We start from the raw sequence: 64,866 nt of genomic DNA, 5'->3' as shown, positions 1-64,866 counted from the left end.
GTTTCATGACTCCTCAAGGAGGAGGTCATGTTTGGCAATTAAGAGATTTAAACTACAGTGTACATACTGGATATATTTACCACATGAAAAACACATTCTGTGAAATCAATAATTGTTTGGTTCATTGTTTCTTCTGCCCAACCAATTACACATTCTGGTTGAGACCTTTAAATATGGTTTTTGTAGTCAAATATTAAGTCATAATACAAACACTATACCTTTGCCACTTCAAGATTATGACTTATATTCATATAAATATATGCATCTCAGTATATTCAGAACTGGATTTCAATATTGAGGGCCATTACTTTTATTTTTATTGTCATTACTGTCAAAATGAGCAATCTGTCAAATCAGCCTTGCAGAACATGAGAGAAGCTCACTATTAGCATAATCAGGAATTCTTGGAACTTATGGAATTCTACAAACAATGGGGGAAAATCAGATTTTCAGGATCAAACAGTTTCTAACCAATAAGTTAAACAGACTTCACATTATAAGTACTTTATTTCAGGGGACACAGAGTACATAGGATATCAACAAGAGATAAAACAACAATCTTTATGACTAAAAAAAAATTCTGTACTGTTGTGTGTGCTGTGTACATACATTTCATTTGGGTCCTGTTCTTTCTGGTGGTCAGTTTACTTTAAGACTAAAAAATAATTCTGAATTCTTGTGTGTGCTGTGCACTGACATTTCATTTCGGTTCTGTTATTTCTATTTACACGTAAGAGATGATGACTCCACAACCACCAGGAAGCTGTGAAGCATATGAGGCATTTCAACTTTCATACACAATTTTTTATCAAATAATAAACCAGTGTGCGGCAATCAGCTATTTTGTATTTGCTTTAGAGTAACTCCACTGTTGCCTCTCATGACTGAAAGCCACATAAGAGAGAAAAGATTGTGAATTTTCTCTAAAATATGTATCAAGTTGTATTGATGTATTTCTTACCCCTATATATCCTGGAGATTGTGGAGCCTTATAAAAGCTGAATGATGGTCCTTTGGACACCTCAGCAATGCAATACCATCCAGAAAAAAAACGTCTTTACAGCACAATAGCGGTCTGTGACAAAGGTCTATCGGATTGTCACCTCTGCAAGCTGAGACAGAATGGCAGTGTCTCACAGACACAGACAGGGCACAGAAACGGAATAGCTGTGTCCAAGAATCATTCCCAGACTCCGGGCTCCGTCCTTGTGTGCTCGACCGAAGGCTGCCTCGGATGGCTTTGCTAGCATTGCGCCACGTGTTAGTACTTTCAGCCCAACCCCCAGCCACAGCCGCCTTCCTTCCCGCCAACTTCCTGTTCAAATCCATCACTCATTCCATGTGGGACCGTACCACCCTCCCTCCAGCAGGTGGCGCAAAGAAATAACGTCCTCCCCCCCCGCGTGACTCCTCAACAAAGCTAAATGCCACCCTCCCAGACAAAAGGGGGCAATGAGGTTCTAGTAGCATACGGGTAGGCGAGTTTTATGGCATAAGTTGTTTTACGTGTGGGCAATCGTTTCAGAGGGTACTGGAGCTGCCCGTTTGGCGGGCCTGGCCTGACCAGCGCCGCCCGGCTGCTCAGCGGATGTGGGCCATCTCCTCCAGGAAGGGGGTCTTCATGCAGCCGGTGCAGAGCTGGTCCATCCAGAGGGGGGCCTCGTGCTGCAGGGGCGTGCGGCGGGGGTAGAAGGTGTAGGAGAGGTCGTAGTTGAGCAGGCAGCTGAGGGAGGCCATGTAGAGGTCTGAGAATCGGCAGAGGCGGCGGGAGAAGTAGGTGGGGTTGTGGCAGGTGCGGAAGATGCTGCCGAACTGAGGGTTGAACAGGTTCTTGGTCATGATTCTGTGGAGAGAAGGGTGTGGGGGTGGGGGGGGGGGGGGGGGGGGGAACAAAGGTGCAGAGTTAATTTCACACGTCCTTAAGACTGTTTCTCTGCCAGCATTAATCAGACAGCACGTCATCTTCTGCCAGGTGGTCCAGAGACAAAGTACACCCATGTGGCAAAACCATTTTCTAAGTAAAAGAACTGTTTTAACATAACAGTACATATGAATGTACATCTTAGCCTCTGATATAAACTAAACAGTGAAACACAAGAAGATCCATTACAACAAACCCACAAGACTCACCTGAGCTCCTCTCTCTCTTTCAGCCAGTCATGCAGAACCTTCTTGGACTCTGAATCACGATGCACCTGAAACAGACAGAAAGGGGGGGAAGGGACACTAATCAAATGAATGCTCTACTGCAATATCACACTCTTACGGAGAGATTAATTAAACTATTCAGAACTGTGGATTTACCTTCCCCTAGTCTAAGCCAATGAGAACAGTGCTTTGCAATTGGGACACAGACATTACCAATCTCCCTCCCCTTGCTCAGCACATTGCGTTTACCGATGAACAAAAATGCCCAACGGCTGGGGGCGGATCTCTCTGGGTCCCGATCGTTATATTTGCTTAGCATACATACTCATCCGGAATAACAATCAGACACATACACACCTCAATATTGTACAGTTGTACAGCAGCAAGGCCAGCAGGCAAGGGTTTGTACAAAGCCAGTCTGTGCCCGTACCTGCATGCGCTCCAGCAGGCCGGTGAGGGCCTGCAGCCAGGTCAGGCTCTGGGCGTACTGCTCCGTGTTCACCACCTTGGTCTCCAGCTCCAGCTCGGGCACGATGGCGCCCGTCCGCCAGCCGTGCCGCAGCATCAGGTCCTGCAGGGGGATCGGGGCGCACAAACATTAGGCCGACTCGCCGGCGATCCATGCTACGCTAACACACCGATCCAGCAAATCAACCACCCACTCCCAGCCGCCACAATAGCAGGAGGGTCGTGCAGTTTTATATATACATGCACACACACACACACACACACACACAACCATATGCGCACACACACACACGCGTGGCCATGCACACACACATCACAGAGAACCCAAAGTCACAGATAATACAAATCACACACATTTTACTGTAAACCTGTCTATTCCCACCGATGCAGTTTCGCAAGCAGAACAGCTATTTGTCTAGCCACCTTAGTAACACCTTAGTAAAGAGAAGCATTAAAATACAATCCTTCTTTCACAGCTTCCCTGTGAGAAACAGGGTTGACCTGAGGGAAGTCTTTCAAATTGTTGCTGTAGGTAACAGTTAAAGTATTGTTTAGTCTTTAAACATCCTCTCTATATACATATTTGCTTGATTTGCTTTACACCAAGAACCATGTGTGCTATGTTGGCCCCTTAGCTCAGTATATGCATATGAAATACTGTGAAACTACAATACCAACAAATCACACACCAGAACAGGGCACTTGTATCTGTCTGATACGTGTATGTGTTGTACATGGATGTTGCATGTATATTTCCACCTTTGCCCATGTGGGAAAAATTTCCTTTGTGAGAAGTTAATCAATGAGCATTTTAACTACAGGATTTAGTATGAAGGTAAGACCTTACCAGTGGTAAAGCGCTTCAAAGAAAACCCCCCATTAAGCTACTGAAGTGTTTTGGCATTGAATAAAGTATGAGAAACAGGGGAGGTGGGACTCTGCAGAAGAAACAGTCCTTCCGGATGTATTAAGGGAGCAAAGAGCTGGACCAGATTTCCTTCTCAATTATTTTTCCCTATTAATACCTGTTAATCCTTTAACAAACCCCTGAGAATAATGCACTATGACCCATTCATTGCAGGGGCCTTGCCTTTGGAACAAAAGTGGAATTTTTTCAGCAAACTAAAAATAAAATACTAATATTACAGCGCTACAGTACAGGTAACAGTGATAACCACATTGCTTTTAGGCTTTCACCTAAAAATTAACTCAGCACCTTAAAAACAAGTACCCTTGGGAGTATGTATGGAGCTACAAGCATGCATTTTTAGGTCCACATGAAGGGGACCAGAAAAACATGTTCCCACTGACACATCATTGCTTTCAAAAGGTTAGGTAAATCGTAAATCAAAGCCTAACCATGACACTATGGCTATTTGTTTTATTACAAGATTTATGCTTTGGCTGGGAATTTTTTCTTTAGACTTGGCTTTTGTCTCCTGACAGTGTTTACTACAGTGTCTTTGCATGGTAACAGAAGCCCTTTCAGCTGAATGAGTCATAACTACTTATCTCAGGCGGGGCATGCTAAGATAAACGGTAAAGTTAAATGTCAGATTTGGGAAAAACAAAAAAGTCCCAGATTGTCCTCTTTCTGACGAACAGAACGTGGTGGAATGTCCCAACTGTAAACGGATGTATCTACAATGTTGCATCTGAGAAGGTCGGGGGGGGGGAGTAGTCTCCTGAATAAATAAATAAATTCTTTTTGCTCATGGGGGGGGGGGGGGGGGCTGTTTGACACTACATTTCTACAAGACACTCAACCTTTTGTTAACATAAAATTTGGCATATTCTCTTCCTCTATGAAATGATGTTGCATCTTTATACACCCATCTGTAAAATATCACCACAGACGTTCAAGTTAATTAAACAGGAACTGCCCATCAGCAGCTCCGTTTTGACCCGTGGTAATGTGGTAATAACCTCTGCATTTCTTTCAGGATTTGCTACCAAGTGTTTCTAGCCTTAGTGAAAACAGAGGCATGACATCTGACCTAAATTAGTTCATTTTCCTTGGACTCTGATGACTAGAGCAAAGATTCAGAGTGTTTGTTTTGCTTCCTTGTGCAGTATCAGAGCGGATTCAGAAAAGGACGTGCCATTCTATCCATCCTGGTGCGTCTCGTCCTGGGATAATTAGCCCCCAAGGATCGCTACTGCCAGCTTGTAGGGAATGATCAGAGGCCATCGGGTTCATGTGAGGAGGCCTTTAATTAGTACTGAACTTGTGGAGGCAGGGGTGTTGAATTGCAGTTGGTTGCAATCAGACTGAGGACCAAATGAATATTGAGCCTGCCATTCTTTTAAGTTCATTTGTATTTGTGGCACATATGTAATGCATACATAACTGCATAGAAAGTGCAGGATCATCCTGTGTTAATCCATTTCTAATAGGCTGTCACACCTGGCAACAGGGTTTGGCATTATGACCTCACATAAGAGATTATGTTTTAACACACCGTGTTTACGTCTGCCTCATAGAAGGGGAAATTATTCACACCTGCGCACAGACAGACACAGACACATACAGACAGACAGACAGACAGACACACACACACACACACACACACACTCAATCACAAAGTGAAGCCACAGACAGGACACAAGACAAACTGACTGGAAAAAAAAGACCCAGGGTGCAGCACAAAGTGTCCAATGGGAACATAAGGTAGACTGGCACATTTCTGGTGTCTGGCAATCACTTAGGTCCTATTTTAAATGCACTCATTAGCTTTTACCAGTTAGTGTACATTGCCTGGCCAACCACTGAAACCTGGTCATGCAGTGCTTCTAATATTGTTGACTCCTTATGGTTTTTTTTCATGTGTACTTTTATGGTGTTTTTTCATGTACTCTACCTCACTTGTGAGTTGCTTTGGATAAAAGTGTTAATGTAAATTTATTCATGCTGGGCATCCATGCACTTTTCATTCTTAATAAAAAAAAAAGAACAAAGAACTTACTGCCAGGTCACTGTAGAGATGGTCCCCAAAATAGAGCACCTTTGATCCTCTCCAGCCTGTGAGCCTCAAGAAGTCAAAGAGGTTTCCCTGAAACACAAGACCCAAACAAACATGGGGTGGTCTGGGGATGTGCTGCTGCATGTTTAATTCTGGGGGAGGAATGGACAGCAGAAGAAATGGGCAACTGATAAGATCTGTATTCTTATCTATTTTTCCTACACATTGCTTCTTTTATTTTTTTTTAAATTATTGACTTAACCTTTCATTCATTACTCATTTATCTACCTAATGTCAAATACAATCAGAGCTATAAGGTCTGTCTGGACCATACCAAATGGCCCACAGGAACTGCCTTAGAACAAAGGGTCATCACCATATCAATGCTTGTAGTTTACTTTCATATCACGTAGCGCACTTTTACAATCAGGCCTTTTCATATGATGTTTACTTTAAAGTCTAAATCATGCGAGTACTCATTCGAGCCTACGCAGTCTGTTAGGTCTGGCACCATTTGCTTGCGTAACTTTGACTCCTGGGGAATAAACCTCGTCTCTGCATGGCTGGTCTTGTCCGATCCATTTGAATGCATGTTCTGCGCAACAGAAACTAACACTGATCAAAAAAGTGTAGAGCGGCCACAGATACAAACACGCATGTATGCAAGGAACTGCACAATGGCTGCACCTGCATGAGAGCATGATGTTTTTTGATTTGCATCACTATGGACAGTGAATTAAACATGTTTGTCTGCACGTGCAGTTACATTCTGCTTTTTTTGGAAGCTCACAAGCTCAGCACTGGAAAAGAGGAAGAGACAACAGATGCTGACGTTGAAAAGTTAAAGTGACGTTCGCTGTGACACAGACACCGTGATGAAATGTGAGTCAGTCCATCACTGCACAGAACATGCCAACCATTTCTCACCGATGATAAAAACAGGTTCAGTGCAGGCTGAGTCGTATGTCCCAGCTTTGAAACCGGCTGTGTCATTTGCTGACAGCGACTGGCGTTCCACAGCGGTGGCACAAAATGGCTTCATCGGGGGTGGGTAGGTCGTCTAGAGCAGCGTTTCTCAATCCTACTCCTGGCGGCCCACTGTCCTGCATATCTTGTCTATCCTTGCTCTATCTACCTGACTGAACTCATCAGTGGCACTTTTGATTAGTTGAGTACACCTGATTTAATCAAGCAGCAAGGATAGATAGAAGATACGCAGGACAGTGGGCCGCCAGGAGAGGTTTGAGAAACGCTGCCACACCCTTGTCTCAAGCACCGCACGCTTCATTGGGCACCTGCAAGTCGGACGACGTCAGTGGAGCAGCACCCGTGAGCGCCCAGTCCACTGTTGCGCGCTGTGTGACTTGCAGGGCAAAAAATAGCCAATGGCTGTGTGTGACTGTATCATAGGATTGCACTGATCTCGCTTCAATGCTCCTGCACAAATGCTGCACAAGTTGTCCTGGTGAGACAAGCCTAGTATACAGCTGCCGATCATAAAATGGGGTCACACAAAGGGAATAAAGGCATTAAAAACCTACTTCAACTGTAGAACAGTAGTTACAATATCAGTGTATTTCAGTAAATTGTTCCCTTTCTCATGTTCCCCTTTTTCAAAGTACCACAGATGGCATTTTCCATTTTGAATTATACACAATACATACACACATATGGATAGACATAGGTATGGATAGATATTTGCAGCCTTAGCACACAAGCCTATGTTCTCAGACTAGCAGAGCCGTAGATCATACTTAAGATCGAAATACGGAAAGATAAAAAGCCCCAGCTGAAAATGCTTGTTAAGTTATTTTTTGAAAAAGCCAAAACTCTTAAATATCCTGTCAGATTTCTTAAGAGAAGTGAAAGTGCTGCAATCTGGAAAAGAGGCCATTTCTGTGCCCCTGTCGTGCATTTCCAGAGGGATGACTGAAGCATTAGAAAGGCTTTCATTACAGCTTTGAATAAATTCGGAGCTGAGCCTCCATAATAAGGCTGTAGCAACAATTAGCCAGTTTAGAGAGTCTCATTTAGGAAAGAGTAATACATTTTGCCTAGACTTGAAATGCAGGGCTAGCTGACAACAAACTGATGATGTAATGTTTTCTGCCACCACTGAGGCAAGGATAATGGCACTTCAATTACCCCTGGCACTGGGTCCAGCGACCCACCAGGAGAGATGACCCACGGAGGGCAAGTTCGGGAAGGGGGTGGTGCCCTTCTCGTTTCCGCGCATCTGCAGACTTTAAACAAAATGATGGCTGAAAGAATGTGAAAGGTACTGGGAGGAGCTGTAGATGAAGGGAAATCCTGATCTGAAAACTGAAAATATAAACCTTTACTTTAAATGTGGTGTAATGTCGAGAGAACCATTTTAAAATAAAATGTAACAGACGTTAATGGACCCTGAACTATTGGAATACTGCAGGTTTCATGACAAACTATGTGGTGCAGTCACGGCATTATAGAACCTCCATACATAAATATGTTCGTTGACCATATCCAATTGGGAGCTACACACATTTAATGCTAAAAAGCCCCTGGTTTGCAAGGGATGCTGCTGTTCAGGAGGATCTGGGGCGGCACTCTCAGTCAGAGTAATATCTGATAACGTGCTTTCATCCGCCGCTCGATATCGTGAAAGATCACTGCCACTAGATCAGCCGGGCTTTGACACGACAAGGTCATGTTCATCTGCCAGGGGGTCAGAGTCTGTCTGCAGGGGAGTCTGACGATAAAATATAGCCAAAAAGGGAGACTGGGCTTCTGTTTGAGTTGACTGAGGACGGAAACTCTGTGGGGAAAAAAGGTCAAATTGTCCCACATCTCTTAAAGCTATTTCTGGACTATCTCATAAAAAAGCTTTGAAATCAAAGTTGCTCATTTTCTCCATGGCTGTGTTTCTATTAAAGGCACTGGAGTCGACTTTTTAGAGCCAGTGTTGAAAAAACAGTACAACAGGCAAGTGCTTCTTAAGTCCTAAGCTCTCCTGTAGAGAGATGAAGAGTTGTTCTTAGCGCAATGGAAGCCACTGTTGGCAAACCAAGAGTGAATATTAACTTAGACCGGAAAGAACCTGACCCAAAAACACTAAACACTAAAAATGCACTGATCTATCCTCCGCAAGAAACAATCCAGGAGGCAAAACAGCAGCTAAATCAGGGGTCTAAACATGCACCTAAACACAATGAGGAATCGCACAAATTATGCACAAACAGAGGAACTAATATACTTTCTCTCTGAGTTTCTGTTGTTTCTGGAGAGCCTCTTGAGTGAACTAAACAGATCTGGCGGCAGTGTGTGGCACATTAATTAAATGTGGAGAAACAGGAACAGCAGAAGCTGAGGCCGAGGGAATGTTCCCTCCCAACATTTCAACAGGCTCTCTTCACACTACATTACGCAGCAGTCAGTGTGGCAGGCTGTATGACAGAGCCGGCTTAAGGAGCAAGGCTTGTGCTTCACTGCTCTACAGGTTAGTCCAGCCCTATGTTTGTCCTTCGCCACAAAAGAACTGTAAAGCAATTAAACTGGCAGCTCACCTAAAAAGTTTAAATTGTTATTGAAATTTCAAATCAGACTCACCGGAAGGAGGGATAAAGTGGACAGACACTGTAGCTTATTGTACAATTTAAAAATCTACGAAACGTTACGGGTGCTTTCACACACAGACGCCCTGCTGCCTGGCAAGCTGCCGTGTGGGCATTGTGTGCAGTCTTAATTAAAATTCCACTGGCAGGGTAATTCAAAGAAAGGGTTGTAGATCCATACCCCCCCCCCGTCTCAAATTTGTGCTTCATGGGAGACACAAAATGATTTCCTCCTGCGTGTCTTTTCAAACAAATACCATATATTTGAATGGCTAAAATGCAGAAGACTAAAATGAGCATTCTGAAATAAATAAAGATAATAAGGACACCAAGGACAAAGCCAATGCTTCTGTCGGGGCAGTTCTCCATGCAGTGGTGTACACACGCGCACAGCTAATTAAACATCCTAACAGATGACCTACAGCTGAGACTGAAATAGATGGCGAAGGAACACCGAGTAGCTGTGTATAGCACAGCGCTGAAATTATTGATCGAAATGCTCTCTCTGTGCAGAGCAACAATGTCAATAGTGTGACCGGAGCAGCAAACACCATCACAAATTAACCCCCGGAGGTCTGAGACAGGGACGCTATCAGCCACTCTCTGCACCAACCGGTCATAAGATCTCAAGGGTAAAGACTGACCAGATTACGACATTATCAGCCTCTGGTCTGGTTTGGAATCAACAGATTCAAGGGTCATCACGACGTGATGGGTGATACAGGACACCGACAGGCATGAACAGTGTTTTGCTTTTCCAAACATGTAAACCTAAGGCACTGAGATGGCACAGTTGTACATCACCTTGCAATACAAAAGAGACTAAGGGCGTACTCACGCTAGGCCCGGTCTCCTTGTACCGTGCCCGGGCACGATTGTCCCCCCTCCCCACTCCCCCGCTGGCCTGCGCTCACATTGCGCTTAACGTTCCGGGCCCGAGCACGCTTACGTCATCACGATGCAAACTTTTTGTGTTGAAGAACAGCGCTCTCGCACAGCACGATGGAGTTCATGATTGTACTTTGTGGCTTATTTGGAGTCGTTCTGGGCACGGTGACACACGGCCCTTACACATGCCTAATAGATTTATCGATTATGCAACGCAGCGATTTTCAGTTATATCGTGCTGCGCGTATAATAAGATTTTGATGTAGCTGACGTTTCAGTCATTATATTAAGGGACAGACCAATATTTTGTGTCAGATTACAGTAGCCTAATCACAATAATGTTAGCTAATGTTAACCAGTTAGGGCTACTACTTGTGTGTGCGCTACTGTCATCATTACAACAACAACAATCTTCTATTACTACTCGGATAGTACACTTTTCAATTCATTCAAGAATATTTGGGTTAATAACCGGTCTGGTTCTCACCTTATTGATGAACGTGAATTGTAGTCGGCGAGTAAAACTCCAAATTCCTCCCTCAATGTCAACTGCCTCCGTATAAATCTTCATATACGTGCAGCACGATTAACTGAAAATCGCTGCGTTGCATAATCAATGCTAACTGGCTGGGGAGCTAACATTAACTATCTAGCGTTAGATTTAACAAATCTAGCCAGTTAGCTAACAGGCTACCTATCTGAACGATTTTTGAAGACTAGCTACTTAAACAGGTTGGCTGCTTCATTTGTGATACTCAGACTAAGCCCCTGACAGCAGCAATGCTTACATCGCCACGTAAAGTATGGTTAGTTTTATTTCGCTTGCTAGTAATCAAGCTAATGTGGGGATCCACAGTTATTTTTAGGTATAGATCTACAGAACTAACCAATCAAAGATCATTTCGGAGGTAGCCAGATTGTTATGTATAAGGAAGTCAGCTAGCTAATCAAATGATGGTTTAAAGGATTTATTATGACTGGGCGTGTAACTAACAGATGTCCAGCTAACTGTTGCTATAACAGATATATTTGTTAAATTGGACATTCGCATCATTAACGTCATGTTCGAGTTCCGTGCTCGGGCACAGTTAGCAATCACACTAGATGCGTACCATGCCCGAGCCCACCTCTTCAAGCAGGCCCGGACACGGTACGGAGTGATCACACTAGTCAAACGAACTGGACTTTGGGGGTCAAACATGCTCAGACATGGTACGGATTGCCTAGTGCGAGTACACCCTAAAAGCATGAGGAAGTTCTGCTATACAAAGAAGATTCTTGAGCACCCAGAGCACACATAATGATTTTAGTGTCACAGTAGCCCTCTCATAATGTGTGTCAGGTTTGCTTGCAGAACACCCTCTTGCGATTTCCAAGAACTGTGTGCACTAGGCCTTGGTTAGCCCTTACAAAGGATGGGGGCCAGCAGGTTTCTTTCTTTCCGTGAAACGTAACCTAATCTGGCTCAGTGAATCCAGGACAGTCCTGGAGCCGAGGAAGACGCGGTTCAAACAGCCTCTGCTCTGAGGCAGTCTCGCGTCATTCGGAACTCTGCTGCAGTGACACAGCTGGTGTCCTGGCATCGCGGAACCCCAGAGGAATTGTGGGTCAGAACACTCGAATGCCCTTTTATCTGAATTCCAGAAGAATCCATGACACCCAGAGGCACCTTTGAAATTCTGGACTGTTTTGCTAAAGACAATGTATTTACGTTCATATTGCTGCTTTTACAGTCATCAGTTGTTGTTGTATAAATAAATTGAGACTCCAGAACAGTGATGGTTGTCAAGGACCATTGTTGAATTCCACATACCTGTTTGTAGATCTGTCCTTTATCCAAACGGTCGATCTTGTCCCATTGGAGGTCTCCATTATGATCCAAACGTCTGAAAGGTCTGCACAGAAAATGTAAATGGTTGGGGTGGGGTTACAGCTGGCAGTGTTCCAAGCTCTACTGAACCACTGACTGGGATTTATTTGAGACTGTGGTAAGTATTATATTGGCAAGATATTCACTATTTTTTATTGTAATCAATTTCAAATTCAGTAAAATTTGTGGCTGTCTCCACCTCCACCCCCCTCATCATCTACCTAGTTACTACGCATTCATATTTACTGGCTACTGACAAAACATCTGGCTGACATGAAGCCACAAAGGACTTTAGGTAATGCAAATGGTGGAGGCGGCAAGTTGCCAGAGACAATGATGAATCTGAATGGATAAAACGTTTATCAAACTGATATGTTCTCTAGCGGAAACGAATTGCAAACATTTGAAGACCAGATTTGTTAAGATACAATGGAGCTAGCCACCTGCCTCTTACAATATCCATGAAACACAAAGTACTCAGTCCTCAGTGATTCATCCAGATACTTGCTCCAGAACATCTAAAATACATTTTTAAAGGCAAAGGAAGAAGTAGACTCCCACAAAAATGAAATAAAATCAAATATATTTAAAAAACACATTTTATTAAGTATGTGAGTTTTATAAGTATTCAGACAAAGTAAATAAAGTAAATTAATTTCTAATAAAGGTACCATTTGCTTAGTCTAAAAAGGTTATATGAAAAAGGTCGTCTTGTGGGCTGACTGCTTGGCCTGTTTCTCTGCCAAAGAAGCTGTTATGATCATTTATTTAGGATTTGTTTTGGTGGACTTAATGAGGTTTTTTTTAAAACTTTTTTTTGAAAGAAACATTCAATTTTCTATTAAAATTCTGAGGAGATGTTGCCTCCCTCTCCTACATAGCCTCATCCATGTGCAACAATCTGTACGTTCTGAATGTGACTGTATACCAGTCAATGAGTAGTACTGAATGCTTCACACAACCACATTTCCTGTTTTTATAGGTTACTCTAATGCTGGGGAACACTGACAGAGACGGACTCACTTGACACCATCGTTGAAGAAGTGGGGCTTGTCGGCTTGCACAATGACCACATCAAAAAAGTCTCTCCAGTCTTTCCCAACCATGTACTTCATGCCTTTGTCTCTGAAATTGAACACAGAAGCAGAGGATCATAATACAGCTACACAGAACAGAGGCTGATGTCCATGCATTAGCAAGCCACTCGCTAACACTGAAGATCTGCAGGTCAGACTTCTACTCTTCATCATCGCTGATAAAATGGAAACTTGAATCGCTTTACTCAAGGCATCAATAAGCCTCTGCCTGTTTTGGAACCCTCATGACTGTGAATGTCCTGGACCAGGAACAGCTTGTGTGGACCCACGCTCCTTTTGGGATGAGCCAGCCTGGTCCTGGTCCCTAAACAGAGTCACGGTCCCTAAACGGCTGCACAGACACTCACACGAAGCTAAAGGGGCTGTTGGTGATGAGGAACAGCTTCTTGCCATTGTTGACCAGCCGGTGCAGGACAGCATACGTCTCCTCTCCTCTGAGGATGAACTTCTCTGTGGAAGAGAGAGAAGACCTGCCTCAGACTCTGGATGAGTAAACAGGTCCCATTTTACATTTAATGCACCAAATACCTGTGCATGTACATAGTGTAGTTACAGTTTGGCAACTGTGTACATACTGTGGTTTCTCCCCATGTGTAGTTAAAAGTGCACATACACAGTAGTATAGTGGTAATGTGTAAATACACAGCCATTAAGGGTAATTAATGTAAAAAGCAACTAAAAAACATATCCATTTCAATTTTTTAGCACCAAGTACCAAATTTTATAGCTATTAAATTAAATTAAGCCACAGCTGCACACTTAATTTTATGCTCAAAAGGAAATTTGAGTCATTTAGTCCATGTTTCTGGTCACGTCAACACTTTGACCTTTGTGAACTGAACCCAATGAGAACCAGTGTAGAATGTTCCAAGTTTATTTTTTTAAGTATGGTCTCAGACTCTGATTCCAGTAACAATAGCTCTCCCGTGGGCAAGGGCGTATGCCAGTGCAAACACTACAAATACTGGCACAAGATGTTCGCTGGCTATCAGGGAAGAGATCAGATAGTAAAATTCCATACTTAAAGAAAAAGATCTGACAGACAAAATGATATGGAAGGAATTTCTCTCTCTCAAGAAAAAACAACTTGAATGTTGTGTTCTGGATTGAGTACTCCGAGTGGTTTTAACACTTAAAATAATTCCACAGATTTGAGACAGCACCGTAAACCGAACCTGCCCATTCTTTACAAAAATATGACAACAGAGATCCAAGACATAATTATATTTTGACCAGGCTGTTCAAAAAAACAGTAGCCATTTCAGTTGACCTTGTGGTCTCTAATTCCCTTCTGGATGAAGCGTTGTGGCATAGTAGGTGACAAATGTGTCACACTTCTCTTCTCTACTGTGATGGCAGAGACCCTGTGGCTCAGGGACTTCAGTGTTCAAAAGGGCAGATGGGGAGAGAGTCCTGTAGAGTAACTGTTAGTGGGACGCAGGGTTAGGTCCCACAGAGAGGTTATTTTGACCCAGTGTGTACAATGGATTATTGTATGAATTATTAACTGTGAATATTAATGGCTATAATATTGTTAGGACAATTATACACTGTTAATGTACAGTGTCATAGATGATTAGAGGCAGTCTGGCAGTATGACGTTTGTTTTTGTGATTGCTTGCTAATTTTATTTAAAGTATGAAAAAATGTTGTATTGTTATGTGTAGATGGACATAAAGGAGTACCGTGAAACCAGCTGTTGACCATACCACTCGCAATAGCCAGCTATTAGCCATGTCTGTCAGCAGTAATTGGCAACATCATCCTGTTCTGTTGAACAATGCCTAATTGAGTCATGTGAGTGGGGGTGTTTGTCTGTCACTGGTTATCTAATTTTTAAAAGTCCTTGTCTCTGTCACCCAAAAGGGTGCGGATGGACACCTCTAAAGAGGGCCAGCTGTTTGCCCGTCTGTCCGTCCCTTTTAATGCATCCTCAGGTTTGTTTTTTAATTTGTATTAGTACTGTGAAAAAGATCACTGAAGTACATTTTGTGACTGTGTGTGTTTGTAGCCAATTCAGGCAAGCCGGTCGTCCTGTGACACAGATAAATATATGACACAAGAGATGAAAACCACAGCTGCTTTCAAAAAAATGTGTTTTCATGAAGGGAAGTACACAGTGCCATTGTCTATGGTGTTAAGCAATAACAGCTGAGTTTTCCTGATGCATCGCAATGTTGATTTACAAAACCTGACAACCTATACTGAGCAGGTTAGCAAAATTTCTTTACTGGAGATGTGTTGCATGTGCAATAGTTGTGCATCCCCAACATAATTCAATGCCAAAATGAAACTGTACTACTGCGATGTGGTCCATCTGGGCCAAGTTGCACCTGTGGAAGACACCAGCGAGCTTACCAAGATCCTGCATAATCCACTTGTACATGTAGCCTTTGATGTGCACCATTGCGATGGCATCCTGGGGACAAGACAAAGATGAATTAGCACTCTGTCCCATGGTGTATCACATGTTACGATGATGTCACAACAAAAGAGGACAGCTACACTGTAGTGATGGGAAGCTGTTATCAAAGACCTTGGCTGATCACATTCTGGAGCTACAGTACACTTGATAGTTGCATAACCCTATATTCATGCCCTCCAGGAGGGAAGTGTAGTCAGTGCCAGGAACCTCAGCAGTGAGCCTTCAGCTATGAGGCCTTAACCCTCCTTCTATTGAGGTTTCAAAGACAACGAGCGTGGTTCTCTGAAACGTTCATGTGTTTTGTTAGGCATACCAATTTGTTTTGTCAGCAAGAGTAAGAGCAGGGATGGTATTACCAAAGTTGGTTACTCCACTCTAGTTCCTTCCTGTTGGTGCCCACAGAATCATGGGAACTACAGGAAACAAAACTGAAGTCTGAATTCCCATTATTCCCATTATGTACTGCTGGTACTCTGCTTTTGGTCTTTGTCCTTGCCCTTGGCTTCCTTTGCCCAGAGGAGAAGAAGGGCACATTGAAGGAACTGGTTCATCATTAAACCTCTTTGATAGGGATTATCTACTTTAAATAGGTTTGCACATATTGCATCAACCCAACACTGACCTTGAGCTTGACCTTCTAGGGAAAATTAACCTCACAGCCCCGCTTACTTACAGGTAATATTATTGTGAGCGAAACAACCGTATAGTTTTTAACCTCATGTGATGTATATATAGATCTGAAAAGCCATTCAAGATATGCATCATTTTTCATATAGTGCTACACTGTTAAATAGACGTACAAAGCCAGTGTGGCAAGACACAAAGTGCATGTCACAAGAGCAACAAGAATAATGGCACGGGCAGAGAATGGAAGAGAGCAGATGGCATGGGTGACATCTGTCATTAAACACTGAAGTGAAGGGACAGAGTGGAAATACAACAATGCTGGTATTCAGAGTAAAAGTCCTTTCCACTCGTCTTCACATGCAGGAGCAAAGCCTCTGCCTCCACTTTTAACCAGGAGAAACCCATTAAAAAGAGCTTACAAAATACGACAAGGGCCTTTAGACCGAACCGCCTCGCTAACCCCTCTGGCACCCCACTCTACCGTGGAATGTGGCTGCCGCTAACGGTTCCCCAGCTCGACTGTACCGTGTATACCAGCAACACGGAGACACTGCAGACCCAGTGCAATGACTGGCAGCAACTGAATGGGGGGGAGCCAGCCATTTCTTAAGCGCACACACAAGCTGCTCATGAAAGGGTACCAGCCGGAGCCGAGCGGTTGTTCTGTAGTGTTTGGTCTTGCAGATGACAAATGCTGTTCTCACCTCTCACAGCTCTTTACACAAGGCGCAGGGCTCCCACTCCCCCCACTTATGAAAAATGAGGCACTGAGCTTTAGTCAGTGCAGCAGTACAGCGCAGCTAAAAAGTCTCAGCACGGGTATGTGATTTCATCTACAATTAAATAAGAATTGCCTTGGAAATTACTAGAACTTTTGATCTGGTCGTAACAGGATGTTCTGCTCACTGCCACACATTGAAAGATCAGCCAGTCTGCAAGTTAGTGGGGGGGGGGGGTAATTAAGGGCAGACAGAGCAAAGGGGCTAGAGAAAGAGTAATCAATTTGGGGTTAGAGTGAGGGACTGAGATGGAAGAATGCATGAGTGGAAGGGGAGAACATGTAATAAGCAGATGATGAGGGAGAGGCAGGGTGTACTTACACAGGATCACAAAGATACTAAATATAGCAGAAGAAAAGATAAAGATTTACAGAAATACAAACAAATAAAATGCAAAATGGGACAAATCCACAGTGAGATCAACAGAGAGAGAAGGAGGGAGGGAGAGAGAAGGGCAAACAGAAAAGAAAGCAACGATTTCAGCCATTCCTGGCACACAAACTGACACGCTCTGAAAGAGGAGCGACAAAAAGAAAGAAAGAAAAACAGATCCTCTCACCCATGCACAGGCCGAAAAGAAAACAACTATTACCTTATGCTGACTTGAGACTGAATAAATTCAATAGGCTGGCCATGACTAGAATGCTAATGTCTAACAAATTAAAAGCTTGTATTAACAACCATCAGGGAAAAACCATGACAACATAAGCATCTCAATTTTCAAATTAATTCATTTGAAAGACTTTTTTATTTTGGTTTGGTGCGTTAGGTTTTATTTCAGGATGATTCACCTATCAGGGCCTTTACTTTTGTCTCCCTTTGAATAAGACAATAGGCTCACTGTGCACACAGCTTGAAGTACAGAGCTCGCCAAGAGTGTTTTTTTGTAGACCGGCAAGTGCTGACCGTGACGTCCTTGTAGAGGTGCACAGGGTCGAACTCGATGTCGTTGGAGAGGAAGAAGTCGTTGGCGACCGCGAGGAGGGTCATCTCCGGGATGGAGAACACATCCATAAACTGCTTCACCTTGGGGCCCTGTGGGAGAATGGAATAGATGGGGCTCACGATGCTATGGTTGTGTTAGCAGACGCCCTTATCCGGAGCAACCTGCCCATCTTACAATTTTCATATATTTTCATAAAACCACTCATAAGCCTGGATTCTTACTAAGGAAATTCAGGTTAAGAACCCCAAGGGCACTGTGGCAGGGCTCCACCTAGGAATGGAAGCAGTAGCGTTTGTGTGATGAGCACTGCTCCTTACCACTAACCCACACTGCTATGCTGTGACTCAGATTAACTGGGTGTACCTCAATACCCGAAATTTCCCTTCTTATTATCAATGCCAGAATTATCTTACACCTCAGATAGCTAACTCTTAATCATTTTAAGAATTTTATCTGCCCTCAAACACAGCTGAGCAAAGAATCAAAAAGAATCAATAGAAAGAAAGGAGTTTATTTTCCATGTCTATTGGCGTCTATCTGCATGCCAATTCTTCAATTACTGCCATTCTGAGCAGGAAAACAAGAGCATTGTCCCACAGATAGCCGACAGTCTGCTTGGCAAGGTAGACGCTCTGACCTAAGGACTCTCAGCGTCACAAAGCCCAGATTTATTTGTGCACGGAGCCCAGTGCAGGGCAATCCGAGTGCCCCTCCATAGGAGTCTGGGTAACAAAAAAAAGGCAGAGGTGGAGGGCCAAGCAGAACGAACCGTTCCCAGGTCTCCACAGGGAATCTTTGCAAGGGGGAAAAGAATTCGAACACAAACAGTGGAACATCAAAGCAGCCGAGGCTTTGGGGCGATTAACATCCATGCGCATGTAATGGCGAGGCAGCCTTTTTGAGACTTAACTTTCAGCATTAGCTGGAACTAGGTAATGACTTTGATGCTACCGCTAATAAAGAGTGGGCTTGAACTGGCAGACTGGTTTGAAAGCACTACCTTAGCCAAACACTCCAATTAGCCTTAGTTTGGTCATTTTTGATAAATGATGAGGGGCAACGGTGTATAACTGCTAAATGAGCATTACATAACTGTACATGATGTGGTCCACTGTGACCGGCTTTGACCGTAATTCACTTTTTGCGGCATATTCATTTTAAAAAGACTGCAGTTCAAGAACGATTCATAAATGGAAAAAAAAACTGGCATATTGTCATTCTTTCTTGAGTTGATCATTATGCTGTGTGATGAGACGTGGCTGAACCATTATGAAGCGAGTGTTTTCGGGGACTCTCACTGACCTTGCCGTAGAAGCCACTGTCTTGGTGGAGGGGGACGTGGTGGGTTCCATGGTACAGCTGTAAGACCTCCTCGTCTGGAACCGGCTTCAGACCCCTAGAGTAAGGCCAGATCGCTTTTTAGATACTGTACCCTCATTTGCCTTCATAGATCCTTCTCGCCACTGGAAAATGGCATACGTAAGGTGTGAGTTTTGTTACTTAAATTAAAGTTACATAGAGTTACATAAATTAAAATATATTTTAGATATTACATATTTCACAAAATTATATTGAGGGTTATTAATACTTCAGCACTTAGAAAGTGAACACATGTATGTACATTCACTAAACATAAAAGGCAAAAAACAGATCTGCTGATTCAGAATTGGTGACAAGTTATCATCTGAAGAACATTCATTACATTTAACTAATGTTACTAATTAGTAAAAAAATATACTACTGTTAAATGTATTCATGAAATGTAAGTTGATTTGATATTTAAACATTTTCAGAGCACGGTTACTAAACACAAAGGGCACAAAAAAAAGGCCTGCCGATTCTAATTTTTGACGGTGGAGTTGATTACTCCCCCAAATCTGTGGTAGGAGCACACTGGCTGGAAGCGGGGGAGGACAGTGTGTGTTCATTGGTGCATGTTTATGCATGCACTAAGACCTGGCAGGATTACTGAAGAGAACAGTACCAAAAATGAGAGGACACACCTGTACACCGTCCCCAGCTGGATGTAATGGAAGGCATCTATTTTCATCAGAAGCCCCTGCAGAACGGAAATGTAACAATTAAAGGAGAAAATGTCTTAGCTGAAAAATACATGTAACTCCTGATATGACTTTTGCAAAAGCAATCTAACAATTATTAGGTAAACAAATACTACTACTACATTATATTTCTATAGCACCTTTGAGTAGCTCAAACTGCTTTACAATTGGAAGAACTGGAGTCACTCAGTGACACAAAAGAATGGCAATAAGACCCACTGACAGACAGATTATTTATTATGTCATATAAATAATTTTGTGCCGTCAGGAATTCTGCAAGTTTTAAATAAATGGGAGATGCGGGGCAACGCCCAGGAAAATGCCACGTCCAACACTGTCCTGGGTTCCATCCAAGATACACCGAGGAGCAGCGGGAACAGAGCTGAACAGGCACTGTACATGTAGGCCGCAGCTCTTTGGTCGGCCTTTCCGGCCTCTTTCGGCTCTGTAGAGGCAGAGCACTGTCGCTGTGGCTGCTGTTCTTTCAGTTGGTGGCTGTGCTCCAAACCACACTCTTACCACACGAACTGGTGATCAACAAGCTACTCGGGAGTGACGTCTTCCTGATGTCACAGGGAGAGTGATTGAGCAGATAGCAATTTGGGAGGAGGTCAGTAACAAACAGTACTCTTGCAACACAGTTCAGTGACGGAGCTGTGTTATCCATTACAACTGCTGTGTGGCCAATTTCTCAAGTGAGCACAATCACATGAGAATTCAAATTAGCAGGCTAACAAGCTGCTGCATTTCATGATTTGCAAATTGCATCTGGGACAAATGAATAATAGTTGCACAATAATACTTACAATAACATCAGGTTATGAATTCATGAGTCAGCCATGATATTCATATTTCCCCCCAAAGTCGCTTGGCATTGTTAGTTGTTGGCAGCCCCTGAGCATTCCAAGCCTGAGATTCATTACTACATTTGTTTTGCTTTTGTTCATTATACTTCGGCCTTTAGGAAGATCCCTGTATGTGTGTGGGGCAAAAGCAATGTACAATATAAGGTAGAGCTTATTTTCATATTACAGTTTAGAAGTGAGTAAACAACAACTGATCTAGGGGTTGTGCTTTTGTCCTTTCATCACCATCTACATTCCCCAAAGACTAATGTCTCTGCCTGGTGAGTTGAAACAGTGACAAGGAAAGAACTGTGGGAATGGAAGAACAGATCAGCTCACTTAGTCAGACAGAGAGACAGTGAGACAGTTAGCCAGACAGTGAGACTTGGACTGCTTCCAGGTGGAGCCAACAAGAATGACCACAGTTCTATTTTGGCAAGGAGGCTTTCTCCCTAGGAAACTCTTTTATGTTTATCCTGTTAAACATCTTTTTCCCTGACAAACACCCTGAATGGTTGTTACTGCAACATGCACCATCTGTCGAATGAAGCTTTACCTTCTGAATGTCGTAGTGGAGACCCCGCACGGCGAAGTTGGGGATGTAGTCGTATCTGCGGATTCCGTGAGGATACTGTGGGACGAGAGCAGAAATCAGTCTTATGCCAGCTTCACTGTGAACATCAATGTTCCACGCTACAGCAGACCTGGGTCTACACACAGGCCTGCGGGAGGCTGGGCCTTACCAACACTTTCAGTTGGTTCACCCAATCATTACAATCCCTGGCAAAAAAATCTGCCTAATTGTGCTTTTTAATTCTCAATGGCCCTCCCAGTAGGACCAGCTGCCGATTTAAGAAAGCTGGATCGAACCCTTTGTTACTGTCTGAAGCGTTTCACATTACAACGGATTACAAGGGAAGCCTCAAGATAACAAGGGCAATGACACATTTGTGCAGGGAAGGCAGCGACCTTGAAGTGCTCAATCAGGAAGTCCCGGGCCTTGTTGTAGATCATGGCGTTGAGGGCGTTGGAGTAGAGGGCGAGTGTGTAGTCGTAGTCGAAGCCATAGATGTCCACCTCGGCCAGGCTGACCTCATTGTTGGCATAGATGGTGGAGGGGTTGAGCAGGTTGCAAACTCCGGGTGGAATCAGGTCTGCGGAAGAGGGAGAGGAGGTGTAAATACTGCTGCTTGCGACTTTGAGATGCAAATGGTTTTCCCCACTCAGACTGGACCAAGCTGCTCGGCAGCAGGGGGCCTGTACCCCTGCCTTCGAAAGGGATTCTTCTTAAACACTGCCGAATTTGTGTAATGCTCCTTTTTAGGTCAACTGTTGTTTGCCGGCAAGTTGGGACAGAATTACAGGGGGGCGCTGGGGGGGGAGAAAGTCAGATGGCAAAAGTCGAATGAAGCTGGAAATGGAGGCATGCCGATTTGGCCAGGGAATTGGTAGCAGTGGTTTAATACACTTGGGTGTGCACGCTGTCTACATTACACAGAGGCCATGATGCCCAGGTTAGAAACTTCCACTGTTCCATACTGAAGGTGATCCACTGCATCCTACTGATATTGCCCCATTCTTTATTTCACTGCTACAATGCAACTGAAATTAGTGTGAATCCATAGGCTGAGAGACCAAAAACAAAATGTAGATCTTGGTGAATGTCTGAGAGTATTAATATTTATTCACTTTAACAGCAGTGGAAGTGGAGGTCACCTGCAATAAATACTTCAATTATGAAAAAGGCAAAACCTACAGCTCTGATCCACTAGCTGTCAATGTAGAGACAGGGTATAAGGACCTGCATGACTTCTTCAAACCCCAATCACTACTAACCCAAAGTGACTTACAAAATAAGAGCAAGAGGTGCACATAATAAATCTGCAGGAGGAAAGAAACATATTGAGCACAACCAACCGACTAGGGCTGCTGTAAATACATACACATTACAGCCAATGAAATGCATCAGGGCATACATTCAAACACAATACAGCAATATAACATAACTTAAAGTTGTCTGACAACATCTCATGGTGTCAACCCCATACATTGGGCTCATGAACAGCCATCTTGGGACAGTTTGCCATGGAAAAGCCATAGAAACACACTTCATCTTTACTGGCAAACCAGCTGTTGTCTGAAATGACATTTTTCACAATTAACTTTATTTATAAATGTCATACATTTTAAACAAACAAAACAGAAATATATCAGTGTATGTGTGTCAATTCGAAAAAATCAAAAGGCAAAACAACATCCACAAGCTTCCCCCTCCAAAATATAGCAATGTGTATAGGGATAGTGTTAGGGCATATCCAGCTTTTCAACACAAATCCCAACTTGCTTCAAAATGATTTTATCTGAATGAAATAAAACAAAATACTGTATTAATATCATTTTTATGCTCTCTTTTAAACAAAGAGAGCATGAAGATGATATTTTAAACTAATGTATATCAAAGAACTGTTTCATTTATAAAATAATAATGCATAAAAACAGTTCCAATCTTATATGGCTCCAAACCAAAAGGTCACCTATCTGCTCATGATCATGATATCTGCATTCTTGCATGGCATGTCCACAGAAGCATCACGCGAGGCCTGCGAGCTCAGGCTGGTCTGTGTGTTTATCTGTCAGTACCCAGGAACTCCCGCCCTGGCGGGTAGAAACTGGAACGTGGTGCGACTGCAGCTACTGTAAGCTGGGCGATCGAGTGGCGGAGAGAAAGACGTGCGGCTTTGACCAACGGAATGCGACTTCCTCTTTTTTTCCCCACCAGCTAAAAATCACTCTGACAGGGGCTCCTGCGTGCGCTCCAGCACGAACACAGGGGTTGTCGCAGCGGGGCGAGCCAAAATTAGGGTCCAAGTGGAGAGACCAAACAGGGTTGCATTAAGGGGAAGCGGGCATTAAAAATCCCGTTGACTGCTACATTGTTATTTTTAGTTGATGATTCTCATTTTTCAATGGAAATATGATGGCTCGGTTTCTCATCCTCTTCCACACAGCTCCACGAACAGCTCGTGAATCTGGGAGAGCTTGACATTCTGTTGAACATTCAAGTCATTCTGTACAGCTACACCATTAATCACTTATATAAGCACAAGACGATCGGGGCAGCGCCCTGTCAACTTACTTGAGATGTGAATCTTGGCTGGTTAGATGAACTCAGATGTCCTAATGAGGGTTCCCAAACTTTCTTCTTAATCCAATCACCTAATCTTATTTAGGCCTATCTCCCCCCCCCCCCCCCCCCCCCCCCCAGTTCTGCATTCTGTCCTGTTCTTGTGTTAACCGCTCCTCATTTTTCCAGCTCTTCCCAATCCCTGTAAAGTGAGATGCATTACAGCTGGTGGACTGCTTTTTGATGCAGGACCACCCTTGTTTGTTCAGAACCTTCTGTTCATCCCAGCTGTAAACACACCAGACCTACATCATTTGCATTCAAAATCCATAACATTCCTGGCGTCACTGAGGCAATATCACTTTGTTGCTGTGTTTGGATAGCCGGGGACAAGGCCTGTAACCTTCCAACCTCTCAATATGCTGGATCTGGACAGATCCAGATCAGACCAGATTCAGCCCTTTCCTCAGGCCTGACAGCTTTCCTTTCCTGCACGCCAAGACCTTCAGCTTGACCACAAACATGTTCAAATTGTCATTTCCGCTGCATCCTTCAGGAGGTAATAAAGCTGATTTAAACCAACTGACTTTATATCCTAAAAGCAGAATGCATATTGAGAATAGCCAATGGGTGAGGGAGTGGATAAATAACGTCAGTACTGACAACACATCATCCGCATGTGGTGAGCCGAGAGAGACAAGGTGGGCTGGGTAGGAGGCTCAAGAGACAGAGGGTCAGAGCTCCTGTGGAGATGCTCATTTGGGGAAAGTGTTCAGCGTATTGACACTGTCCCTGAGTGACTGGTGCATGTACCTTTATTCAGAATTCTAACATTTTTTCCCCATGCCGTCAAGGATCGACCAGTGATGCTCCCAATAAGTGGTCGAAGGCCTTAGCTGAATTCAGATGCGGCTCAGCGCTTGGGAGCTTCATGTCTGCTGCAGCATGTGTAACAGGATCAAGCCTGTGGGCCATGCTAGTTCCAACAGATCCAGTCTGGTCACGATGGATCAATTTCGCTGTACGGGCCTCAAGGGTATATGAAAGCACCATATTGTGCAGCAGTATAAAGATGACTAGAGCAAAAACCCTCATCTGCTGAGGATCACATGCATCATATCAATTAATTAATTAGTGGGCCTCACTGAGGCAGAAAAAGTAATCAAACATTAAGCAGGCAATTCCATCCAATCCTGGCAATCTACCTCAAGTCACATCCTGCACAGCACTCACCAGCTTAGCACTACAGAGGAATGTTACGCTGGTGTGAGGAGTTACAATTACACATTCCACAGAACCCACATACACTCTTCCTCAGAGCTGCAAAATCTGCAATAAACAAGATAAATAAGACGTTGAATTTACTCGTGTAAGGTCCGAAAGAAGTAACCAGCCTCGGCGGGATTCAGACACTACGTTTGCAAAACACTCACTCGCTGGGAGCCTGGAAGCTGGGAGACGGCCAGCTTTGGAGCCGCTGAAATAATAATGCTGCCGAGCTTAGTCAAAGACAGATTCAGCACATTGTCTGAGTAACAGGCTGAGATCATTTCAGATTAGGTCATGTTCCAGCACGATCCAAGCAACTTCAGCTTTGCAGCAAACCGTGGGATCACGCAATACGAAACATTTTTGTGATAAAGAGATGTTGTTTTTAGTCTTGTTTTATAGGTGTGGACTTTTTTTTTCTCCAAACTCCTTTCTCTGAGTTACCAGGTAGTTTTCTAAAAACCTTATTCAAAAGTAATGTTTCAAAGCAAATGTTTCTGGGTGATGAACTCCATTGATTCCACATAAAACGGGCACTTGAGTTCAACCTTGTTTGTGTTTTTGTGCCCTCTGAGGCCAAACAGTGTTGCTATTTCTGCACTCAGTCTTATCAGGCACTTTTCAGTAAACAGTGAATCCAGTTAATCGGTCATCTCGCCCACAGATAAGTGAAGCCATTTTTCCCTGTATCCGCCATTTGAAGACAGATCAGCACTTTTACTCTGGAAGTGACCTGAAGAGCCACTGCTGGGCTATTGAATGTTACTGTCATTAAGGTGATCTGCAATAGATTACTGATGAACATTTACTGGAATGTAGCTGCAAGGTTCTCTGAACTGCTGGGCACTGATGAGCAGGATGGAAACACCGACATGCAATTAGTGACGGAGTCCGATTTTTTGGTCTGACCACAAACACAGAGCCCATGCTGACACATCTGGTGATTCATCAGTCAACGTAGCCACTAATTTTGCTGTTGCTGAATAATTGTACAAAATCTGTTTGAGTGTTCTGCGCATATTTGCACCAGTTCATATTGAACACTGCTAACATCAGACTGCTGCTGGCAAGCCTGCACAAACCCCAGCATGACTGTTGAAAACAGCTCATATTTTTAGCAATGCTGCATGAAATACATTCATAACTTCTACTAATAAGGGCACCGATCAATGATATCATTGGCCAAAAATGCCATACAGAAATTTGTCATGAACACTTTTCTCTCATGATGCAAAAACAGTCTTTTTTAGCATGATTAACTATATCATGGATGTACATTTCTAGAGTGCTTCTAGAGCACCCAGTGAGATTTCCACGGCATGCAGTTAAAACAATATCCACAGGGGCTCCACAGGAAAGATACCTTCTCAGCTTATAGTCCTTTTGAAAAATTGCACTTTCACTGAGTAATTCAGGCAACACACGTATGACCTCTAAAGGAGTCAATAATACCTGAGATATGGTTACCTCTTGAGTGTTTCAGTCCGTACTGGGATTCAGTTTACATTCCTTGACCTCCTGATAAAGACAGCAGTTGCTGGTTTAACTCTTTTAGGCAGTCATCCAGCCATACAGGCTGACAGATAACATGCCTGCCAGTTTAGTATCCTTTCATTTGGGGAAAGTTGCCATGTTCTGTCATATGGATGACAGTCTAGATCAATCACTGGTACAAGTAGTTAAGAAAAAAAGGCAGTGAATTCTTCTACCAAATATATGTAGAGGGGAGAGTTCAGATAACCATGTGGCCTGTGGTTTCTGTTGTTTCTCCCTTGGCCCAGTGCTTGTGGTGAGAAACTTAAACTGAAAGTAGGTCTGATTTATATCGGTCAAATCCTCTGACAGATTAGTAAACGGGCTGTGACCCACTGTCTGTTTATCTGATTCAGAATATTTACAGAAAGCCTGCATCATGGTTGCTCAGGGATAGCGGGGACACATGTATTATCAGTTACAAAGGAGAAAAATCCCTTTGTATTCATGGGAGCTTAGTGTACAGAACAGATATGTCTAACAGTTTGTGCAAGCCAACAGAATGCAGTGCGATAATAGGTCTACAGAGCAGAGAATTAAAGAAAAAATGAGAGATTGCTATACAGTGCCATTGTTAGCATCATTCTTTATTTGCCACGTAAAATTTTCATTTGTGTCAGCTACTGTAGTGTTAAGTAGACCTGTGACATACACAATTTTTTCAGCTGTACAAGTGTACATTCATTTTGGCATGACTTTCTTAGATTTTGTTGAAAGTTGCCACAATTTCATATTTTTGATAAAGTTATCCGTATTGCCCTGTCTCTTAAAAAAGTTTTATGTTGTGTGTGTTTAAAGCATTTTATAACATTGTAAATATATGCCAGGCATCCTGCAAAAACTCCTGTGTTACACAGAGCGCTGCAACATGTGAAAAGTCAGGGACAGCTGACAGAGACCATTTCTATACATTATTGACATTCTATCCATTTTCTATACATTAGTGTCAGTGTATGCGCGGAGTGACTTTAGAACTGATCACCACATGTTTCTCCTGTAGTTACAAACACAGGACATGGCTGGGGGGTTGTAACTTTCCCAAGTGCTCTGTTTATACTCAGCTGGCAAGAGCACAACAGGCGACCTTGCATCCCTTTGCTGACGGTGTGTCTACACTGAGGATAAAAATCAATGAAGCAAGAATAAAAATAGAACGAGACACCCAAAATTTCTCAGAAACAAATTTGGTAACTGAGGAATAAAAATAACATTGCATAGGACCCTAAAGATTGTCTGGTGCCCAAATAAAACCACTCTGATCTGAAATGAGCCTAAATTTTGCCTTTTTTTTCTCCTCACACAGCTGTCAGTTCTCCCACACCCCACCGGAGCTGTGCCGTGCTCAGAGTCACGCTGCCGTTCAAGGAACATGTTATCTGAGATTCAGAGACCTAAATAAACACTGCTGGCATGGAGTAAAGAACTGCTCAGAACTAAACTTCTCAAGTTCTTATCCCCCTCCATACAGTACTTCCTGTCAGGCTCAAAGCATGCAAAGAACATTGTGTTCATGCGAGCTTAAAAGGGTAACCATGTGCTGCAGCTGTTTAGAGTAGATGACAACCAGCTGAGGCAGCAGTGAGAATAAAACAGGAAGTTCTCACCCTAGTCAGAGGGCTCACGTTTAGCGCATTTAGTAGGCCTACCAACTGATTTTTTAGTTACGACATGCACACTTCGACATGAAGATGCCGTGCTCCTGTGTCTATGACGACTGGGTTGCACGTAAGATTTGACTTAAGAAGTGCCCGAATGCCTTTTCTGAGATCCGAGGAAGAAAATAAAAACAGGGTGCCTGAGAGAAATGTCCAGAACTGAAATGGCTCACAAATAAACTTCCAAACGGCCTCTCAGAACAACTGATCCTTGCAGTTGTTTTAATGTTGATTTGTGGTGCATTACTCCTTGGAACTGGAAGAAATGGCAGCAGTTTGTTTTAATGACTCACAGCTTTTCTGGAAACTTGTGTCGATTCCCGTGCCACTTTTACCGTCATCAGAAATGCCGTAAAGTTAATATGAATTCTATATGAATATGACTTCTTTATCTATCCAGTTCCATATGGCTTGACACATTTTTATGTATATGCTCTGAAATATAGGATTCTGTCTGGAGCAGTGCAGACCCCACTATTGTTTGGGTGAATTTTGTAAGGTATATGGATATCTTTGTTTTAAACAGATATTGGCACGGGGTGGGATGTCATTGGCATGATACACATGAATATTAATAATGCATCAATTCATCAATTCTTTCAGTCTTTTTACTTAGCATTTTAGGTGTGTTTATTGTTGATGCTCTTCAGGAGAATTTACACACAGTTTCAGTTCTGTACTCTCAAAGAGATTTCAGGTGTGCGTGCGTGTTGTTTCAGTATTTTAGTGTATGCAACTGCATTTAAATTATGACCAAAAAGTACATTTCGCATTGAGTTTAAGAGTGGAATATTTGGTTTTGGCCTGGTCTGATTTTATTTTCTTTTTGTATGGAGAAAATAGACATCTTCTACACCTCTGTTGCAGTTTGTCAACTACTCTGCTATGGGCTATGGCACTTAGTGCACCTTGACATATGTCCAAGCCTGCCAGTGAAATAATTCAAAACAAGCAACATAGATAATAACATGTTAAGTGAGAAACACCCATGTCATACCTGAACATAAGTCATAAGCCACAGGGTTACCCACTTCAAAAGCTTTCTATGAAAAAAGACCCAGTTTTCAACTATGTTTGAGATCCTGGATTCGCATTATAGCAATTACTTGAATGAATACTACAAATCTTTATAAAAGAAGTTATTCAAACAGGTTTTCAGACAGGTATATTGACAAGCGCCAACACAGACGATGTCTACTCGAGAATAGTTGCAACGGTTTAAGTGTTGCAAAGCTCATTCTTTTTCAGTGATAGCTTGCTATATCAGCTGTTATAGCATGCAGGCTTTCGTCCCCTCCGTGAAAGCCTGCATGTTTAAGAGCAACAGACGGTGTTAGCCATGCTTAGGTGCACTCTATTTTCGGAGCAAGAAAAGCGTACGTACCGTGCACTAGCCGCTTCATCTCATTGTATCTTGACCACAGGTAGACCTTGGGGTCAACCTTAGGGGCAGTGGAAGAGTAGGACCGTCCCGGTACTGTTAACGACTCCTCATCACGCTTCTTGCCCGTTACCTGGTACTTGTGGGCAGGAGAGCGGGACTGAGCGACGGATGGGGAACCCGCACTAGCTTCACTTTTGCAACGTTTCTCCTTCTGGTACTCCTTTCCCCCGGACATCAAACAACGACAGAAGGCTTGCACTGTCCCAGGACTCAGAAGAGGGAGCGTGCTGCTACCTTTGTGCACCAGAGCACAGCCGACTCGGCATACGTTTTGGTAAGGCATTTCTTAAAACAATTGTTGAGGTGTGCAGTCTAAAATCCTTAATTTGTATACTCTGCTTGTTCAAGTTCAGACACGAATCTCGATTTCCCTTGATATAAACAAGTTTTTCTTTCCGACGGAAAACAGTGTCCGCCCTGCCAGCCCTCTTTCTTTGCAGCAATACCAGCGCTGTAATGCCATTTCGTAACGCGATAAGAGGGAGGAGATTTCTCTGCGAACCAATCACGATCATCCGTGTCCACCCAATGGCCGCGAACACGTTTCAACCACAAATTGCACAATGGGAACGCTCCAAAACATTACAAAGCAGGGGCTCAAAACATGCACATGCGAAACGTTATTCTTCGTCTCCTGTGTTTTATGACACTCACATCAGCCGCAACGATTGTTTGGTTTCAGTCTATTTAATATAATGATATCTCCATTGTTTTATTTACACGTAACCAAGTCATTTCTCATAGTAACGTTTCAAAGTGAGATATTACCAACCCCGACAAGCTCCGTAGTCCATAAATACCGTTTTGTCATCAGTGATCGTGTTTTATCGTGCACCAAAGGATGTCTTAAAAAGATTGGCGTTCCGCTTTGACACAAGGGTAACAGTGTTTTTCCACATGTAATTTAACCAATGTGGTCAATAATATGACAATAAACCAAGGAGTCAAATCATTTGCTATTATCTATTGATTGAATAAATTGCACAGGAATATTGGCTTTGGCATATCTAGACCTGGACACAACATTGTAAGCCTACATGTTTATGGAGAAAGTAACACTAGGTTGCATTTGAGGCAGTGCATTGTACACTGCATAATGTTCTGTTCTTACACTGTTGAAAAGAAAGCTCTTGCACTAGAAGCTGAACGGAAAGTTTTTGCACCTGGCACTCTTTAGTTAGACAGGAAGAAGCACTGAGTCAGACCATCTGAGATAGTTATGGGAAAGCTGTAATCAGCTGTGTGCAACCTCAAAGATGAATTTGACCTTGGCAGGGATCTTAATCACACAGATCAGCACTCTAATGTTGGGAATCAGTAATAAGAATAAGAATAAGAATAAGAAATACTTTATTAATCCCGAAGGAAATTTGAGTGTCACAACTGCACCGTCTGGCACACATCAAAAACAACAAAAGAATAAATTGAATAAAATAAATAGAGAGGTATAAAATACAACAAATAGAAAGATGTTTGTGCAATTAATCAGTTGCCATATCTTGCCCAAGTAAGCAGTATTTTATCTTAATCAGTTTATACTACTGCTTTAGAAAACTCAAAAAAATTGTTTTGTATTTGCATGCCAAACATGATCCAAAAAAAAAAAAAAAAAACTAAACAAATCACAAAATACAGTTGCTTCCAATTTTACTTACACCACTCTATTACACAAACTGTAATAGAATGAGTTAAATAAAAGAATAAAAGAAAATCAGTCCTATTTTTCAAATCTGCTTTGATAAAGTCAGCTAAGAACCTGTGGGGTTTTATGGCAGAGGAAGGACGTTGGAGCTCACTTCCTGTCAGAATTTTTCAGGCGCCATCCAGTTCACACATGAACCACGTTTTTAATTTGAACCATAAATGATGTATTGGACAGAGGGTCTATGCATTGTGATGCCCAATCCAGGTTATAAATTTTGCATTGATGTCACCCTTTCTATGCACAACGAAGTGGACCACTAGTGTGCTGAAATGGACATGTTCAACCAAACCTCATCTTTTTGGTGAGAACAAAAGTTTTATATTGTTTTCCTTGATTCTAACAAGGGAAACAGAATCAGAGGATGTGAAACTCCTGTGCAAAACAGATCTGCTCCACACCATATGCCACAGAGGGGATAACATTCAGCATGATCTTTATGTTGTGCCAAACCTGTTAAAAGGTCAGCAGGCCCCTAAAATTCAATAATTGTTTCACTGACCCACAAAACAAGCGTCATTAAAATTCACCGTGGCAGATTCTTACCGTTTCTCTTAGCATGGTGACATCAGCTCCCCTTAGTGTTGAGACATGGCTTTCAGCTTTGCCATGGACGCCAGATTTGTGCAGCTAACACAGACATTGTCTGACACATAAAAAACATTTTGTGGAGGTCTACCGTGAAATTTGCTTGAACCTCTCGGGCAGCTCTCGGGCTTCAGCCATCATAATGCTAACAACAAATTGCCTGTGTTTAACTGCTCAGTGGTATAATTGATGCTAGATGCTTAAAATTCCAGAAACTCCCAGTATAAATTGGATACAGGATATCTTTAAAGGAGTTTATCATTATTATTATCACCACTACAATTATTAATGAGGTATATTAATAAATAAACTAAATACAATTATGTGTAGAACATGGAAGATCTGCATAGTGTTGGCATTATTGTAATTGTAAGTCTATTTGCACAAAAACTCATATGCACTTGAAGTTACATTATGTCCTTTTTGTGAGGGTATACTATGGATACAAAAATGGAGACAATTTGTCAACTGTTAACATACAGTAGAAATAAATGTATCATACCATCATACTGTATGGGGGAGTGACTATACTTGTTATACATTTTTGGAAATTATGGGACTACCACAACCAGTTTGTTACATTTATAAGAGGGGAAAATGTACACATCAGAAGTACCTTACAGAACTAGGTCATACTTATGCAGAATCTAAAAATCCACCCAACTAAATAAATAAATGTAAATGTAAACTATACCCTATCTTCAGTTCCATGAGCACTGCGTTCATACCCATCCCATAAATACAATAAATGTGAACATCGCTCCCTCTAGTGGCCATTCAGAAGTGTTGAGAACAACTGGAGGTCTCTTGGCATGTATGAATGCTGAATAATCATATTTTTGCTGTGTGCACCCCTAAATCTACACTATTACCAGGGATCCCCAGTAGGGTTTTGGTATTTCACTATTATCCTTTTATCTGGAATAAGGCCTCAGTTGTACAAGTGCTTGTTTCAAAGTAGGGTTTATTGTAAGATACACAGGTAATGGTTTATCAGAAAAGAGGTCAGTGTAACAGTCTACAGGATTGAAACAGGAATCAGCCACCCTGCAAAGAGCACATTGTGCAAACTGAACCAGAGCTCTGTCAGAACTGTCCTCTCCGCACTCCTCTCACCAACACTGCCCTCGTCTCTCAACAGGGATGGCTGCAAGACCGTATTTGCATAGCAGTTTGTTCTTTGACAGTTTACAAGGTCCCACAAATATTGCATGAGTGAAGTGGATTGGCATACCTTAAATGTAACAAGGCAGAATTTGTCTGTAAAGTTCTGATCTAGGACTCTAGGACCCAGCCACAATTCTAATATTAACCATTATACGCTGAACAGCAAAACTGGTCCAGGATCAGCGCTTGCAGACAGTTTCTGCCCATGACCAACACAAGGGCAGTGCATCTTTACGACTGCGTTTGAAGTACGGCAACATGGTACATATGTCTACAGCACCTTATGAGACATATGAGAGCACTGCAGCTGGGAAAGCCTAGGATGACTGGCTAACTGCTGAAACAGCAGCAGTAGTTTGGCAGTGATTTTGGTGCTACCCAAAAAGTTTCCATCGCAGTCAGAATGCAGTTGAGTTCTTTCAAGCTTAAATGACCTGCTGGGACAACTGCATTCACTGTAATTATGCTGAACAAACAGATCTATGTATCAAAGTGTAACATGACCACACTCCACTGATATCAGATGACCAAAACATGTGTCATGCACCTGAACATCTCGGCCTGCTGCATTTCAAACTCAGACATTCTCAGTTATTCCCCCTCCTTACAGAAGACACAGTGACAGAGAAGCAGAAACGGCAGTGTGGCATCTGCTCTTTGAATTCTGCGAGGTCACAATTCCAGCACATTCTGAGAACCAACAAATGATAAAAATGGCTGTTTCTGAGGTGAAATCTTCAAGGAATGTTATCAGTCTTGTACTTACAGTGTTGACTTTTATTTTGCAAGATGCTAAACATGATTCAAAACACCAGGGGGACCAACATGTTGCTGAGTGCAGGGTGGACTGCTCTAGTCTTTAAGGGAGCCCCACGGATCAGGTGATATAGTGAACACAGAAAATCTTGAACCGTGTGAACGATTACTCAGGGAAGAATACTGTGGTATAACACAGTTAAAAGATGGTTCTGACCAGAACAGTGACCAGTGAGGGACTGGCTTTGATAGACAGAGAGAAGGAGCAAAATTTCAGAAAAAATGGCCTAATTCAGACCATTCATACTCTTAACAGTCAGTATATTAATATTAATAATTATAATAAAAAATGTGTTCAGCTGATGCCCAAAGATGCACACAAAATCCACCACAATAATTTTAAAAAACATCACACTATCCATTCCCCCCCCCCCCCCCCCCCCAAGTCGTGAATACATTATTAACTCAGACCTGCTTGTTTAAAATAATTAAAAATAAAATAAGGCACTATCTCCATACACAAAACAGGTGGCATGATGTGTTCCCTTTACAATACAAGGTTCACAAAGTTGAGTAGTCTGGGTGACTGTTACAGTCTGAACATGGTCAGTAAGGAAAGGCTACTTCTTAGACACTTGGACCTGAGATCACCTTTTGAGGGGGCTGGACAAGCCCTCTCTCTGCCCTCCCTGTTCTGACTCTGAACCCACCATCCTTTGCGACATCCGCAACACTGGCGCCATCTAGGGAAGGAACATCTCAGCCATCAGCACAGATGGACTTCTGAAGCTACGATAGCAGCATCTGCTCCTGGCTTAACTGACACCTGCTGTGCTGGCTTCTGTTCCCATGGCGACCTACCCAGTGCCCTTTGGGGCAACCCCCCCACCCCCCCTCCCCGGCTCAGAAGCCAGGAACCTTAAGACAGAGTCACATGTCACAGACGGGTTCAAAGACAGAGAGAGGTGTTAAGGTGCCAATAACAGTCGTGGCAAAATATACAAAACATAATTGGGGGGGGGGAAAAAACAAAACAGGCAGTGTAATTTGTGCTTTATGTCCACAAACTCTGGATGTCAGTATGAGGGGTTTCTGATCCTTAAAAACACACCCATTATATCAGAATTGTGATGTGGGAGCCTAGGGAGTCAGAGGGCCATCAGCCAGACCCATCCGAAGGCTCTCCACATCACATTTACTCACTAAGCAAAACATCTCTGCTGTTACTGTAAGCCATACCCGGTCTCGCTGAAATACGCACTTACAGAGACAAAGAGCCGACCTTTAAATACAACACAGAATACTGTCAAGCTGGGCTCGAGATTCAGATCCTTCAGGATAGGTTCATTCGCTAAAGCATTGGTAGCCACTCTCAATATAAAAATGTGTACCTTCATTTTTTTTAACAATGAAAAACAAGGCGATTAGCCCTACACAGCAAGTTAGAAGTCCTTTGGAGTGGATATCTGAGGGGTCACCTCAATCTCAGTTCCGTTGTCAAAGGTCTCCAATGCAATGAATGTTGTCTGTGCTCCTCAAACTGGTGCCTCAAAACAAGCCACAAAGCTTGTCCCCTCCTGGTAAGAAAAACAGTGGCTGTGTCAAAAAGACGGGAAGTCCCTACTCTCGTTTCCTCTTCTTTACTGTGTACCAGCGAGATATGTTCTCTGCTGAAATCATCTTGTTCAAGCGGCATGTGTTGGAGGAGTGACACCCACACCATGACGAAGACAAACAGGAAGTTTTGGGGTGGGGTGGGTGGTGGGATGATTTGGGCAACCGACATGAAGGACTCCATGGAAGAGCGACAACAGACTCTGAAGAGGGAAGATGGATGTTTTTTTCCTCATGCTGAGGTTTTTTTTATCGCTGGAAAAAAAACAAGAAAGAGGGGGGAAAAAATCAAAATTAGTATTTGATGGCAAGAAAAAGCCAAGCCATGAAAGGACAGGTGAAATGAAGACAGTAACAGTACACACACCAGATGTCAGAGCGGTATGCCTGTTCTAACAACCATGCATGAGAATGAAGCTTGGAAAATGACAATCTGGATTAGAGACAACATTAATGCACTACCGTATTTTTGCAGCTACTAGCTAATGATTAGCAAAAAAGGCAGCTAAATGAATTACCACTGTAAACAAAATGTGCATAGACAGTCTTCACAAGAGACTTGTCTCAGCAAGTTATATTGCTTACTCTATACAAGTACATATTGGATGTCAGATATTTTGAGACAATGGTGGACAGCTAGAAACCAAGCCTTAGTTTAGATTGCAATGGTAATGAAGGTAAAAGCAGTAATACTTACAAAATTTAAATGTTAAGATATGCAGTTCAGAAAAGTGATCACAGGTGTCTATGGGGCATTAAAGCATGTGTAAAAACGCAAAAATACAGAGCATGGCATGTGATTGAAAAACAAACTACACTAACATATGAGGATATTAAAGGGGCTCACTGGAATTTAAATAAATGCATTGAACTGAATTGAGAAAAAAATCCTCCGTGAACAAAGGCCCATTACAGATAGCTGTAGTCGTGTCCCTGCAGATTCACATGGAACATTACACTGGCAGAGACTAGCACCTGTACAAGACCACACTGTTACTAAAACTGTTTTTGAATTTGCAGGCTATGTAGGAATCTTTTAAATCTGATTAGAGGACTTTTGCAGTCTGTACCTCATCTTTTCCATGCTGTGTGGGCGTGAGATCATGGGAGGGATTGGGGAGCATTCTGACAGGGGTCTGAATGCTGAGGGGCAACAGGTGGGTATGGAAGCTTTTTGAAGTGCTGGGGTGAAAAGGTGATGATGGTGCACAGATGAACATGGCGAAGCTGTCCCGTAATGGAAGTTGTGACCGCATGGTGGGAAACCTCAGCGCCCACTGAAAAAGCCAAAGCTACCTTCATCCTTCCCTTCTCTTGAAACAGAGAAGATAATTAGGGAGAGAGGATGAACACAGGGAGATGAGCTATAGACGGCCCTGCAAAGTCCACCAGGAACATAAGCTTAGCTGGTGTTCCTTAAAGAGCCACAGCGACTATAGCGGTGGCTTAGGGGCCCCTTCAAAATGCCTGGGTTTTTTGGAGGAATTACTTCTCATGCTGGCAGGATTTGGGCTGTTGCATGATTCTCCGGCACTGACATGGGACGAGCAGGAACAGGCCTCAGAGTCTGCGGGCAGCCTAGTCCTGCTGGTAACTGACTTTATGACGCCTTTAGTTGCCGCGGAGCAGCATGAAAGAGCCCTGCTCACGTCAGCCTCCAGTGCAGGTTCCTGCAGGCTTCTTTGGTTCAGGGTGGGTTTGGAGCGAGCAACAGAGTCGACGCCCGACGGAGACGTGCAACTGGAGCTGGTGATTGGCCGAGAGCTTAGCACAGGAGGACTGCCCCCTCTAGGAACTGAACAGCCGTTTTTCAGCTTTATACTGGAACTTCTAAAGCTGTTCCCCTCAGCAGGGTAGACTGTGCTAGGCGGTTCAACGCTGTAGCCTTTGGTAGTGCAACTAGCCCTAGGAATAGGAGGACTCACGACAGACTTCAAATCTGAGAGCCTGCTTTTTGTGTCGGCTGAGGTGGACACGCCCTGGTTTTTACCAAATGTTTCTTCACGGGAAGGAGCTGACATGGCCCTGGGCAGGGGACCTGGAGCAGCGTGGGGAAAAACGCAAGGGATACTTTCAAACGAAGCCAAGTAGACTCCAAAAGAGGGATCGTTCAAGGCACTGTCCAGTGAATGGGATGGGGCTGTCCTAGAGCAGGGCTGGCTTGGCTCACCATCATTTAGCTCTGCAGCAACGCCTTTAGCGGCGCCATGTCTCTGCGCTAAAGCGGTGTCGTGTGCAGGCTGGGAAGGAGGGAAGTCAGGCTCAGGGGGGTCAGAGGGGGCGGGGGATCTTACAGGGCTGGAGTGCAGGCTCCGGGAGAGCGCCCTCGGGTGGCTGCTGGCAGCCAGGACCGGGCTGGAGCGGGGGCTGCTCCCCAGCGGCCGCACGGGGCTCCCGCGGGGGCTCCGGGGGGCCCTGCCGGACTTGACGGCGCCCAGCTGTTTGGCCCGGGAGCGGCGGGGGCTGCTGGTGTTGCTGTGGGGCGCGTAGGGTGCCTCCAGGTCCTCCAGCCTCTGCGTGAGGGCCAGCTTCTGCTGGATGGCCATGCGGAGCAGCGAGTTCAGCGTCTTCTTCTCGTCCTCAGCCGCCGCCAGCTGCCTCTGCATCTCGTCCAGCTGCGTCACGTACTGGTCACACCTGGACCAGTCACACATGGGGAGGACACAGACATTTACTGGCTGAGATTCAACTAGGCATTTTAATGTTTTTTCAAGCCAAAAATTTGCTTCTTCCCATTTGATTTATATTTGGAAGCCATGCCCACCAAGAGCTTTCCTTTATATTTTGGAAAGTAGTGAGCAACCAAGCAAGCTTTACTTAAAGCCTTTAAGGTAAAGCTTTATTTTGGTAAAGGAAGGCAGCAAAGGAATAAGATTTGTAACCACCAGGTTACAGGTTAAAGTCCCCAGTAGGTCAGTGTTGTTGTACTCTCAAATGTGATACTGAACCCAAATAGCTCCAGTAAACTACGAGAATAAAGAATAAATGGACAAAATTTAAAATGGAAGCAATGTAAGTGGCCCAGGATAATAACATATACAAAGCAAATAATGCAATGTAACTGCAGGAGAATTACTATAATCCCGTGTGGTAACATAGATCAAAATGGCCACACAATGGCGCCATTAACACAATTTTGACAGTCAAACCTTTTTTAAGGCTCTCATAAATTCAAGTTCTGAACCTACTGTACTGTAGCATACATGCTGACCAAAATCAAACCAACAGCAAAGGATTTCATGAGGGAACACTCATTCATTCACGTTTTTCAAATGGTGATTTATACAACGGCTGTCACAACTTAAGTAGTATACAAAAAGAATTCGGAAATAGGTTTTACTACCAAGTACTTCGAAAAGTCATACCCCTTCATGCAGAAACTATTCAAACATGCAAGTACTATGCAGAATTCTGGATCACGGAACTCTATTAGAATGACTGGAATGGCTTGAATTGCTATTTACTGGGAGTGCTGTAACAACCCCTTCTAAATGAAACTGGGCACATCCCCCAATTTCATATATAGCGTTTCATACCTGTAGTGCACCCTCCGCCCCAACAGACTCACAGAAACACTGACAGCAGCCCACACTCACCGCCCTGCCAGCATTACACAGGCAGTTCTGAGAGTACTTAAATATCAGCTCGGTCATTGCTTCAGCGTAAGCCATACTCTCCTTGCTGTAAAAGATTCTTTCAGGATGGCATTCAATTCAATCAATGGCAGAGCCAAGCCTGGATACAGTACATCCAAAGAACAATTACATTAACGACCATTTTCCCCCTAAGTGTCCTTACAGCAGCAGACTGACCTCAATGGAATTGTGCATAACAAAAAATGATGCAACATTAGAGGACAGTTGGGTGTTGCAAAACAAGAGGGAAACAAAGGGAGGGGTTGATGTTGCAGAGATATGGTATTTTTAATGCAGAATCCGATACTTATATCCAGAACACACTGCAATCTTTAGTGCAATAAGTGGGCATGTCCCATTCCCATTAATGCAATGCTGCACTTGAGGAACCTGTCCAACCACTACTGTGACAAGCCTGTCAAATAGGAGGATGAATAGGGAAAACGATCAAGAACCAAAGCAACAATATTATGGCTGCTCTTTTTCATTTTGCGGCCCATTTTAATCTGAATCGCGGTCTGCCCCAGGTCTCTCCCACGACCTTTGATCCGATACGGCTCTATGCGGTCTGACCTGGGTGACGGGTTTGGACAGGGACGGCACGGGAGGTTTGTGTGTGAGCGGTAATCCATGTGCTGGAGGGGGTTGCAGAGGGGGGAGGGGAAAGGCGATAATGTGATTAGACCGCTCTTTTAACAGCCAGTCCTGTGCTGCTGTGAGTGACGGAGGACTGACTCCTCCCTCAAGTGTTACTCTAGCAAAAACCTGCTGACAATACAGCCTGTCATTTTCACTCCAAAAAGGCCAAGATGAAAGACTAGCTATAGTTCTCCAGCCCATTCCCTGCAGTGAAATATTTAAGGCCTTACAGTGGCATTACAGTGACAACTGGCGGTTGTTTCTTTTACTTTTAGCAGCCAACTGTGGATAAAATGTTTACATCACAATAACATCAGCGTGTATCATATCAGAAACCACTACAAGTCTAGCAAACAGAATGCAACAGCCTTTTAAATGTCCTTCCCCACTTCAAATCCTGTCTCATCAAACCCACCCTTTTAAAGCTATTCTTATCTTAGCAGACCAGCTAAGTTTACAGAAACCGGACAGTGACACTGCTTGAATGCAGTGTCCTAACCCATCCATTTGTGGATCCTTGTTGCATATAGTTGCGTAGGTAACATATGACGTGCTGATGTGGATCACCACATGCACATATTCTAAAAAGCAGCAGACAGGAGGCTCACAGCCCTTTCAGCCATGGGTGCACACCGCCCAGAGAACGGATGTTTAAGATGCCTAACACAGGTGTACATTCAGACACATCCAGAGGACAACAGCGCCATCGGCTGAGTGAATGAACTTTGACCCACAAAAGGCCCTCCTGACTGAGCTGTGTTTCCTTACCATAACGGTGTGGTTTTGGACAGACCTATGAAGCACGAAGACGGCGTTTTCTTACTTTTTTCGGGAGAAGCTTCCACTGCGACCACAGAAAGAGTCAGAGTGAGGATGAACTGACCTGCTGGCAAACATGACGCGGAGCGATGAGAAGGTGGCGGCATCCTCCTTGAGCGCTTTCAGCTCGTTCCTCAGCTTCACCATGGTCTCCGACACCAGGCTCTTCTCCGCTTCATATTTGGTCTTGAGTTTCGTCAGGGCCACCTCTGCGGCCTTCAGAGACAGAAAAGCGGAAGAAAGAAAACCGAAGAAAACGAGAGACAGAGTTCAGGCATCAAGAACAGCAAATTAGCTCTGCAGGAACTGTTAAAAGGATTCATTTAGTAATCCTTTTGCAAGCCTTCATCTGATGGCCAAAAGTCCATTTCCAAAACCTCCCTCATTGGTTATCCAGCACCTTGTTACCATGTTTTGAATGCATTAGGCTTCGATGTCCCATGGCATTTTGGTGGAGGGGTTGAAGCTTATGCTAAAGCCTTTACAAGATGGCACCTTATACCACAGCTGCAAGTTTAAATAAAGTTTTATTTAAACTTTTTTGATGGGTTTGTGGGTTCTTTGTGGTCATTTATAATACATATACTTATGAATACATTGGAATACATAAATATATGTAAATTTATAAATTATATGTACTCATCTGGACAGAACATAAAATTAATGGTTCAAATTACAATCCATCCAAATCCAGCTGAACACTGGTTAATGATCACCAGCATGAAAGTTAAGTTAGAATTTACAAAACAACAAAAACAGGGCCATCTACAGCTCATCTCACTGTTGAGTGATTACCATTTTCCCTTCAGCATGCACGGTATGTGTGCACAACAGCAGTCCAAAACAAAAATATTCAGCTTCCTCTGTCTGGCCAGAGTCTCAGTAGGTGCAAAGGTGACTACTGACAGATCATAACAGAAACCCAGTGAACAAACAAGTCCTAACAAGTCCTACTGCCAAATACCTCCAGTCCTGGACTCCAGAATCAGCATCATGTGACCTTATATGCGACTAAACCAAAACCAAAAGCCAACGTCATCATGTTCTTTCATGACCAGGAAAAAGACCACACGACCATGACCACATGAAATCACCATGACCACAGATGCTCTGTCACAACCTTCTGATCTACAACAGGCACTTGTTCTTTGAATTATTCCTGAGAATATACTAGGTTGTGATCACTGTAAACCGTAAAATCACCTGCTTCACATGCCAGACAGCTGAACAGAATTCAAGTTTTCATTTTTCAGTGGTGAAGTACAGTAATCTCACTCACGTTTGTTAAGCTTCTCAGAGAAGTATGCGACAGGCTTGTTTTCTACACCCACATTACGGTGCAAACGGCCAATTTAAAAGGGTTTATTAATTTGGGAGCAGCCAACACTAGCTCACCAGACAGTTTGGCGTTCAGCTTAGTAAATCCTAGCAGACTGTTCTATTCAACAGCACCTGACTGATTGTTTTATAAGGTTAGGTAAAGGGGTCTGAGAAGGAAAATACTGGTGACGCAGTTTCTCAGACTCGCCGTCACCTGATCAATCTTTGTGAAATTCCAGGTGCGTTTTTCATTCCGAAAGGCATGCCTTTACATGGGTGCAAAACAGCAAGTAGAGCTTTCTATAGTCACTGCCACTGCCTACTGTCTCCCAAACCAGTAAGAGACTACAAATTCACTGCCATTTTTTTTATTATTTGCATTGTGAGTGTAGTATTTTTGTACTGAAATATTTTCCAGGATTTTTACACGATTACCTTTTTGTTACGGGTCAGGGAATAATTCCCTGTTTTCCAGAGATTGACACTTGTGGTTTTTGTTTTTTATATATTCTGGTTGTGAAATGTACAATATTACATACATGTGCACAGAGATCCTCTGGTCCCTTCTGCTGTGCTCAATAAGCTCTTGTTCCAGGATACAATGGATTTTTTTTTCTCTGACTTCTCAGAGAAAACGCTTCTCAGCGTTGATCAGGTACTGTCATTGTTTAATGGTGACAATCTCTCCAATATGAACATCATGATGATGCTACAGTAGTTAGCCCTAGATTATAGACAAAGGCACAGATGAGGCATTTAACATACTCCATTTGAGGAGCTGGAAATGGCAAAGGATATCATCCAAATTACTGCAGACAGTATGATTAGTTCAACCTCAGCCAACCAGGAACAACCTGTTACAGCCAAGAGGGAGAGTCTGTGGTAACAGAGGGGACAAAACATGGAAATACTGCTGTGCTTATGATGGTCCTAGAACATGTTTACATGGCACTGTCTCTGGGAGAACATGTCGAGCGCTGAAGACATAGCTCACATTCCTGAATTTCTTTGTCACAAAATAAACATGACTGCCAAGTTTTCATAGTTGCACCAAGAACAGAAAAATCTAGGAAATGTGACCAATCATCCTGGTACCTTACATGGTGAAAAGAACAGTTTTCTATGGCTCTCAAATGACTGAGGTTTCTAAACTATTCCAAAGGTTTTCTGCCAATGTTGTTTGGTCAGATTGTGTCGCCTCAGGAGACACTAACAAGACCATAACATATGAAGAACTGAAATATCAAGACTAGTATGTTCTGCAGTGGTTAGGTGAATAGCCTCAGATAGATATGCAGTCATAAGCATGACAGTCAAAAAATACTTCCGTGCTTCAGTTTTGGCAATTAAACCACAAAGACAAAAACAAGTTAAGGAGTCAGTGAAACAGAAGGTATCCTCTCAAGGTTTTCCTGACCCCTGCCAGGTATGATAGGGGCCACATCTGCGGAAATGTCACTCAATGTGACATTGCTGTCACATTGCTGCGGAAATGTCACTCAATGCCACACGAGCCTTTCCGATCCTCACGTCTTCCACATCGACGGTCGATTTACACAGGGTTTAAATGATACTGCTGCATTCCTCTGTGGTCAGGGGTGTCCCCCTACACCTCCCCTGCCGTCCCTGTGCGACTTTTCCCGCCCTGCACTATCGCATAGCTTGGTGCTATTTCCGTCTTGTCGCTAGGCGATTTCCACCCTTACAGAGTAGGAATGCATTCAAGTGGAATGGCAGCCCAACCCGCCAACAAACTGGGTCAGCAGCACAGTTCTGGTGCAGAGGTTCAATGCAACAACCAGGCATATCATAAATCCATAGTTGCATGACTTTGGCCTCAGATATCTATTCAGCTAGACTATTGGGGGCTCCAGACTTTGTTATGATGTCAAAAATAAAAACACTCAACCACATCACAAAGTTCATTTTATGACTGAAACAGTAAATGCTCTTCTTTCAAGGTTGAGTCTCTGTTCTTTAATCAAACAGTGCTAACTACCCCCACCCTTCATTTTCTTTTAAAGGTGAACTGAGGTCTGCAAAGCAGGTTTTAACCAGCCATACTCTGGTTTCCTCTGGGATGTCATAATTACCCTGTTGTTGACTGTTGATTGACTGGGAAAATCCCAGAAAACTTTTCTTTGGTCTTAAGCACTGAGATGGGAACACATGAGAAAAGTAGCACAGATCTTTTCACTGGCTTGCTCATTATATAAAATACCACTGACTACATTAATAAGCAGAGAGGGTATAAAATAGTAAACGGTCCATGCGCAACGTATGACTTGGTACATTTGATGGAGTGGCAGGCACATAATGTTCACTAACAACCTGCACTGAAACTTGGTGATGTTGACTCAGCAAAGACCGCAGGAAATCATCACAGGAAACCAACAATCAGGAAGTAGGGGACTTAAAACACATGCAATCGATGGAAACACACACCAACCTCTAAGGGTAGACTTTGAAATGCAGGAGACCCAAGCAACTGGTTTATTTGGGGCACTCTCTCTTTTTCTGAGTCCTTTCCGGCATGGTAATTGAATACGCCTGCATTTCTTGTGGTAATGGCACTCTGGGCCTCCTGCAGGATGAGATCCAGTTCCTGCTGCTCCTGGTTTAGGTATCTGAGAGAGGACAGCCTTCTACACAGACTCAGAGTCACCAGCAGCAACAGCCACTCATTTCGGTGTGTCCAGTTTGTGTTCGTCCATGTGAGTTTTCAACAGAATGTTTTCTTTTGGTAAAAATTCACAGCTTCTGCTCCAGCTCTCAAAATTGGTTCCTTTTCCCACTGCGCAATTTCCAACCCTGTCAAGCTGTCCCAATCACTGTACAGAATGTTATCCATGTAGCCTCTGGGACTAACTCATACACTGGACAACATATCCTGTTATGTGCTTTAATTATACCAGCAACAGCGCTACGCTGGGTTTGGAATTGGTACGGCATCAGCTGTAACATTTTACTGGACACCGTGTGAGGCATTACAGAAACCTGGAAGTTATGCAATTTTTTTTTTTTTAAACCAAATAAATCTCACGCATTCTTATTTTCCAAAATAACACTATGGAAGTATTATTTTACTATGAACAAGAGCAGCCAAATCTCAAAAAACAAACAAAAAAAAAAAAAAAACCCAACGATTGGGATAACAGGATATTTAGCAAATTTATCAAATTTATAATCACCAGCTGAAAAACTGACTTAAAAGCACAAGTACAACAAACCCAACAACCATGCCGAGATGATAAACACAGCCAGAGGTACTTTAATTGTTCCATTTACTGTAAGCATTGTTTGTTTTCATAATAATACGCAAGATGTGGGCTTTAGCGACAGTTCGATGCACTGGTTTCATTCCTTTGTGGAAAAACAAGTAGGCGAACTATAGTTTGACCAATACATTTCTTGTCGGTTTCACATGCTGGGATTGTCTACTTGTTTTTCGATGAGGAGCTAAAACAGGCAGACGCCGTAGTTTTCCCTTTGTTCCTTTCCTTTTGCCAGCAGCAGAGGAATACTGAATATACACCAGAATACATCAAGTATGTATTCTGTTGCATTTCACTCCTTGGGTTAAAGATTTCTGGTTTAACTTTGATTATAAACCAATCAAGGCATGACGAATGAGGCATGATTAATCATTAGGACATCATTTTGGATTTTCTTTAGCTTGAGCCACAGTGCCTAGCCAACCTATGTGTGAAGCCCACCAAGTACTCCTTCCGTAGGCCTCAGAGGCAGCACACCAAGCTGGCTGATTAACATGAAAGTGTTGAAAACTCCCTGTAATTTTTTTTGACAGAAGCGGGTCAAACGCGCTCTGGCTCATGTGGAAGACTCACAGACTCATTAAGGGTGCCACTGCAGACCTCTGTAGGTTGGGGCCAGCTCGCATTCAGACCCCACTATCATTGACAGCGAGACAATCAATTTACTGCACTGCTTGCCTGCTTGGCTCCACTGAGAAGGCATACTAAGCAGGAAGTAGAACCCAAATCTGAGGTGATCACAGTTCTGTGACAGTTGATCAAAGAACAGGACGCTACATTAGGACATACAAACAGTCAGATGCGAGATCCTAATCATTCAAACAACACGTGGTCACATGATTCAGATACGAAACAACTGCACTGGACTCACTGAGAAAAGTGTGGCTGAGTGCAGATGTCCCTGTAACAGGCTGATTGTTTGTCCCACTGCTCACATGTGCAAGCATTCATAAAATTCATAATCTGAATTCTAATTAAATGGCTCATTTGAGCTGATTATAATTCATTATGACTTCATTACGACAACCATAAATCAATAAGACTACTGGATGCTGATCTGATTAGAGGAAAAACTGAATAACTGAAGGGAAAAAAAAATCACTTTAAATGCACTCACCTCTCATAACTGTACAAATTATGTTCTGTATAATATATACTACTATACTGACACTCTACAGCCTTTGCACAGATAACACAATATACACTGTTGTCGGAGGTTTCTATATGTTCTCGTAATAGACTTCCCTCTAGCCCTTTCCCTCCTATCCCTATCCCTCACGCAGAGGCTGAGGCAGTAATTTTACAACATGTATTTTTAAAGCCATGTGCAGAGCAGCTTTAAATCCACACTGCTGGAGTGTTCTGTCCACTGCTCAGCCATCAATCAAACCAAAGTGAATTACATAAACCCTGGTCACAACAGAACAACCTTCTAGAAAATAACAACGGTGACACTGTTATTGACGGCAATAATAATATCATAATAATATCAATAATGATTATCTGTCATGGAGTCCGGCACTTCAGGTGCCATATTCCAGTTCTTGCAATACAGGAGGTGCCTTCACGGTGGTGGTGGTGGTGGCGGGGTACCTGTTTGTTGGCCTTCAGGACAGTCCTGAGAGTTGCGATCTGCTCTCTCTTGGTGCTCAGCAGGGACTTGAGCTTCAGCACCTCCTCCAGCAGTGCGTCTGTGTCCCGCTCGGTGTCTGGGGCACCCCGGCCGGACGGGGAGGGCAGAGTCCCCCTCTGCCTGCACAGGTCGACTGCCGCCTGCATTATCGGATATTCACATTACATCACACGGCACTCATGTACATTAGTGAGGGATGGAGCACTATCTAAACTGCATTTTGTGTAAAATAATTGCAAGTTAAGAGGGAGAAGTAGGTCAAAGCAACAAAAACAAGCACTGATTAAGCCGAGACGCCACACATGACCCAAATACCCCAGCAAAAACCGACAGTCAAGCGAGACATAAAGACAGCTTCTGGCACTTGGACTGTGAAGTTTTACAAACATCCTTTCCCAAACAGTGTGTGCCAAGCTTCTTAAAAGTTCTATGGGCAGGGAAAAATCATTTTATACATAGATTTACAATCCTGTTAAACATGTTTTATTTCTGGGCAATGGTAAAAACAGATTTTTTATCTTGATGAAGAGATGTACCAAACAGACACATCTTGAGTACCCTCTCAGGCTGGGGGACTTAGGGCATGTAACAACTGGTAAAATGACGACCTAAATATCAGATAAAATCCCACGCCCTTCACTGAACATGATACCAGCTGAAAAAGGACACCTGACAACCAACTCTGCCCAATCTACATCCTACATCACTGCTGAGCATCTCATCCCTGAAGTTGGCACTGAGGCACAGCATGCTTATAAGTGCTACTGTGCCTAGTCCTCCTGCACCATATGCTTCATTACACAAAGATTCCACAAAGAGGTCCTTGCGTACCTGGAGATGCTTCATCTGGCAGCGGATGACGGCCACCAGGTTGCGCACGTTGGTGGGGTCCCTGAAGTCGAGCGTGGGGGATCCGGGGCAGCTGCTGACCCCGGCGCTGACGGGCGAGGAGTCCCCGCTGCCCCCCGTGCTGCCCCCGCTGTCCGCCTCCTGCCCGTGCAGCATCTTCCCCAGGAGGTCCGAGGAGCGCCGCTTGCGCAGGGGCCCCGGGTGCTGGCCCCGCGTGCCCGCCCGGTAGTAGTCCAGCGTCACCCGGTTGGGCGTGAGGTTGTTGCACATGCAGATGTGGTGGTAGAGGTTGGCCAGCTCCTCGGAGAAGGCCAGCAGCTCCTCCTGGGCCACGGTCAGGTGGCCCTCCGAGTCGGTGGCCACCTTCCGGGTGGCGCCGATCTCCTTCTCCAGCTCGGTGATGCGCTCCTGGTCCTGCCGGCTCGACTTGATGCACTGGCGGATCTTCTCGGCCAGCTCCTGCGCCTCGCCCCTCCAGCGCTCCTTCTCCTGGCGGTAGCGGCCCTCCAGGGCGGCGTAACGCTCCCCCGCCTGCTTCAACTCCTCCCTCAGCTGCACCACCTCCTCGCCGGCGGCGCGCATCCGGCACTCCAGGACTTCGGCGCCGGTCACGTCCACCTCGTAGTAGCCGTCCCCGTTTTCGAGCGCCCCCCGCTGGGGGGGAGCGCACCTGCGGCCCTGCAGCGTTTCCAGCTGCTGCGCGAGCCTCCCCGTCTTCGCCTGCTGCTCAGTCAGGGCCTCCCTGGAGAGCGCCAGCTGCCTCTGCAGGTCCTGCACTGTGGTGGCCAGGGTGGCCTTGTCCATCTCCGCCTGGGGGACGCAGACATGCCGTTACTACAGTGATCAGTGTGTTAATATTACCAACACACATCAATGCATTTGGAGTTTAGGTAAACAGAGGTAATCCCCACTTAGGCATAACAAAAGAGCAATCATGAGAGCAAGAGCAATCAAGGAAAAGGTCATAAACATAACCTCTAAATGCTGTTCCAACAGCTTCAATACTGTCATCTTCACATGACAGAAAACAGGTAGCATATTAAAACATCTATGTACAAAAAGCAAGCCAACCAATGTAAATTATTCATGTTCAGAAGCACTTAAGGCAGCGAATGTGTGCGTAACCCTATGAAATAAATTGCAGCTTTTATGAATGCCAGTAAATGAACTCCAGTCGCAACATCTACTGTAGGCAGAGGTTGCATAAAGTGCCTTATAAAACATGGATTTGTGTAGAACTCCTGAATTATGAATTCACATGCAGAAAATAGAATGATGACATCATCTGCATCGTTAACTGACTGCTATGCCACAGGCCACTGGCAGAGCATGTTGTTATCAAGGTAAAGATGGCTATCATGATTCCTAGTTTCGAGCTGGTGCTGATGAAATGCAATCTTTGTAATTCAGTGACAGATGCCCTCGCTGAGGGGAAATGACATTTAGCACAGGATGTGGTGACTCGGCTGACTTAAACAGGAAGCTGCTTTGCTTAGCAGACAGTCAGTGATGCCACACCTAAGCCAACTGAGAACAAAAAAAAAAAAAAAAAAAAAAAAACCAAACCCGGAAGAGCCACCACAATTTAAATCAAACTGTGATACACACAGAGGCATCTGACTCATGGCAGGCTCTCTAAATCCTCCGTCTGAGTACTTAAAAACCATACAGTCTATCTAGGCAAACGCTTACATGCATTTGTACAGTCATACAATCAATACCAAAAAAGACATAGCTTTGGAAAACAAGACTGACAAAAAATCGGAGGTTTAGGGATTTTTTTAAGGAAATCTTGATACCGAGAGTAATTAAATAGAGGCACTACTTGGTCATCACTTTGGAGTTGGGTTTATCAAGAGAATTTTCTTCAGGTGACCAATACTGAAATTAGTGGAGCACGGAGGGAGCCCCTTCTTTACTGTGATGTGAACTATGCATTGACATATTTATGACAGTGTGCCAATGCATTTACCAGCTATCAGCCCTTCACTTTAAACAGTCAGAATATTTACTCTATGTGAAGCATCTGGCACAACAGTATCATGTATTGTATTACAGCTGACTTTTTACATTTGACATTTAACATGCAAATGTATGAAATGCAACACAACATTACTCACATCTTCAGAACTAATAGTGGCAAATGAAACATTATCCATGTATGACACAAACAGTATACTGTTAGATACAGATGGATATTGGAAATTCAAGTAATTTCATTTACCCTTCTCTTTAACCAAAAAGCACACAAATCAAACTCAGCTATGCTACTGCAGAAAAGAACATGATTTCTGCTTTTAAAATCGGAAATGTTGCCAATCTTGATACTTAAAGATACATTTCACTCAGAGATGCACTAAACACTGGCAAAGAGACAGTTCTCAAACGCCATAAGAGCAAAACTGGTTTATTTGGATTCAAAATTGCGTGTTAAAATTCAAAAGTATTTATTGGCATAAATTCCACATTTTTAGCTATGTGTCCAAGCAGGTAAAGATATGCGTTTACGGTACACAAGCCGCCTACATCATCCAACTAGCGTGTGCCACATAGAAAGTATGAACAGATGAGGGTGCGTTGCCTTTTGATCAGTCTGTAGAAACCCTTGTAGCTATTAAGAACGCATCAGAGGAGCACTAGGAACAGAGACAGTGGCAATTAGGCAGACAAGGATTTTGACCTCCTGAAAGACCAAGATAGAAACCACTTCCAGAATTAGGGTAATGCATTCCTGCCAATTTAAAAATATGAATGCGTCACTGATTCTGAACTATCAATGGTTGCAGAAGAGAGGACCCTGATTGGTTCATTCGTGGTTTGTGCTCTGGGATTGGCTGTGGGCTCTATCGGAGGCGGATCCGGTACCTGCACCAGCTGCTGCTTCAGCTTCTGGCTGTCAGAGAGGTGGAGCTCGCTCAGCAGGTCTGACACCAGGCCCGGGGCGGGGGGCCGCAGGAACAGGTCGCTGTTACGGGGGGTGGAGGAGCGTTGGTGCCCGTTGGCCTTGGAGTTGAGCGGGTGGTTCCCCGAGCCGGGGGTGTAGCCGCTGTCCTGGTCCTCGCCCCGCCCTTCGTCCTGGCTCTCCTCCAGCTGGTCCAGGTGGAGCTCCAGATTGGAGGCCGAGCAGAAGGGGTTGGCTGCCATGGAGGAGAGCTCCCTCCTCAGGCTGTTCTTCTGCTCACGCTCCTCCTTCAGGGCCTCCAGTGCCTCTTCCAGCTGCCGCTCCGCGATCTCCCGCAGCCGGCCGGCCTCCTCCAGCTGGGCCCGGAGCAGTTCCTGCTCCTCCTCCTTGTGGGTCAGCTCCAGCTTCACGGCCTCGAACTCCACCTGGGAACGCCACCACCATGGCAGGAGAGCGCGGCAGAGGGGGCAGAGACAGAAGGGGACACAGGGACGACACTAATGTTAGCCATAACCACCCACAGACACGCAACAGCAGAAAAAGCCTACTTGTTTGGGCACAGAACTTTGCTGTGGCATTGCTAGAGCACAGCAGTTCTTTCAGGTTGCAAGAACTCCGCCTTCTGAACAAGATTCTTTCAAATTAGAAGCACTAAAAGCACGATGCTCTGACATTCCTGTCCTCTCATTGGTGATATCTGATTACACCTTACTTCGCTTAACTCACTCCTGCTTTAAGAATTTCAAACATGTGAGGGTTTATCCAATTTGCAAGTCATGGGAGGAATCGGTGGGGCTGGGACTGCTAAGCTGGAAATTTGGTTTATGCGTGACCTGGGTAAACAAAACGCTCTCCGATTGTCCATTGTCATTTCTTCTTGAGAGTAGCTATTGTTGCCACTCAGAAAAGGTTGCACCAAAACAAAAAGGCTTGTGTTCATTGGACTGCTGAGGAAAACAGTCATGAGACACCAACAACAACTCAGCTCCTTTCACAAACAAGGGCAGTTACTATTTACAGGAATCATCAGGATTCACATTAAACCCTCAGACATTAAACAAGCACAGATTTATCTGATTGATATCCTTACTTTGATTTTGTTTGGCTTGAATACTTTGTAACAATGTGCAAATGCACACCTTAAACATTTTTACACATTGTTAAGTTACACTATAGAGTGGCATGGTCAACAATAATGCTGTCAGAATCACATAAGCAGGGTGCAAAATACTTGTGTAAACTCTTGTGATTTTCTCAGAGAGGGTGGTGCAAATTAGGTTTAAGTACATTAAATTTAAATGAGTCACCTCATGATTTACAGTGAAAGATTAGCCGCATAATCCTTAACGTTCAAAATCGGTCAACACACATAACATTATGTTTTGGCGACCTGCAATTTCGCAGGGAAAAAAGCTTTTCGTGCAGTGTGGGATAATGAAGAAACCGCTCCTTCTGACAGGGCCAACACGATAACACAGCAACACCCACTGAAAACACAATGCCTAAAGGCCCACAGGCCCGCTAGCAGCCTCCTCTTACTCATTAGCCATTCATTCCTGCCACATAGTGAGTCATCTATATCTAGAGAGACACCAGACAGCAAACCCTATCACTTTTCCTTCATTACCGTTCAGGGTGATGTACGCAGATGACAAAAGGTTACAGGAAATGAGGATCTCACTGCTGCATGCATAGACAGCTAGTTAATTCAAATGGCCATTCTCTACTGCAAATCATAATTATAAGAAAATATTTCACATAGTAAGCTCCCTAAGACCACTTCTGTCTTGGAATATTGCACTAAGGCAATAATGGCAATTTTTAGATACCTCAGAATTTCAAAAATGAACTTCTATTATTCACACTTTTGAATTTTGTTAACCCGATTTCAAAACCATCCTGCCAATGCCAATTTAAAAAGAGGAGAGCTGGTTTCAGGGGAAATAAGGCAGGTTTAAGTTTAAGCAAGTGGGTGATAAAACAGAAAATGTGTTTGAAGTACTGCTTGAAATTTAGTTAGGACATTAGGAATTGAGGATTTTTGCAAGGGACAGCAAAAGGAGGTGCCTTGACAAGGCCCGGGAGGCGGCGTCTGACCTGGTTCTCCTTCAGCGTGGAGACCTGTTTCTGCAGCGAGATGTTCTCCTCCTCCAGCTCGCTGTTGTCCTGTAGCTGCCGCATCTCTCGCACCTTATACTCCTTAATCTCTTCCCTCAGGTGCCCCTTCTCCAGCTCCAGACTTTCACACTCCTGAGAGGAAATTTCAGGGGGGGGGGGGGGGTGTTAGTAGGAGGGTGATAGTTTTAGCAGTATATGCACATCCCATGGATTTTATGGTTGCTGTATAAAGAAAGAAATTTAAGACACATTAAATAAAAGGCCAACCTTAAAATGAGACAGAACATTTGGTGTGGGAGCACTGTAACAGAATAAGGGTATTTAATGTTTCCCAAAGGTTAGTATTCTCGCATGTCAAAATGACAATGGCAATAGTTGTGTTGCGTTTCTGTGACAGAACTACTCAGAGCATGCGACTCTTATGGGCCTGTGGACTGGGATGTGAGGTGACTGCTTTATTTCTGATTGGGTAAGATTCACCCAGTGACAGGACAGAAATTCCTGAGCTGCACAACTTGAAAATAAATAAACAAACAAGGGTGAGGAGGAGGGAAAAAGGGGTGGTGTATAATGCCCCAGACATTACAACAAGAAGAAAACAAAACACCCTGTGGAACAGAAGCCATGTTGTACTTCACATATTACATAGCAGGATGAAAGGATGGAGTCTGACTTTGAACTACTGACTTCAATGGCTGCATTACCACAATGGCTGCCACTCCAGAACTGAATAATTCATCTTCCATAAAGTCATTTGCAGAAGCTCAAAAAAAGAGAGAAAGGAACAGACGCCAAACTCATGGGAGTGAACTTCAGCTTTGGATCAGCAGAGGTTGGGTCCATTTAATCTTCGCCTTCTCTAAACCAACAAGAGATGGGTCGGAGGCGCTGAGCACATATGAAACTGGAAAAAGGGCAGCCCCCCCCCCTCACGCTCTGAAACCGGCTGCACTCTGCCAGGAGGTGGTTCTGCCACAGCTGGCGGGGCGAGGACGGCGGGCACACAGCAGTCCCCTTCACCACGGGAACGGAAACACCCCGAGGCATCCAATCACAGTCGGCCACGTCTCAGTCTCTGCACGCCGCAGACTGAGCTTTGAGACCTGCACCTTTCGACTGCGGGATGGAGGGACCGCAGGCTCCAAGAGAGTCTTGTTTTGCTGTTATTGCTTTAACTCAGCAGCATCCACTCAAAATACCATGATTGTAACAGTAATACACTTTGCTAATAATGAACCTTTCCAATAACAATAACAAGTAACACGATAGTACACTCAAAATTCATTTTATTCTGCATGTGTCATGTAGGACGCTCTCAACCAAATGTTTATTCTAGCATCACGTTAATGATTCAATGCATTAACTACGCAGTTTTAGGATTAAACTCATGTCATCATCAGGCCTATATATTAACGCTTTCAGTCTCAATGCTAAGACTGTCTTTAAGTGTCAATTCTGCTTTCGTGAAGGACGACAAACTAAGGCGGACGTGACCTACGCAGGTATTGATAGATACACCAAGTGATGTTCTGACTAGCAGCGGACATCGCAGTGGAATGAAGACAAACAGCTATAACAGTGATGAAATGTGTATACGCGTGTGTTTGTGTGTACGGGCGTACCTTCTTGAGCTGGGCGGACAGCCCTCCCAGCCGTTCGTTGTCGCCGAGCGCGTTGGCCAGCGTGACGCGCGCCTGCCGCAGCTCCCCCTGCAGCTCGTCGATGCGCAGCGCCATGGCCGCCTCCTTGCTGGCCGTCTCCTGCAGGAGGCTCTCCTCCCTGCTCTCGCCATCCGCCGCCGCTCTCTTCTGGCTGCTCACCGAGTCTGCCAGCGCCTGCGGGGACGAGCGGACAGAGGGGGCCTTCATCCTCATCCTGTCTGCGCGCCAGCACCGTGCGCCGCTAACCTTTTTATACAGGCCGCTATCCCCCCTCCTCCCACACTGTAATTCGTTTAGCCTGTTCATCTGCCCCAGCAGCTAACCATTCTGGGTAATGTGTCCCAGGGTTTCCTGTAAACAAAAATATTGGTCAAAACGTGGACGTTCACGCCGCTTGCTGAAAGTTAGGGGCAAGTGACGCCAGTACGTGCAAGTTCCAGAGCACTGCATGTAGCATTGCGGGGCGCCGCTGAACTTAAGCAGCCATGAGAAGGTGGCAGCACACAGCATTTTCAGTTGTATTAAGAAATAAAATGTTTGGTTTCATTTTTGGTCAGGAAAGCTCCTTCAGTATGAGAGGGTCAGAACAGACAGCCGGCAAAACCGGTTCCGTTGTTTTGTGTCTGTTCTATAAAAATAAATTTAGACTTTGCGAATTGTACTCCTTCTGTGGGCATCTTCACAGGGTTGATGAAGTTTATCATGCATTCGTGGCATTCTGGGAGTGACATTAAGCATTGCAAGTCAGAGCTCTGCTCCTCTTAGCACAGGCAATTGGCTCCAAAAGCCTCTTCTCTGTTTAACCGCGGGTATCATGGCCTTAACCAATATTTTACAATTTAACAAATAAGTTTTTTGTTGTATTTATTCTTACCAATGCTTTGCGCTCGCATCCCTGGCTGCTGAGCTCTAAGTAAAGTAACAGGGGCTTAGACCCACAACTCACGGACAAAGACAAAGGACAACAGCTGCGAGAGGGTGAAAGCCCGCCCCCTCAAAGTAACGCCGTCACAGCGGTGACGTTGCTCGCGTGAAACAAAGACGCTCGTTTATGGGTCAGCGAGCCTGTGACCCCCAGGACAATGTGCGCCCGACGGATCCTGCATAAACTGCCACTGCTGCGGCCTGGTCTGATCTGATCTAATCTAATCAAATTCTGGTAGGCTGAAGCTCAGGTGCCTGTTGGCCAGGCAGCTGCCATGCAGTTACAGCAAGCTTTTCCATATGCACGGTACAAAGATAAGGATGCATTAAATAGCTAAAAAAAAAAAAAAGATAATAATTACAAATTCCTGAACCTGCTGCCACATGGGTGGCAGGCAGTCGAAATCCACGGCCTCCTTGTGAGCAGGAAAAGCTTGTATTCCACGAGCATGTGACAAAAGCGAGTGAGAACAGCTCCTGTATAATTTATGGCGGGAGCAGTGAGGGAGAGGGCCGATACCTGCGTCTCCCATTCCACGCAGATGGGAGAGGAAAAGCGATGCCCCACATCTCTGGGCCTGCTCTGGTGGTGTGCCTGAGATTACGCTGCCTTACACACGCAGCCAAAAGCACACCGTGTGGACACTGGGAGAGACAGAGGAGAGGCCAAGAACTTGGGTCACTGTCAGAATTGTAATTTTAGCAGCCCTGCTATCAGAACATGTTCATTTCATTCCGGATGTCTGCTGCAGCGATCCAATGGACAGATTTAATAGGTTAAATAGATCCTGGCCCTTTGCCACTGCAGCCAATACGTGGTGGGTATTCAGGTGCAGAAAGGATTGGGTGCGTCTTTCTGGCACTGAATGAGCCGAGGGGCCTGCTTGATAAATGCTTGAAATCCCTCAGAGATTTGCGCTTTAATGCACAGCACTGCCTTGTGCTTTTTAAATTTTACATTTGCGTGCAGAGGATACTGGGTGAAATAAACCTGGGCAGACCGAGTTCAACCGGTTTCGCTACTGCAAGGGAAATGCTGGTTGTGTTGATCTAGCAGCCAGAAAGATGGCCACTATTTCCTTGTGTGGAGAGCAATCAAAACTGTATGAATATGACACCAACTATTTTCTTCCAAAAAACAAAGTCACATTAAAGCAAATATCCTGTATGAATTGCAACCAACAGCGCTTACTGGCAATAATGACATGCTTTGAAGAGAAGAAAAGGTTTATATCTACTCATTACAACATTGTAGCTACTCTAGCTACATGTTTTTAACAGCTAACCTAAAACAAACACTTTGTCTCTGTGAGCGAACCGACTGGCATCTGAATTCAACCAAAGCACTAGTGACGTGCTAATCATCCCTGCTGGCAAACTAGACCATCCATTCCTGTGTTTGACACACGCGTCCTGCATATCCTGCTTCACACTTGATCCTCGAGGGACAGCTCTTTTGTATGGACAGAAACTACGATTACAGAGCCCATTATGTGAAAGTGACCTAGAAACTGCATTTTTTACTACTCCTCCCACTTGTCCTTTCGCAAGTTGCAAATTGTGCCAGCCTAACCACCTTAAATCAGAGAACTTGGGAAAACCACCTTAAACAAGAGACGGAACACAGCTTCTTCCCGGCCTTGTTGAATTTTCCATCCCGGCACAGACTGACCTCAGGTCGGTGCAATAAGGGTTTAACAGCTGTTGCCCTGGGGACTGTCTGTGGGGTAAAACTGCTCTGCAGACACCCAATTCTTGCTTGACCCACTTCCTTTGATCTTCTAATCCTAGCAGACACATCTGAGGGTACTAGAACATTCCCTACTGTATGTTAACTGCTAAGTTAATGAAACCCATTTTATTTCACGTACTTAACTAAGAATATTAGTCAGACAGTACAATAAGTCTGAGCCACGCATGAATGGGTTTAGCACTGTAATATACCAGACATCAGATTTTTATCCCCACAAAAGTCAACAAAGAATTAAAACAACAAAATAAACTTTTTTTTTTTTAATCAAGCACTTAAACAAAGGGCTTGCTGTAGACATGCAGCTCTGAAAATATTCCATAATCCATCAACAATTCAATATACAATTGTTAGGAAGGCCTGGTTCGTTCTGAAACTTGTTTAGCACAAATGTTCATCTCAGAAATATCTCCGCATACCACAGAAGCCTTCCCAAACATCTCCCCATTACAATGCCTGAACAAATACTTTATTGTCCCGTTCTGCAAACAGAATTAAGATTATCCACTTTCTTTTTTCTATGCTATTCTGTTTTTCAGTGTGCGCAGCGAAGTCCATTTTTAGTTTTAGATGTTTTGTTTTTAGATTATTAATGAAAGTGGGACTGGTCTGGTAATCAAGAGTCATGTCTGAGCGTGTCTAAGTTCAGGGAGGTTAAATCCTAGCGACTCCCTCCAAGGAAAGTCAGCCGACACAAAACGATATATAATAGTCATAGTCTCCCTAGTCACAGATTCTGTGAAAAAATCAAGTGCAAAAGTTCATAAATAAAACAGGCTCGATTTAATTAGCGTGCGGCGCTGTCACAAGAAAGCAGGCGGCCATGTTCTCGGATACAGTATCAACACCACCCGTCTTGTTTTAAAAGCAGATGGCGCTGACAAGGGGCACAATACACTGTCTGGCTTTCGCATCTTGAAAATCATTGTTTTTCTTAGGACTCTGCGAGTCTAAGCCCACTGCACTTTGTCCATACCTGAGCAGGAACTCCCTCTCTTCTTACTCAACATAACAAATTCAACCCCTGCTGAGTGTAATGATAAACATTTGAAGAAGAAGAAAAAAAAACACACTTCATAAATTAGTTACAGCATTACAGTTAAAGTGGCAAGGGATTTCAAGACAAGATTAAACTGACCGCTTATTATTATGAAAAAACCTAGGCTCCTGTGCCCTCAGCTCCAAAACAGCTCTACAGGAAGTACATTCTGATGCGTTTTCATTCTTCTGTAACATGCATGCAAAGTAAAACTAATGCAGACCAGCATCCCAGCTATTCAGAAAGTGACCCCCCTGGACCAAGTACTTTTCAGCAGATGGTTCTGCCAGTGTTCTCCCTGGTGAGATTTGTGTTGCAGTACATTAAAGCTCACTGGGATTACATTCCACTGCATCGCGCTGTAGTTCCCTTGCAACCTTCTTTTGCGTGGCGCAAGAAATTTGTTTTTCCATTAGTACGTCCCTTTCTGGTATACCACCCCCCCAGACAACCGTGGCAATTCATAACGATTTGAGTCGCAATGGGGCAAACATTAGCCATCATTCCTGACTGAACACGGACCAACTCAGAGATTTTGCCCAAAGGAATGCTTCATTTGGAACAGAGTGGCTCTGGTGTCGGCGTGTTGTTTTTTCCGGCTTGCAAACACAGAAGGTGACAAGTGGGTGCTCTTGAGGACAGCCGTTCTGCCGGGAGGGGGGGGGGGGGTCGTAAACAAGGCCAATAAACCCCCGTTGTTCAGCGCCAGCAAGGAACACAGCCTGACTGGGGCTGGAGCCGGAGGAGCGGACGGAATACTCGCGGTATACCAGTGGAGGCCCATTTGAATTTACCACAGCCAGACAGAGAGACATCATCTGGTCCAGTGGAACCAAGAGGCACTCACCAACAAGAGGAACAGAATACATCTCCACAACACCAATTCTCAGTCACAGTAATAATGACTAACAACTTAAAACATTTCTAACTGGGTCTTTCATTTTTCTGAGGGCTTATTTGGCTCATAAATCAACTTGAATACACAGACACTAACCACAAGAATGTAATTCCAACCATAAGAATGTAAAATAGAAGAAGGCCAGCTAAAGAGAGAGGGTTACTGATCCGGGTTGGACTTGAGGGCTATAAGCCAGCATCACAACCTGTGGGGCCTGCTGCTACTGCATGAGTGATACTGTCAGCTGGAGCAAAACACAGCGGAAGAAATGGGAAGCACTTCCAAAAGTTAGAGGAGGGGGAGGGGTGGAGTCTCTGACCTCTTTGAGCTGCTGCAGCTCCTGCTTGAGGGCCTCATGCTCCTCCTCCAGCTGGCTGTGCTTGCTCTTGAGCGTGGCGCTCTCCTCCAGCACTGCCAGGCCGTAGCGGGCCGCCTGCAGCTTCTCCTCGTTGGCCTCCTGGAGCTCCAGGCTCAGGCGCTCCACCTCCGCCCGCAGCGACCCGGCGTCTCCGTCCTCCAGCATGGTTGGCCCCCCCCTTGCTGGCCCCGCCCCCGGCTCCGCCCGATCACCTCGCCCCTTCCCTTCACGGCCGGCTCACGCGAAGCATGCCGTCACTGCGGAGGGAGAGACAGGAGATGTGACTGAAACCTCCGCAGCCCTGCTGGCGTAACATAGAAAACGACTGCCTGTGGGTGACAGGGATGTCAACTGTTTATTGTTTAAACAGGCACACAATAATTGATCATTTTCATGGTTCTCAATAGCATTTATACCTTTATGTCCTAAAGCTCACTCATTAATTTGGACTTATCTCCCATGTATGCTTGTGGTGCCAATATTAGCTAGCTAGCTATACAACTGAAAAGCATTCAAGCCTAGTTATTTCACATGGGCCGTCTTCTAACTTGCGTTAACAAAAACATCACTTTCCCTTTAAATCTTCCAGCACAGAACTGCTTTTCAACTTCATGTGCGTTTTCATTTATTTTGACATTTTAACTTCTTTAATTAAACATTTCAGACATGAAGTAGAAACGGCAGTACATGCTGTACCCCCGGACCACTGAAGTTCCCCATTCTGATTCTACATGCTAACACAGGCAGAAGTAAATAAAGAAACATCATCGCCAACTGCTGCAACAAGAGATGGGTCGCAGCAACTGAGCAGTATTGTATTACTCAAGTCCTTACAGTCCCCACTCATTAAATCAATGTTCAGTTTTTACTCCTATCTTTCGGAATTCAGCAACATATGACACTCCATAATTTGTGCCAAAGCTGGCTGGCTCTGCATAAATAACTGCCCGTTACACTTTACTGACTACATGATTAAGTCCTTTGTCCTGCACAAACTAACAGTCAATTCATTAAGTTTTCGTGCACGCAACGCCGTGGTTGGCATGAACGCGAAATCATGAGCTAAAACAGCTTAATCCACGATTAAAGCCCTGTGGTATGTCATAATTCGATTAGCAGCGGCTAAAGTGCGGCACGGCTGGGAAGGCCGCGCACATGTCAGAAAGGTGGGAGAGTTGCGATCGGGCTTGGTCATGACGTCATTGACCGTGACTCTTCCTTACGTGCTTGGTAATCACCGTTCGCTGCAACGATTTCCTTCACGCACACAGTGAAACACGCTAACTACGATCATGACAGTTATCTGGCGGCTGCTTGGAATGGGCACACGCGTTAAGCATGTGCATTAACCAGGTCCTTCCCTCGAACCTAAATCATTTGGACTGTGCGAAATGATGTTGTTCCTCCGCATATGACCAAAGCGGTGCGTCATGGGATCACCGCTGCAAATCTTCTGAGGAAAGAAAGTGGGGAAAGCAGAACAAACGAAGCCAGTAGGCCTCTTAACAAAACAAGATTAAACGTCAAAACAGGCCATTTTTGCACGTGGAGCTCCAGCAGAAATGCGTGGATATCTAGTTAACAATGAAAACATGGTAGAAAGTTTGCTCCCTTGTTAAAGCCATTTGCCTGCTAATCAGACTCTGAGAATAGTAAGGTTTGTGTCGGATACGCTACTTCATTGTCAAGAGATGCTTGTCAGGATTCCTACAGCAATGACAATATGCTTGTTGACAAAGAAAATACCGTTCTGCTAGTTAGTAGGGAACTTACATTATTAGGACACGTTCTACACAAATCGCCATGGCAAAGAAAATGGATTTTCTTTTAGTTAACTATTTAAGACACTGGACTACAATTCCCCATCACCCCTTCAATCCGAATAGTCTGAACAAAACTCAGAAATAATTGTCTGCTTTTATTCATCAGCAATCATGTATTTGTTTCTATACTGAATAAGTAATTCAACCCACATATAATCTTGCCAGCTAAATGCCTACCGATGTGACCATTTAGCCCACTTTACCCTCTTAAACAATCATTCAGTGTTTGTTGCTACTACACAGGCGAGACTGTAGATAGACTGGCAAGGTATCTAACTTGGGTAGCTATCTTGTTAACTAGACTAGCTAGCAAGTTATGCACTGCTGGCGAAGTAGTGGTTTGAGAGCATTTGTTTGAATTTGGTAGATTGCCAAAGGTAGGGTAATGATCTTAACCTCACTAAATGCCCGTGGTAGCGCTGTTACCTCGGAGCTCAATACTAAGTACTACCTAAGAACTACCTTATGCGCAGGTTAGCTGCTGTTAACTAGGACCTAGCTGTAGAAATGTAAATTTTACGTTTCTGGTAAACTCAGTGGACGTATGTTAGACAGCCTGGCCTTGGTTATGATGGGCAACAACATCACACGGGAGCGAACATGGTTACATCGATAGATGGCCAGTTTGCTGACTAGCTAACGTCAGCTAGCAGGATTTTTGGCTGGCTGACCAGCTAGGCTAGTCGGCTAAGTTTAGCCACACAAACCGACTTCCTGTCTCGTAATGTTACTTTTTCCAGTACGACAATGACAGATAAGTACGTAATTTAACCTTAACGCAGTTAATCAAAAAAGCAAATGCTAACGTTAGCTAATTATGTACATAACGTTAGATCTACTCAAACACAGACTAGCTAGCGAGCTGAACTTATTTAGCACGAGACTATATTCAATAAATCGGAAAATAAGCTAACATTCTTATATTACTGTGGCTTCAGCATTCATTCAAAACACAATATAACCAGTAACGTTGGCACAAGGGGTATCACAACATTGAAATGTTAGTTCGCTAGCAGACTGACTGGCCAGCCGGTATCAATTAGGGTGGTGCCGAGGCAGCCCTTTGCTAATGTAAACTTGCCCACATCACTGGCAATCATAGCTAGCTACCCAGCTAACGTTTGCTACATCCCACACGCAGTATACGAAGCTAACGTTAACTTTCGTTAATGTTAGTTACCTAGCAGGCAATTCACGCTGTCTAGACTCTGTACTGCTGTTTTTGTTAACTACAGTCAAAACACGGCCAGACACATTCAAACCTCGTTGTAGCCAGCTAGCTTGTGCCAGGCAGCTTCTCACTTTCCTTGTATTCGCTCCTCCGTCGTTCACACAAAACATTCCATGTTTTAAGGTGCGCTGAATGTTTGCAAGTCTAGCTAGCCTAGGTAAGTATTTTGGTTAAGACTTCCCGTTGTTCCCACATATGGCAGTTACTCTTTTTAAATGTGTGTAGCTTCTCAAATGTAAAGTCCCTGGTTAACTTACAAGTGTGTAGCCCTTCCGCTCCGCTTCAGCTCGACAGCCCTGCGACCGTTGCGGTTCTGTGGCAGCTTTGAAAGTGCTCGCGCGCGCGGAGCACAGCGAGGACCTCGAGAGCAGTGACAGCACCCCCTTCCCGCTCGCCGCGCAGCGTCAACCTCTGCTCGCATTTCAGTGCGTCACGCAAGCGCAGATTCGCCGGAGATGTGTCCAAATTCGCAGCAACACGCAGGCTGCGCAAATAAGGGTCTGGAAAACACCGAGGGATAAGCTGCTGTGTTATGTGCTAAGGTTTATGTGCACAGCCGCTGGCAAATTCGGAATGTACGTACCAGAGTCAAGCCGAAACCGTTTTTAGGAGACAACGTGATAATGTTGGTAGTAAAATTAACGGATAAAAAAACATTTTAACAAGCCTGATCTGACTTCTCCAGGGGAAGACATTGAGCAGTGTTGCTTATGAGTGTTTCGGGGAATATTGTTGGAAATTCCAGTTCTCCAGGCATGCACTGCATTAGCACCGACATGAAGACCAAATCTTACAATGCAAGAGCAACGCTGAGTCGGGTGTGCAGTCTGGACCAAACATACAGCCCAAATTTCACAGTCCTAATGGTATAATCACCATTCTAGACACTGGGTATCAACAGTTACTGTACTAACAAGAAGCTATCTTATCACAGTTTGTTTGCATATTGCAATTCTGTTTATTCTAAATGACTCACAGGTGAAAATGTATTCAGGCATTTTTGGAGTAAACAATTTATATATAGCTCTAGATAAAATGCAGCTAAGCACTTAGCACTTATACCTGCACTGACTGCCTTTGAAAGTTTATGTCCACTGTTTTAAAAAATTGGTTTAAACAGCCTGTTACCTTGAACTCATTGCAAAATAATAAGCCTAACCACTGCTGCATTTGATTGTGTATAAATATAAATGTGATTCATTTTCCATTTCACTGTAGTGAGTAATCAGGGACATGCTCATCTATGTATGTCCTCTAACTTCCTTTTTTCCAAAAAATACTCATTACTCACACACACACACACACACACACACACACACACACACACGGATGCTTTTGTTTGTGGGGCATTCTTGCAAGTTCTGTGGAGAAAAATGGGTTGCATAAAGATCCATTTCAGCTCCATAGGCTCAAGTCGGTTTTCACAGTCATGAGGGTAATCTACAAAGAATGCAAAATGCTGCACTTATGGACATGATTAAAGCTGCATTCACATTATGCAGACTAACAGGGCAGCCCTGCATAGGCTATGATAACATAAGGAGAATGTCACTTTGTGGTAACTGGGTGGCTGACTGTCACATGCTCCTACTCTCCCTCTGTTTGCCAAAGGCTTAATAAAGTGAAAGCATTTGTTTTAGTAACCACGTAAGAAGCCAAATGACAAAATGTCATAGCAGCATGTACTTTTGGTGTTCTTGAAATCTGTTGTCTCACTCAGAGCACTTACTACCAGCACAAACTCAAGAACATAGACTGGAGCAAGTATTAAAAATTTATTCGTGAGACAAAAACGACTAATACTCTGTTGTCATTACAGTGAATATAAGGGTGGTAGCCGGTTTGAACCGGTATATTCTCAGATCACAGTCTCAGTGGGATAACATTGATTCAGTTTAGCATAGTACTTAAGTTATTTCAAACTGATCACTGCAAGCTTTCCAAGATATATGGTTGGAAGTGGGTTGGAGTCAGGTTTTACAAAGAGTAAATATTGGTTGGCTTCACATAAAGATTCTTATGACCGGTTTAAAATAATTATATATTACATGTCATGGTGTACATGTTGCATAAACGTATAACTCCCTGGAGGTCACCTCCTCCTTGTGCTGCAGAAGCTGACGACGGCTTGCAAAGCCATTTCTTCATGAATGGGTTTGGTCGGTTTCACTGAAATCATTTTGAACCTGTTTCAAGTGGCTGTAATGTGACAGGAATAGACAATAGCACTCTATACAGCGTGGCACATAATTGCCTAAAATCTGGTTAGTGGCTCTTTCATGTACCTTTCTTTATGTCTGTCTGTTCCCAAAAAGAAAGAATTAAGCTGCCTAAAGTTAACTGCAATGAAGTGAATACAAATGCTGTAGATATGATTGGTGACACAACACACCTAGAAGGGGAAAGCGACATACTCCCATCATACGTATTGCTA

The 64,866-nt window shown here is 43.9% G+C and overlaps 2 protein-coding genes across 2 annotated transcripts; both read right to left on the bottom strand.

Moving 5' to 3' along the window:
- Positions 1-416: 416 nt before the first annotated feature.
- LOC118778751 (5'-nucleotidase domain-containing protein 2-like) lies at positions 417-30,169 on the bottom strand. Its single transcript, XM_036530434.1, has 14 exons — positions 29,672-30,169; positions 21,676-21,860; positions 21,263-21,337; positions 19,805-19,860; positions 19,104-19,197; positions 17,762-17,890; positions 15,383-15,443; positions 13,372-13,474; positions 12,951-13,052; positions 11,871-11,952; positions 5,583-5,669; positions 2,579-2,719; positions 2,131-2,195; positions 417-1,843 (listed from the first exon to the last, which is right to left on the bottom strand). Exons 1-14 carry the CDS (start codon positions 30,012-30,014, stop codon positions 1,582-1,584), a joined length of 1,785 nt encoding a protein of 594 aa, XP_036386327.1. The 5' UTR covers positions 30,015-30,169; the 3' UTR covers positions 417-1,581.
- Positions 30,170-34,833: 4,664 nt separating this feature from the next.
- Positions 34,834-62,809, bottom strand: zgc:162200 (uncharacterized protein LOC558638 homolog). Its single transcript, XM_036530405.1, has 10 exons — positions 62,690-62,809; positions 59,340-59,635; positions 54,371-54,583; positions 52,728-52,880; positions 50,594-51,055; positions 47,711-48,538; positions 46,840-47,019; positions 40,716-40,867; positions 37,853-38,195; positions 34,834-35,813 (listed from the first exon to the last, which is right to left on the bottom strand). The coding sequence occupies exons 2-10, from the start codon at positions 59,541-59,543 to the stop codon at positions 35,808-35,810; spliced, it is 2,541 nt and encodes an 846-aa protein (XP_036386298.1). The 5' UTR covers positions 59,544-59,635; positions 62,690-62,809; the 3' UTR covers positions 34,834-35,807.
- Positions 62,810-64,866: the final 2,057 nt, after the last annotated feature.

This window comes from Megalops cyprinoides, chromosome 6 (genome assembly GCF_013368585.1).
Source record: "Megalops cyprinoides isolate fMegCyp1 chromosome 6, fMegCyp1.pri, whole genome shotgun sequence".
Taxonomy (NCBI): Eukaryota; Metazoa; Chordata; class Actinopteri; order Elopiformes; family Megalopidae; genus Megalops; species Megalops cyprinoides.
This window is presented reverse-complemented; position numbering and strand designations above follow the sequence as displayed.

Bases quoted from the DNA above. Each gene is read 5' to 3' on its own strand.
- zgc:162200 (XM_036530405.1), bottom strand. From the start codon at position 59,543: ATGCTGGAGGACGGAGACGCCGGGTCGCTGCGGGCGGAGGTGGAGCGC. The intron at 48,539-50,593 runs GTACCGGATCCG...TGCGTCCCCCAG, and splicing joins TGAAGCAGCAGCTGGTGCAG to GCGGAGATGGACAAGGCCAC. The intron at 47,020-47,710 runs GTACGCAAGGAC...CCGATAATGCAG, and splicing joins GCCAGATGAAGCATCTCCAG to GCGGCAGTCGACCTGTGCAG.
- LOC118778751 (XM_036530434.1), bottom strand. From the start codon at position 30,014: ATGCCTTACCAAAACGTATGCCGAGTCGGCTGTGCTCTGGTGCACAAA. The intron at 15,444-17,761 runs GTCAGCACTTGC...TCTTGTCCCCAG, and splicing joins ACCTCTACAAGGACGTCACG to GATGCCATCGCAATGGTGCA. The intron at 11,953-12,950 runs GTGAGTCCGTCT...TTTTCTGTGCAG, and splicing joins TTCTTCAACGATGGTGTCAA to ACCTTTCAGACGTTTGGATC.